The sequence below is a fragment of the Oryctolagus cuniculus genome, chromosome X (assembly GCF_051225735.1).
Source record: "Oryctolagus cuniculus isolate XC-2025 breed Fujian yellow rabbit chromosome X, ASM5122573v1, whole genome shotgun sequence".
Lineage (NCBI taxonomy): Eukaryota > Metazoa > Chordata > Mammalia > Lagomorpha > Leporidae > Oryctolagus > Oryctolagus cuniculus.
In genome coordinates, this window is record NC_142888.1 from 20,551,051 (window position 1) to 20,623,139 (window position 72,089).

The 72,089-nt window shown below is 39.6% G+C and overlaps 1 protein-coding gene across 1 annotated transcript; it reads left to right on the plus strand.

Annotated features, from left to right (window-relative positions):
- Positions 1 to 7,592: 7,592 nt before the first annotated feature.
- LOC100357520 (E3 ubiquitin-protein ligase RLIM) lies at positions 7,593 to 52,796 on the plus strand. Its single transcript, XM_089324689.1, has 4 exons — positions 7,593 to 7,696; positions 30,671 to 32,432; positions 38,530 to 38,767; positions 51,054 to 52,796. The coding sequence occupies exons 2-4, from the start codon at positions 31,413 to 31,415 to the stop codon at positions 52,730 to 52,732; spliced, it is 2,937 nt and encodes a 978-aa protein (XP_089180815.1). The 5' UTR covers positions 7,593 to 7,696; positions 30,671 to 31,412; the 3' UTR covers positions 52,733 to 52,796.
- The last annotated feature ends 19,293 nt before the right edge of the window (positions 52,797 to 72,089 follow it).

Sequence of the window (72,089 nt, forward strand, 5' to 3'; positions counted from 1 at the left end):
TTGGAATTTGATGCTCCTACTTCCTTGCCCGCCCCCCAGCAAAGTTCCCCACCTGTTCCTGAACACGTGGCTCTCTTTCTCTCCATCTCCTGATATCTCTCCCTCTCTCTGTCTCTCTCTCTCTTGATCTCTCTCTGTCTCTTGATCTCTCTCTTGATCTTTCTCTCGACCTCTCTCTTACACTCTCCTTCTCCCTCTTTTCTTTTTTCGCCCCTTCCCTCCAGTCTGTCAGGTTTCCCCCAATATGCCCTTTCCCTTAAAAAAAAAAAAGAATTAATTTCTCAGCTTCTCCCAAATTGTATCATCTCTGATTCAGTTTCCCATATCTTTTCCTTTTCTGATATAAATGAAACCCTTTGGAAGAGAGATATGAGAACTATCATTATAAGAAAACAATGGAGGGTTTGTAGTAAAGAATAGAAAGATCAAATGGAAAATAATGCTACAGATAACCAAGGATTTTTGTGAAGAAATGTTACAGTGTTGAGGAGTACAAGAAATTTGAATAGAGGAATGGAGATTTGAAAAATGGTCATATTTTTATGAATTTAAGTCCTTTTAATATTTTTATGAGAAATGACTAAAATTTCAGTTCCTTACTAAATGACCTTTGGAGTGTTAACTGTACTTTAAAAAATGTATTTCCATGCAAAGACTGAGGTTTACTCTCAAACCAGGTCTCTCAAGTTCATTATGGTAGCTTAAATAAACTAATACCTGTTGAAATACTTAGTGGTAAGTCACCATTTTTAATTAGCATAGAATTTAAAATATAAAGGAAACAATTTCAGAAAGATTCTCAACATGAAGTTGAGATTTAATAATTTTATAATATGAACAGCTATAGGGATACCACCATATTTTAGCTGATGACCATATAAGTGTGCATATACACACATATATTCACATATACACTCATATATATGTGTGCATAGTGTGTATATGTATATTCTCCCATCCTTTGATCCAATTATTCATACACTCACTAATGTAGCCAGCTATATTCCTACATATAGTATCCCTACAATCATAAAATGAGATGAGAGATGCATAGAAATTTGGAACACAAAAGATTCTTTGAGATAATTTGAAGACAAAGAATTTTATTCTCAGAACTGTAACTCTCCAAGACAGGACCAGTAGTAGGACTCATTAAACCATATGTACTGATCACAAGTTTAGTTTTTACTGTGCTACACTATACCATCTTTGCTTCTGTGTCTGCCCTCCATCCACTTCTCATCCCTCATATTATCACTAATCAATCACTAATTTGCAAATTTAATCATAAATTTTCTACCTAAAATCTTCATTGTCTTTCCACTGACCTAATAATAAAGTCCAATCTCTGAGTATGTCATAAAATATCTCTGTTTTCTTGCATTAGTTTGCCAAGTTAACTAATCTCTTCAGGTTTTATGTAGTATTAGTTTTTTTTTTTTTTACTTTTTAAATTTTATTTAAGATACACAAATTTCATATATACAGATGCAGGAACATAGTGATACTTTCCACCCTACCCTCCCTCTCACCCACATTCCCACCCTTCTTCCTCCTCCCTCTCCCATTCCCACCCTTAATTTTTACAAAGACCTACTTTTGGTTTACTTAATGATCCTAAAGTTAACCTTACACTAAGTAAAGAGTTCAACAAACAGTATACAGATAAAAACACTGTTCCTTAACAGTTGAGACAAGGGCTGTAAACAATCATTCAAACTCAAAATGTCGATTACACTCCTATACATTACATTTTAGGTACTCTATTAGTTACTGCAGATCAGGGAAAACGTATGGTATTGCTTCTTTGGGACCGGCTTATTTCACTAGGTATAATGGTTTCCAGTTGCGTCTATTTTGTTGCAAAAGACAGGATTTCATTTTTTTAACCACTCATTAGTTAAAACACATGACCCTTGCTTTTTTTCTTTTTTTAACGATTTTATTTATTTATTTGCAAGTCAGAGTTATACAGAGAGAGGAGAGGCAGAGAGAGAGAGAGGTCTTCCATCCAATGGTTCACTCCCCAGTTGGCCGCAATGGCTGGAGCTGCACCGATACGAAGCCAGGAGCCAGGACCTTCTTCCGGGTCTCCCACATGGGTGCAGGGGCCCAAGGACTTGGTCCATCTTCCACTGCTTTCCCAGGCCATAGAAGAGAGCTGGATTGGAATTAGAGCAGCTGGGTCTTGAACCGGCGCCCATATGGGATGCCGGTGCTTCAGGCCAGGGTGTTAACCCACTGCACCACAGCACCAGCCCCGCTACAAAGTATTTTTTAAAAGATTTTATTGATTTATTTGAGAGGTAGAGTTACAGACAGAGAGGGAGAGGCAGAGAGAAAAGAAAGAAAGGTGCTCCATCTGCTGGTTCACTCCCCAAAAGGCCTCAAAAACAAGAGCTGAGCTGATCTGAAGCCAGGAGCCAGCAGATCTCCCGCTTGGGTACAAGGGCCGAAGGGCTTGGGACATCTTCCACTGCTGTCCCAGGCCACAAGCAGGGAGCTGAGTCAGAAGAACAGCAGCTAGAACACGAACAGACACCCATATGGGATGCTGGCACGGCAAGCAGAAGCTTAGCTTACTATGCCACAGTGCCGGTCCCACTATAATATACTTTTATTTCCCTTTCGCTCACTTGGAAAAACTTCTTGTAATCTTTTAAAGCCCAAACACATAGATTCATCAGTTAAAACAATTTTTTCTTCCCCTTCAAATTAAATCACTCCCTCCTCAAAACTGTTCACCTATACTAAACCTAGCAATTCTTTCAATCAATTTTTTAAAATGTAGTCTCAATATATAATAATGTGCCCGACACTTAATAAACACTGGATACTAGAGTTGGTACTTGAACTGAATTGAATCAAATTGACAGCTCTCAAGAACACTAGTGATTGTTAGGATTTTGTACAAATTCAGGCTGAATATTCATAATAGGGCTACTTCCTATTGAGTGAAGATCATCATCAAGTTTAAAGCAGACTTCCTTCTGTGAAGACAATATATACAATAGAAGATAACAAACACACTCAGAAGTCTATAAAGGAGACTGGGTGGCCCAGTGATTCTGTTCTCATTCCAAGACCTGCTGAGATTTGATTTGGAGGGGGAAGATTGATTTTCAAGCTTAAGTTAAATGAAGCATCAAATAAATGTCAAAAGCATGATGTAGACATAGATTCATCACTGTCACACACATAAAATTGCCATCCTTCCTTCTCCCTTAGAACAAATGGAAAGAAAGCCTGCTGTGGTCCCTGAACAAAAGAGGGACCGTAAATTTGCATGGCTACTTACACTTTCAAACTCTATAATGAGTGTGAATATGTGACTAGAATTAAGACACATGCAGACAAATTTTTGTTATCTATTGTAGTTTTATAAACATAAACATTGTTCTTAATCTAAAATTTAGACACAAAGCCTAATATTTGAAAGATCCTTATGTATGAACATGCTGTCACTAAGACTAATAACAGGGAGCCTGCGCTGTGGCGTAGTGGGTAAAGCCACCTCCTGCAGTGCCAGCATCCCATATGGGAGCCAGTTGGAGAGCTGCTCCTCTTCTGATCCAGCTCTCTGCTATGGCCTGGGAAAGCAGTGGAAGACAGCCCAGGTCCTTGGGCTCCTGTGCCTGCATGGTGACCTGGAGGAAGCTCTTAGCCCCTGGCTTCATATCATTCCAGCTCTGGCCATTGCAGCCACTTGGGAAGTGAACCAACGGATGGAAGACCTTTCTCTCTCTCTCTCTCTCTCTCTCTCTCTGCCCCTGCCTCTCTGTAACTCTGCTTTCCAAATAAATAAATAAATAAATAAATCCTTTTTATAAAAAAAGACTAACAACAGATTATAAAGCCTGAGATTGAAATACTAAGTCCTTTTTGCAGAGCTAAAGAGATACATTAATGTCATCTCACTAAACTTCCAGGAATTCAAAGGAACAAATGCAAAATATGACAAAATGAAGACACATGAAATAATCATTCTGTCTTTGTATCAGTGAATGTAATAATCTAATTAAATTCAATTTGAGATGACAATAAGGAAAGCAATGAGAGGAGAAAACGTCAGATAATACAACAAGCTGTCATTTATGCAAGTTGAAACTCATTTGGAAATATTTTTGTGCACTTCAACTGAATGAAACAGAATCATTTTAACACTTTCCTTTGTTTGTAAAAAAGATTTATTTATTTATTTGAAAGGCAGAATTAGAGAGAGACAGAGACAGAGCGACAGATGTTCCATCTACTGGTTCATTCACCAAATGATTGCTATGGCCAGGGCTGGGCCAGTCCAAAGGCAGGAACCGGGAGCTTCATCTGGGTCTCCTCCATGGGTGGCAGGGGCCCAAGCACTTGGGCAGTTCTCTGCTGCTTTCTCAGGCACATTGGTGGAACCTGGCTTGGAAGTGGAGCAGCCGGGACTCGAAGCGGCTCCCATAAGGAATGCAGGCATCACAGCTGGCAGCTTAACCCACTACACCACAATGCTGGGTGCCAACAATTTTTCACACTGATTTTGTTCTTTAGTACTATGAAAATTGCAGCACACATAGACACACTTGAGTTAATAAGTCAGAAGTCAAATTTTTTTAAAAAAAGATTTATTTATTTATTTGAAAGTCAGAGTTACACAGAGAGGAGAGGCAGAGAGGGAAAGAGAGAGAGGTCTTCCATCCACTGGTTCACTCCCCATTTGGCTGCAACGGTCGGAATTGTGCCGATCCGAAGCCAGGAGCCAGGAGCTTCCTCCAGGTTTCTCACGAGGGTGCAGGGGCTCAAGGATCTGAGCCATCTTCCACTGCTCTCCCAGGCCATAGCAGAGAGCTGGATAGGAAGTGGAGCAGCCGGGTCTTGAACTGGTGCCCATATGGGATGCTGACGCTTCAGGCCAGGGTGTTAACCCACTGTGCCACAGCGTCGGCCCCCAGAAGTCTTCTTAAACTGCATATTACTGGCTGTGTTTCAAGAAGAGCTTAAATGGTTGGTGTAGGGTAGGAACCAGCAATCTGCATTTAATGCACTATATTGTAGGTTCTGATGCAGTGATTCCACACACAACACTTTCAGAAACTCTACCTGCAGTAGGAAAATGTTAAGGGCCTGGTTTGTCTAGAATACTCTTAGTTTATTTTGTTGTTCTGTATAATTATTAATGGTATAGCTTTATTTTTCTCTCTCAATATTTCCCGACTTAGAGATAATCTTATATTCCATATATGTTCTGTTATTCTTATGACACAAGAACATCCTTGGGTTCTCCATAAATTTAAAGGTTCTGTAGACTTTAGGACAACCCAGAAACCAGAGAAGAAATTGACTCTATAAAGGGTTTAGGGATTAAACAATCTGATCCAGTTACAGAGGTATCCAACCTTCCAGAAGTACCTAATTAATTGCCACTTTCTCTTAGAACAATTGTGCCAAAGAGAACTCAGCAAACCACTTCAAATGACTTAAATTGATCTGATTAGCATCTACCTGCACTGCTGAATCTGACTTCAGCTGAGCTAACCTTTCATATGTGAAAGTTCAAAGAGCCATTTGAATCCTAATGTTCCATTCCTATTTTCTCACCTGTATTTAACACATCTTTAGGCTTTTGTGCCTTGTGAGAAAAATTCTGCCACATAGAAACCAGGATATAATCTTGTGTGATTTCACTAGAACAGCAATTTCCATTCTGATTCAAGATAATCCAGGAGTCCATTGTAATTAGTTCAATTAGAATGTGATCCTGGTGTTGCCAATATGTTGATAAATACTATCTATACAAATGAGCATATTAATTTTTTGAAATGTCTGGAAATTATTTTATGATTAATAAAACAGCTGTATCTCATAGGTCTCAATTCCCAGAGGAATTCATAACTAATGAAATTCCCAATTATAAGCTCAGTATCCCATCTCACTGTTACAAGAATGTCCTCCTCTTTTCCCTAAGCACCATGATAAAGCCAAAAAAGTTTCCAGAGATCTTTGCTTTGTATTAAACATTTAATCGTGGTGGCTCTCACCCATTACTGGAACAGAAAGTCCTATGCCTATAACGTTCTGTGACCACATTGGCAATTGGTATCCCAGAGAAAAAACTGATATTCTGAAGAACTCCTGGGAGATCCAAAGACGCCATTTAAGGTTCTTTTCTCTGTCACCACAGCCTGGACAGTTGTAGGTCAAGGCCTATAAATTTTCTTCAAGTCCAGCTGTGAGGAAGCTACACTCAACCATGGAGTATTTCCCATCAAAATTGACCTAAGGAGCTAAAATTTCAGCTCTTTAAATGGTTTGACATACCCATTCATCAAGATAAAATTATTTTACTAAAGTATGACAATTCCTACCATACCACTATACTCCATTCCACCTGTACTACTATGAAAATCTGTGTAGAAGTTGTCATACCTTATAAAGACTTTATCCTCTGGCAAACACTTAGAAATTCTTTATCAAGCCCAAGTTCTTTCTTGTTGGCTGCATAGCAAGATTTTGTAGTTTTTCATAAGTAAATGTAACCATAGAGCTGGATTCTGGCCAATGGAGTATCAGAAGAAGTGTCGTACACCACTGTTCTGTGCACTACTACAACTTCTCTCATTTCCTTTTTGTGGTCTGGTTGTTGATACTTGAAACAAACTTGGGGCCGGCGCCGTGGCTCACTAGGCTAATCCTCCGCCTGTGGCACTGGCACCCCGGGTTCTAGTCCCGGTTGGGACACCGGATTCTGTCCTGGTTGCTCCTCTTCCAGTCCAGCTCTCTGCTGTGGCCTGGGAAGGCAGTGGAGGATGACCGAAGTGCTTGGGCCCTGCACCCGCATGAGACCAGGAGGAAGCACCTGGCTCCTGGCTTCAGATCAGCGCAGTGCCAGTCGTAGCGGCCATTTGGGGGATGAATCAACGGAAGGAAGACCTTTCTCTCTGTCTCTCTCTCTCACTGTTTAACTCTGCCTGTCAACAAACAAACAAACAAACAAACAAAAACTTGGAATTTGCATTTTAAAAATAAGGAAAACACACAATTTGAAGGATCTTGGATCCTGAATCACCAGTCATTGCAGACTACATAATTGGAAATACCCATATCTCATATCATGTGAATACAAGAGGAATGCATTTTATTGTTTTAAACTTCTAACATTTTATTATTTATCTATTACACATCTATTATTGTACCAATGTGTAGAGATTTTTGCCTTTAAGGATTTTGCATAAGTATACTCATGCCTACTAAAATAAGTTTCCTTAATTTTTACTCTTGTATAGAAAAGTTTGGTACGAGACAGTTCTTAAAGTGGCCTTGACCAACCCAATTCTACCCATTTCTTGAGTGTAGTTTTCAAGAATAACTGTAGAATGTGTCAGAAATGGAACATCATGAAATAGGGAGGATGTGACTGAAATATTCCAGTCCCTCCTAGGGAATGTAACATCTTGAGTTAGGGAGGCACAGGCCGGGACAGCCAGAACTTTGTTCCTCCTTCCTGTAGAAGCAGAATGTCCTTCAAAGTGGTGCCCAGTGTGTCACATGGCTCCTGAAATATATAAACCGAGATGGGCTGCCTTTTGCAGTTCTTCATCTCTGGGGAAAAGTAGAACACGTACAGTCAAGACTCTGTGTGTCCTGAGCATCTGTTCTGAATCTTGAAGGATCAATTCACAATGAATCCAAAACTTCGATTCGTTGCTGCCTGTCTGTAAGTAGCAAATCTTCTTGCACAACTCGCTGTATATATGACTATGTTCTGTCTCCCAGGCCTGAGAAAAATAGGTACCTAGTGCAAGGTGTACCTAAGTTGTAAGCCACAGTGCAGTGGGCACAAATATACGGACTCCTGTTTCTGTATGATTGATGTAATGATGTGATTGATGTAATGATATAATTGATGTAATGATGACCTTTGTTATTTTCCATGCAGTTAGAGTCCTCTCCTGGGATTGGTAATGAGAGAACTTGATTTGCAGTTGAGATATCGGACATTTCCCTTAAGAAGTCACCTGGTCACACTAACAAAATCCATCAGTCTTTCAATTCCTTATAATCAATAGTCTGTCTTGGGGAAAAAAATAACTGCTACCAGTTTCCTTAATGCATGCACATCTGCTGAAAGCTTTTACTAACATCATTATATTGCTTTACTAAATGCATGCTTAAAAACCAACTCCTCTCACGCAGGAGAAGCCAATCTAGAATTCAGGGCACTGAAAATGGCTGTTTTACTTAAAATATGAGAACGACTGGAATCTGCAGATTTTTCAGAATATTCTTTATGCTAGTATAATCACATTATTCTAAATATTGAATCTTTGATGGTTTTTAACATTTATTTTTAATAACATAATAATGTATATATTTGGAGGTACATTGTGGAATGGTCAATGAAAGCTAATTAACATATCCTTTACTTCATGTACATATTTTTGATCAATAAATCTAAAAAAGCAAATCCTTCTGTTTACCTGAAATTTTGTGTTCATTGAACAGCATCTTCCAATTCTCTGCATCACCCACCCTAGCTGCCCTGGCCCCTGGTATCTATTCTCTGCTTCTGAGTTTGAATTTTTTAGATCCCACTTAAAAGTGGGCTCATGTAGTACTTATGTTTCTGTGCCTGGCTTACTTCAGTGTTGTTGCAAAGGAAAAAATTACGATTATGTCTATCTTTTTAAGGCTGAATGATATTCCATTGGGTGTATATACCATATTTTCTGTGTCCATTCATCTGTCATTTGATGCTGAGATTGATTCCATATTTTAACTGTAGTGAATGCTGCTGCAATGAACATGGGAGTGTAGATATCCAAGGCACTGTCATCACTGCTATTCAGTGTTGTTAGTACTGGAATTCCTGGCCAGAACAAACATCCAAGTTAAAAAATAAACTAACAAAAGGCAATCCAATAGGAAAGGAAACAATTAACAGAGTGAAGACACAACTCACAGATTAGGAGAAAATAGAAGCTTTTTCAAACCATCCATTTTGTAAGAGGTTAGTATCCAAAATATACAAAGAACACAAACAACTCAATAACAAGAAAACAAATACCTTTATTTGAAAATGAGCAAAGAACCATAGACATACAAGTGGCCAATAGGTATATAAAATATGCATAATCCCCAATCATTTAGGGAAATGCAAATTAAATGAAATATCACCACGCTTAGTAGAATGTCTATTATCAAAAAGAAAGAAAATAAGTGTTGGTAAGGATATAGAGGAAAGGAAGCTTTTATACACTGTTGATGGAATTGTAAATTAGGGCAGCCATTATGTAAAACAGTATAAAGATGCCTCAAGCAAACTAAACATAGACTCATCAGATGATTCTACAATCACACTTCTGGGTATATCTCCAGAGGAAGTGAAATCAACATGTTGAAGAGTTATCTCCACTCTGGTGTTCATGGCAGCTTTATTCCCAATAGCCCCTTTGTTCTTTTCCTGCTAACCCAATGAAGCCATGAGGGAGCACAAAGAAGCCATTTGTCTCAGGTGAGTACAGTTTGAGATTTCACAATAATAATAGCTCATGCGACCATTACCAGGCACTGCTTGTGACCCAAATTACCTAATATAACATAGTCAATCAATCTTTTCAAAAAGCACTACTATTTTCTGCATTGTATACATGAGGAGGTCATGCAGTTAAAGAATGTTAGGGGTCTGAGCTGACCTTGGCCGTGGCTTCTCCCGGAAGCTGTGGAGCCGCCCGGCGCTTGGACCGCAGATGTGTAAATATACGGCTATTTCCTATTTTACTGTTCTTCAGATTTAGTACTTGTAAATAAACACACACATTAAGGAGAGATTAAACATTTTTGCTAAAAAAAAAAAAAAGAATATCAGGGATGAGATTCAAATCTAGGCTGTCTCCAGGGTCTGTAGTAATTTTTTTTAAAAGGTTTATTTATTTATTTTAAAGACAGAGAAAGAACGAGAGCAAGAGCGAGACAGACAGAGAGACAGACAGAGAAATCTTCTAACTGATGGTTCATTCCCCAAGTGGCCTCAAAAGCCACTGGTTCAACCTGACACCCAGATATGGGATGCTGGCAATACAAGCTGCAGCTTAACCTGTTGTACCACAACAATAGCACTAGGATCTGTGTTCTTGACATTAGAGGTTACTACCTCTTCAGTCCAGACATCACTTATTTAATGTAAACACAATGTACTTAAGACTAAAATGAGGCCAAGAGAAGCTTAGTGACGTCCCCAAACTCACATCATATTATGATTGCAAAGTTAGGCCAAAAACCCAATTTGGGTACTAACACTACAGTATTGTGTCATATGAACCACTATGCACTTGAAATGTAAGCTATGACAGTCTTTCTTTAGCCTTATTATTTTGTTTAAATAAGTAAAAGACATTTATTTTCTCATCTTCAGCTTATTTCTGAGATTTTGATTCTCTTAAGTTCATTGAGTTTCTTTTCCATCCTTCTCCTTTATCCTTTCAAAATTATGTTGCTTTCCAAATTAACCTTTAAAAATATGCATGAATCTCAAATTATCTAATAATATGATTTTATGACAAATCCTTTATTGAGGCAGGAAAGCATAAATAAATCAGAGTAATGTTGAAGTGAAAAATAAGGATGTAATAAATGAAGGAGTAAAGTAACTACTCAGCATAACACCATTTGTAAGCGCCAGAAAATGATTCCAATCCTAAGGAAAAAGTTATATTCCCACTTAGAGAAAATACGGTATATTTTGTCGCCTAGAATGTGTTCATAAATATTAGTAATTGGAGATTTTAAAAACAATATAATGATTGTACGGCACCTCACCTATATATATTTAGTCATTCATGTCTATTGATTATGTGTGTTCATTTGAATATCTGTGTTTCTCACAGTTGTTAGGATAGTACCAAGCCACACACACACACACACACACACACACACCTCTTTGCATAGTATTCAGTTTGTATCTAATAAAAGTAAAATAAATCTAAAAAAGTTCTGATGCATATATATTTCAATGATTATGTACTGTACTTGAAATAAAATACAAAAATTTTGTTTCAGCAGCTAGAATACTGCTTGGGAAGTCTGCACCCCGTGTTGGTGTACATTGCTTTGAATCTCTGCTCTGCTTTCTGTCCCAGCTTCTTGTTAACACGCTGGAAGGCAACAGGTAATGGCACAAGTGCTTTAGTCTTTGCCATCCACATAGGGACTTAGACAGAGTTCCAGTCTCCTGACTTTGGCCTGACCCAATCTTGGCTGTTGTGGGCATTTGGGGAGTGAACCAGGGGATGGGAGATCTCTGTGTGTCTCTCTGTATCTCTCCCTTCCTCTCTCTTTGTTTCAAATAAATAAAAATAAATAAAATTTACAATTCAATGTTCAAAATAAATAAATAAAAATGAATGACAGTATCACACTTAAAAAATGAAATAGTGGATCTGGCACTGTGGCATAGAAAGTTAAACCTCTGCCTGCAGTGCCAGCATCCCATATGGGCACGAGTTCGAGTCCCGACTGCTTCACTTCCGAAGCAGCTTACTTAAGAGACTGAAAAAACAAATATGTCAACACAGATGTGTGTTCAGCAAACAGCTTGAGAGAATTTGGTACTTGAAAAACATACATGTGCTTGATATTAAATAACTCACCAGTGGATTGAAATTCTTAAAGAAGGCAATAATTTTTAAATAATCTCATCTTTTAGTATCTCAATAAACTCTGTGAGGACAAAATCATCGTGTACAGAGTATAGCTGAAGGAACCTTTCTCACATTTTGACAGAAAGGGGCATGATACTTTCTGACACCTAGACTGCCCTAGGACAGTGCAAAAGGGCCATACAGCTGCAAGTGTAACTACTGTCAGGGAGACATCTGTGGTTACAGTCCATGTCACCGGGCAGGAAGCAATTCTGAAGGAAGCATGGATGGTGTGTCATCTGCCATTAGTGACAATGGAGATACACTTTATCAGAAAAAAGAGAAAAGTGAACTCCTCGGTATGAAAAGAGAAGAAAAAATTTGCAATCAAATTAACTCCCGTGAATTCGTCTCAAAAGTACACATGTACCAAATGTTGTACACCATAAACGCATACAATTTTTACTGTTCAATTATAAATAAACTCAAGAAGAAGAAAAAGAAGTATGTTTTGATGCAACGAGAACTAGGAAAAAATTAAAATTTTCTGACATAAATGATCTGGAACAGGATCTCTTCTTTCATAAAGTTATTCAGTTAATTGCATTTTAAACTTAAAAAGATCTCATGTTGGCAACAATTATTCAACGTTTTAGGAGACTACTGAACTATATAGCTAGCAAGAAGGGGACAAGGAAATCCAACACTTAAGCAAGGTCATCTTCAAACTTTTGTGCCCCTGAGAATCACCCAAAGAGCTTTAAAAATCCAGATTATCAAACCACAGCCCTCTGACCAATTAAATCAACTTTCTTCAGTGTGACCCAGTATTAATATGCTTTAACATTTTCCCAGTAATCACATATGCAGCTGAGTTTGAGTCCCAATGTTTTAGAATGGTAAATAGTTTCCTTTTAATGATATTCTGGGGCAAGTTAAGGAAAGAGATTGAATCCTAAAATCCAATCATACTGTTATTTTTTAAAGATTTATTTATTTATTTGAAAGGTAGAGTTACAGAGAGAAGGACAGAGACAGCTCTTCCATCTACTGATTCACTCCACAGATGCCACACCGGCCAAGACTGGGTCAGATCAAAGCGAGGGGCCAGGAACTTCTGGGATTTTCCCATGTGGGTGCGGGGGCCCAAGCACTTGGGCCATCTTCTACTGCTTTCCCAGGCCATAGCAGAGAGCTGGATTGGAAGTGGAGCAGCCAGGACTTGAACGGGTGCCCATATGGGATGCCAGCACCACAGATCACAGCTTTACCTACTGAGCCACAGTGCCAGCCCCTAGTTAGATGTTGTAAGCATTTTCCCTATTGTTCATATGTTCCCTTCTGTGTCTTTTATGTAAGTGTGATGATACATACTCCATTAGGTATCTGTGATGCTTAAATTGAGACTACAATATTTGAAATTTAAGAGCCATTAAGAAATGTAATTATGGGGCCTATGTTGTGGCACAGTGGGTCAAGTTGCCACCTATGAAACCAGCATCCATGCCCCTTTCTGTCAACCTGTTGAAACTTAAAAGAATACACACTTTAAGTTTGTATTCAGGTCCTCGGTGACAATTTTACCCCCTAATTAATGCCGGTTGATTTCAGGAGCTCAGTTTTTTGTTTTTTGGTGTTTTGTTTTTTTTTTTTTTTTTTTCTTTCTCCAATCTTCATGACAGTCAATTCCAGGAGCACATAAACATCACTTCCAATCTATGCTTTTGCCACTGGGTGGTGCTCAGAGTACACGTTAGATATGTCCTGTTCCAGTGACTTCATTCCACTTATAGCCAAAACCCTCTGGAAGCCTTGGAGTATTTAACAGCTTTACAGTTCCAAAAAAATTGTATTTATTTATTTTTAATTATGTGAAAGGGAGGAGAGGGAGGAGGGAGAGAGAGAGAGAGAGAGAGCAGCTGCATCTGGTGGTTCACTAACTAGATGCCCACAACTGGGGCTAACAGACAGGATTGGTGGAGTTTGAGGGAGTTTTAATTTGAGGAACTCTAGACCTGAAAGCAATGCAAGTTTTGATGCTTGAGGTTCAGTACTACCTAACATTTTTTAAAAAGATTTATTTATTTATTTTAAAAGGCAGAATTACAGACAGAGAGCTAGAGAAGGACAAAGAGAGACAGAGAAGGACAGAGAGAGAGAGAGAGAGAGAGAGAGAGAGATCTTCCATCTGCTGGTTTACTCCCCAGATGGCTGCAATGGCCAGCTCTGGGCCAGGATGATGTCAGGAGCTAAAAGCTTCATCTGAGTCTCTCATGTGGGAGGCAGGTTCTCAAACACTTGGGCCGTCTTCTGCTGTTTTTCCCAGGCCATTAGCAGGGAGCTGGATTGGAAGAGGAGCAGCTGGGACATGAACCAGGGCTCTTATGGGATGCTGGCATCACAGAAGTCAGCTTTACCTGCTATGCTAGAACACTGTCTCTACTACCTAACATTTTGAAGATACAGATCTGATATTCCATATATTCTGGGAGAACTAGCTTTGTGGTCATACAAATATAGCTAAGGGATATGTCTCTGAGGTGCTGGCTTTTCTGGAAAAGCATATGTGAATCTGGGAATAAAATATCTATATTAAAAAGTCATTTAATGAAATTTACTGCTGTTATCAGTATATTTGATAGTGCTACATTGGGATTTCTTTTTTAAAAGGTTTATTTACTTATTTGAAAGGCAGAAATATAAAGAGAGAGAGAGAGAAATATTCCATCTGTTGCTTCACTCCCCAAATGGCTGCAGCAGCCAGGTAGAAGCCAGGAACCAGGAGCTTTATCCAGGTCTCCCACATAGGTGCAGGGTACCAAGGACTTGGGAGAGATTCTGCTGCTTTGCCAGATGCATTAGCAGGGAGCTGGATTGAAAGTGGAGCAGACAAGACTCGAACCGGCCCTCATATGGGATGCTGGCACTGCAGGCAGAGGTTTAGCCTTCTGTGCCACAGCACCAGTCCCTGATAGTGCTACACTGAACCCATGGATCTGTACAAAAGGGAGTAGGATGCATTTTCAGTTCAGATTTTAAACCAAAACAAACAAAAAACCCGGAATTTGTGTTGTCCAAGAATAGAGTTAAAAGGCTCTTTGCACACCTTCAAGACAGAAAAATTAATGATTAAGAAACAGACAGAATGGAGCTATCAATCAAAGCATGCCTGGAAAGCTCAAGTGAATTGAAGGAGTCTCTGGAGAAGTGCTTCTGTGTTTAGTGTCTGGATTTTAAGTGATTTTTAAAAGATTGAAGATGTTCTGTTATTAACTTCTTTAAATAAGGCATCTGCATTCTCAGCATAGAAAATATGGAAACAAGATCACTGCACAACACATGGGAAGCAAATCAGAAGCAATGCATATTCCAGATTACAAAAGAAATAGTATCATAATTACGCCTGGTGAAACCTTGGGTAAGATACCTTACTGCCTTCCAGTATGAAGACATGGAATTTAATATTTGAAACTTACTACACAAATTTTCTCTTCCTAGACTTATTTATGTTGTATTTATTCATCCTTTATTATAAATCAAGAATGAAATTAGACACCTGGGATATGACCACAAATAAGATAATTACATTAATATATTTGCACTAGTTACAGACACTGATGGATCCCAGTAAGTTAAGTTGTTCCAAAAAGGCCCCTCAATGGGTTGTTTGCAAATATACTTGGGTCTTAGCATTTGACCTTCAGAATATTTTTAAAGATGCTTAGTTAGAAACTTGTGTTCTACTGATATTTAATCTGTATTGAACCTCTAGAGACTTATTTCTTGAAATTTTAATTTCCAAACATGTATTTGGTAACTTTTGAGATAAATATTTCTAGGCATCGTTACAATTCACTGATTTCCAAATTTCTCTCTATAATATCCTTATGTTTCAGAGTAGTTCCTCAGAAACCACTATGCAGACTGTGGATAAGACTCGGCATTTGGGGTTTTCAGGTTGAATCTTAATTCCATATTTGCAAATTTTATATCTTGGAGCTCAAAAAAATTTTTTAAAACAACAGTTACATATAGATCCTGGAGCAGGTTGAAGAGTATCTCCCAAGAATTTACATAGCACCAGGATCTTGGAATGTGGCTTTATCAGGAAATAGGGTCTCTATCAGTGTAATTAACGATCTCAAGATGAGATCATTTTGAATTCAGACTAGGCACTGGTATTGTTGTAAGTGAAAGGAAAAGGAGATTTGGACACAGAAAGACAAAGACATGAGAACACCATGTGAAGAAAAATGCTGAGATTCAAATTATGCTGACACAAGTCGATGATTGCCATGGATTTGTGGCAACCAGCAGAAGCCAAGAGAAAGGCATGGGCGTGTTTCTCAGAGCCTCCAGAGTAGCCAATCATGACAAGACCTTGGTTTTGGACTTCTGGCCTCTTGAATTATGAGAGGATAAATTATCATTGTTGCAAGCCATCAAGTTTGTGATAATTTGTTATGGCAGCCCTACACTTAATACAGATTCCAAGAAAAATTGTATTTCAAATTCACCTTGTAAACTCAATAGGAAAATTAGTGGGTGATTGCCACGTATTTTCCAAAGTCCTGCAAGCCACATCAGACAGAAAAAGTAAATGTCACTCACAATAAAGCATATTCTGGAATGAGTAGCCTTTGTTCTCCCTTCCACCATTTCCTCTCTGCCACTGTTGATGCTTTGGGATTGCCAAACTCAAGGTGACTTGACTGTTGCTACTTGATGACAGCTCATAAAGGGCCCTATTCATGCCTGCCCAGAATATTTTAGGACTCAAACAAGAGCCCTGGGTTATGGGAAGGGCTGGCAGTGATTATAATCTGCACATCCAAGCACATCTTAAAAGACATAATAGCCAAGATATGTAAGAAGAAGCATACAAATGAGAGCAATTTCCTAGTCATAACTAGAATTAGAGCAGGGATAAAAACTGTGAAAAATGTTAATCCTGTTGAGTTATAAATATTCTAAGTCAGGAAGGAAGCAAAATGGTACAACGTGGGCTTATTTGCCAGTCTTTTGAAAGCAGGCTTTCTCCTAAAGGATCCAAGTCCTTGCAAAACTAGATGAAAGGATGTTGACAGAGCTGTGCAATATTCTCAACACCAGGACACCAACAAATATAAATGTAAGAGGGTGTTAGGAATATGATTGTACTGTTCCTACAAATATATTTTAATATTTGAAAGAGACATATAACTCAACAGATCCATAAAATACAATCTGCTGTCTCATTGAATTTTAAGATGGAAATGACATTTTCTCCTTAAGTCACGGTTTTCTCTACTGAGCAAGCTCCTCCCCAACTCCAGCGCTGTCTCTTCTCCCTTGACCAAAATCATGTTCACACCCGTGGTAGTGACTCGTTTCATATCTTCACTGATACAAATCTAATTGCTGGCATCCCTGTTCTATCACAACTTCTTCTAGTTCCAATCTACTCCTCATTCAATATAAAGATGTATCTTAAGCAAGTGCTAGCCAAAAGCTTTCAGTGGATTGCATTTATATGAGTATAGATTAAGTCTACACTTCTTAGCCACAACTCAAGCTCCTTCTAAATATGTCTAAGTTTTCAGTTTTACCTTGCACTACTCCATTAAATAATCCATATGCTCTTAATACAGTGTATTTCCAAACTTACTTTATATTTATTTTCGTTAGTCTAAATCTTACTCACTCTGTACCCCTACCGTCCACACTCACCTTTTTTTTCTGCGTATTAACCCTATATGTACATTTTAAAGGTGATACTCTTGGCTGAATAACTATGAATCTTTTTGTTATTTAATAAACTCCAGCAGCATTTGCATATCATCCATGTAATATTCTACATCTCATCGAATTGTGATTATGTTTGAAATCACAAAATAATAGACTATTCCATATAGAAAAAACTTAGGAGGTGTATGTCTAGAAGTTGTTCCCAGTTTTCTTCACTAGAGAAGAAGCCTGGGTATCTGTATTATTAAATACATCCCAAGTAAATTCACAACAACTCAAATTTGGGAAACACTAGCCCAGTCAACTCCCCTCATTACATAGGCCAGATACCTGAAGATAATCACCATGGCCAAAACTCTTGCAGACAATTAGAGACAGACTTTAAAACTGAGGCTTAAGGGTTGGTGCTGTGGCATAGTGGGCAAAACCACAGCCTTCAACACTGGCATCCTGTGTGGGCACCAGTTCAAGACCTGGCTGCTCCTTTTCCTATCCAGCTTCCTGCTAATGGCCTGGAAAGCAGTGGAAGATGGCCCAAGTGCTTGGGCCCCTGCCACCTATATGGGAGACCTAGATGAAGCTGTTGGCCTCTGACTTCAGCCTGGCCCAGCGCTGGCTGTTGAGGCCATCTGGGGAGTGAACCAGTGGATGAAGACCTCTCTCTCTCTCTCTCTCTCTCTCACTCTCTGTAATTCTTTCAAATAAATAAATAAGTATTTTTAAAAATGCTCATACTTAAGTAATATGCTTTTCATGGTATATTGAGAGGAATGTTTTTTTTTCTTGTAGTGCTTTATATAATAAATTACCCATGTTAAATGCATGATGAATTATTTTTAGGGATGTAGCCTGCAGACTCTGTCAAAAGCTTCCAAATAGGTTAATGAAACAATATTAGTTTTACATAAGGAGTTTCTGTAACTATAAACACTGTATTTAAAAGGAGAGAGAAAAACGAGTGATTACACACATGGTTTTGGATAAATATTGTCACTTTACTCAGGGACATTCCTTCCTTGCGCTCTCCTGCAACTTATCGAAACTACAAAATATTTTCATTTTAATTTGAAGTCTGAGTCCCTGTGTCTGATATGGCAATACAGTACAGGCAGATGGGAAAAGTGCAGTTCCACTACAAACACAGGAGGGAGCTATGAGGTTGGAAAATACAAAAAAGGAACAGGAAAACAAAGCACTGTGGATGTCCAGGCATAGCGTTTAGGGACTAATGAGAACTCTTTTAATTTTCCATCCTGTGGTATAAGATCATTTCATTCATAATTAAACCTCTAGTTTTTCATGCTATTGTTCTTTTTAAAAAACATTAAATTCTATCTTCCTGTCATCAGAATCTTTTTCTGTCATTGCTATGTCTCTGCACTTGTTTTGATCTGACAAGCTTCACGTCATTGGATAGGATGAAAGCTGACCGTTTTCTGAGAGCACCGAGCTTCCAGGGCACGCATCCATTTTGTAAGGAATTTCTATCCCTTTCTAGTGCTTCTGTACCCTTTGCTTTAGATAGCAGAATAAAAATGAATGCATCATGAGGTCTGATTACTTTTAGGAAAAAATTAACCCCCCATATTATTTACCATCTTAAGACAAACAGAAATCACTATTAAATATAACACATTATATCCAAAAATAAAAGTAAGTATCATTTTAAAAAGACTTAGCATGTATTATTTACTATAATGACATAAACGCATATTCTAAGTATTTCATTTAGTACCCACAGCATTTAATAGTGTTTTAATAAATGCCCACAAAACACCACCAGAGAGGTACTTTTATTTCAGTTGTATAGATTAGAAAACATTTAAATTCGCCAAAATGTAATGACAATAAGTGAATAAGCCTTGATTCAAATTCTGCTCTACCTTATTCTAAATCTTAGACAATAACCATTTGCTATTGAAACTGTGTACGTAGGTGCGGGCTTATTGACCACCTGGGAACATGTTAGAAATACAGTACAGCAGGCCCCACCCAACACCTCGTGAATCACAATCTGCATTTCCACAATTCTCCTGTGTGGTTTTAAAACACGTTAAAGTTTGAGAAACACTGTTATAAGGGCCTAGAGTGCCTGTCCTCTTGTGCAGCTCAATGACGTATGTATAATTAAATTTAGCAACTGACAGACTTTCCTTTGACCAAACTTGTGTCGTCTTTCTGATTGGTCCCTGCCAGTAAGCTCCTTCCTCGGAACAGTTGCTCCAATTTCAGCAAGAATCCTTCTAAATCAACATAGCGAAAACTCAGGGCTATAGTTGTAGCACAGTGGGTTGAGCCTCCACCCGCAACACTGCATTCCATATATGAGTGCCAGTTTGAATCCCAACCGCTCTGCTTCCAAACAGCTCCCTGCTAATGCTGTGAAGACAGTGGAAAATGGTCCAAGTACTTGGGCTCCTGCCACCCATGTGGGAGATCTGATGAAGTTCCAGGCTCCTGGTAGCCTGGCCCGGCCTCAACCATTGCAGCCATTTAGGGAGTGAGTCAGCAAATGGAAGATCTCATTCTCTCTCTCTCTATCTTTTAAATAAACAAATCTTGCTTAAATAAATAAAAAATTTAGCAAAACTCTCTTTCCATTAATATCTGATTAAATTCTTCACTCCACCCCACTTCTGGACTTCTGGTCTCTCACCACCTTTCATATTTTACTAAATCCTTTATAATCTGCCCTCTCTATATATATTATCATCCTAGCCTGCCTGTCAAGTTGGTTTAGAAAGAATCTCTAATCCCAGATTTTTTTTTAAGAAATTTTCCATCCACTGACCTCCATTCTGCCCCTTGGCAACTAAATCTCACTTGACCCTGTACTGTATCGGGAGCTGAGCTCAATCTCTCTCCCCTACTCAAAAACTCCACTGCAGTGGTTTCCCTGAATAAAGTCTGTCATACTGTCTTTAACAAGTGCTATGAATATTTTTTCTTTAACCTAATCCAAGATACATAAATTGATGGGTAGTTCAAGCATCATATTGGACATAAAACACAATTTTAAAACTAGAGCAATGTCTTTATATCACTCATAATTGTTTTAAAATTTAGCTAGAATATGAAACTTCTAGAAGCATTGACAAGCATGTCTCCATTATTCATCACAATAAAATATTCAAGGAGTTATTGGTATATATTATATAATACTCTGTGAGGTACTATTGACAAAGACTGTGATGAAGAAGAGTCCTTGCCTTCTAAGTGACTCACTGACAAACTGTTCAGTTAAGGAAATTATAATGGGTAAATGAAGAGTACTTCATTTTTCTTTATACTCCCTCCATTTTCCTTACCAACCTCTCTCCTATGTCATACTTTCCTTGAATACTTAAATATTTCTATTGCTTCCTTAAGCAAGTAGATGCTCAATATTGCCTAATTTCTCATTCATCCCCCGGGGCAGTGATTGAGAAAAGATGAACCCATGAAATTTGAGAATTTTCAAACTCACATAAAAAGTGACTAACAGTTTTAGCCCTTTCATTATAACTAATGTGCTACTTTCCATCCCTAAGGGAGAGATTTGAAGCTCTAATAATAACTTCTCCAAGAATACAAAGAAATAAATGAAAAATTTGGAAAGAATGGGTAGATTCTTGGAAGCCAAGCCCCATAGACCTTAGGAAGTATCTTAATGGAAATGAGCTCAGGAAAACAAATGTGAGCTTGAAGTCAAACTTAGACTGAATTCTCTGACAGTTTATTTGGGTCAGTTTCAAATATCTGTGTCTGGCTGTAATTTGCGATTGTTTTCAAAATGCACAAATAATGACCAAAACCTTTTAAATGAGAAGAATTTATTGAAAAGAATATCCATTTAAATTTTTAAGATGCAATCTTAACGATTGCACAGGGTCAGGAAAGTGGGGGAAAAAAAAGCCAGTTAAACGTTAACACATTAGGAACTTCTTTTCCACTGTTAAATCATTTTAAAAATCTGAATCAATTGGAATCTTGAGAGCAAGAATCCAGTTGTTTTTGCGAGTCTCATCACTCATTTCTCCCCCGTTTCATCCCTTTTTTGTTGATCATTTCTCCTGACAGTGCCACTTTATCTCTTCAATATCTTTTGATTTTCATTAGTACAAAGAGACATTTGAATCCACTTTCACACTTCTTTTCATCATTCTCGAATTCTCAGCATATATATCATATAAAATGCATAAACAATGAGGGCATTGGCCAAACTTAAGCCCCCATGATCATTACAGTCACTACAATGAAGTGTTGGTGTTTAGCTGAAAGAAGCAATAAATTGAATTGGTTTAGCTGACATGGAAATATGAAAAGATTTTAAGAAATTAGTTTTCAGCTGAGGAAAAGGGAAAACCACAAGTTCAATGACTTCTACTTCTGAGCACATTTTATTTCTTTTTTTTTTTTTTTTTTTTTTTTTTTTTTTTTTTTTTTTTTTGACAGGCAGATTTAGACAGAGAGAGAGACAGAGAGAAAGGTCTTTCTTTTCCATTTGTTCACCCCCGCCAAATAGCTGTTACGGCTGGCGCACTGCGCTGATCCAAAGCCAGGAGCCAGGTGCTTCCTCCTGGTCTCCCAAGTAGGTGCAGGGCCCAAACACTTGGGCCATCCTCCACTGCCTTCCCAGGCCACAGCAGAGAGCTGGACTGGAAGAGGAGCAAATGGGACAGAACCGGCACCCCAACGGGGACTAGAACCCGGGGTGCCGGCATCACAGGCAGAAAATTAGCCAAGTGAGCCATGGCGCTGGCCTATTTCTTTGTTTTTAAAAATCGTTAACAGAACAGAGTTTGAACAAAATGAGTCAACAACTTTTTTTCTTCTGGAAATCAAAACCATTTTATTAAGCAATGTCACCTTCTCTTCGATTTTCACTTTTCATATTATATGGTATTGAAGAAAAAACTTCAGTAACCTTCAGTTCAGTTCTTGATTAAGAACGTTAAAAGTTCTAAGTGATATTAAATGTAAAGCAGTTATATTTTATTGATGTATCATCTGATATATAAAGTGAAGCACTTCTCTCATAATCACACCACTGACTGTTGAATCAGATTTAAGAAGGCAAATGTTGGCTGCATGCTATTCTGATCACACCATGAACTAAATTATGACTCAAGTTTTTGCTTTATATTAAGTTTCTCATGAAAAAGCATTGGAACAACATAAGAAATATCAAATCCAACCCATTTTTTCTGCCTCAGTGGATAAGATTTCTATTTGTTTTTAATAAAGTTAATGTGAGATAACAGAGACAAGAAGTCATAAATTGTGGTCCAAAAATTAAGATACACAGACCAAAATTCACTGGCTGGGGAACAAACCACGATAAATAAGTAAATTCATCTAATTGCGCAAAAGGAGTAGTTGAAGGAAGCCTCAAGCCATCACAACAGAAGGATTAAGATAGAAAGTAAAACCTGGGAGCTGGCGTTATGTCACAGTGGGTAAAGCCACCACCTGCAACACTGGCATCCCAGTGGGCACCAGTTTGAGTTCCTACTGTTCCACTTTTGATCCAGCTCCCTGCTAATGTGCCTAGGAAAGCAGCAGAAGATGGCCTAAGTCCTTGGGCCCCTGCACCCACATGCAAGACCCAGAAGAAGCTCCTGGCTCTTGGCTTCAGACTGTCCCAGCTCTGGTCGTTGCAGCCATTTGGGGAGCGAACCAGACAATGAAAGATCTCTCTCTCTGCCCTTCAAAGCAATCAATCAATCAATCTATCTATCTATTTTTAAAAAGACAGTAAACTCGAACAGAATGAGAATTATTCAAAAAGGACTGGAAAGGGCTCTTAAGATTGCATTAGTGTAATGTCACTTACCAACTTTGACTTATAAATTTTTTTAAAAATATTTATTTATTTATTTATTTGAAAGGCAGAACTGCAGAGAGGCAAGGCAGAGGCTGGGGGGGGGGTGTCTTCTATCTGCTGGTTCATTCCCCATATGGCCGCAACGGCCAGAGCTGTGCCGATCCGAAGCCAGGAGCCAGGAGCTTCCTCCGGGTAACCCACGTGGAGGCAGGGGCCCAAAGACCTGAGCCAACTTCTACTGCTTTCCCAGGCCATAGCAGACAGTTGGATCAGAAGTGGAGCAGCTGGGACTCGAACTGGCGCCCATATGGGATGCCGGCACTGCAGGTGGCAGCTTTACCCACCATGCCACAGCACGGGCCCCCTGACTTAGAAATTTTAAATTCAGTAATGCCATAAAAATCAAACCACAAACACAGATGGCTTAGAAGGTGGATAGTTAATTCAGTAAGAACATGGAACTTAAAGGTAGAAATTGAAGCAAACAGCTCAAAGTATTCTAAAAGATACTTCTTGCAAGATAAGCAGTCATTTTAAATTATCAAGTAGGGAAATACAAGAGATTACTTGTGACCTCTTACTGTGGATCCTTTAGAGTAAGACATTTGCCTAACTCAGTATTCATAATCCTAGGGAGACAGGACTCATATACAAGATGTGCTTTGCTTATTCTTGCTCACACCTTCTGCTTCATTTTCTGCTCATCTGTACATTGTTGTCTTGAAGTTAGCTCCATTCAAACTGCATCCTTCAGGCTCCCTTGTCGGTTCCTATTTGATTTCAGCCAAAGAGGAGCATTACAACTGGATATCAGTGGGGAGAAGACAGGTTGAGGGATAATTCCTCCTCTCTTTCCAAGCTCCATACTCATGTGCTGGACAACTGTTGGAACCTGCCATGACTACCTCTCCCCCTGGACAGGCCCATTTCCATCGTTCAAGTTCTCACGAATTTTAGTAATAATTTTTCCAACTCTTGACCTTCAGCTGCAGAGGTGGTAAAAGTTTGGTGATGTTGCTTCTCTACGAATATGAAGCATTGTTTGGGGGCCTTAACCTGCACACATGTCTTTAATTAAAATCTGTTTCATTAAAATTTGCTCAGTTCAAAAAATATGGAGTAAATTCTATTTGCTGTCAGGGCCTGAATGATAAGCAGGCACAGGACAAAAAATAGTTCACGTGATTTTAAAAGAAGTCTATAGTTGGAGTTTTCTCTAAGTACTTTCAGAAGAAAGTGTATTTCAGTATAGTGTCATCTTATAGTTCATATGGCTGCACGTGTTCCTCTGTGTGTGTGGGTGTGTGTGTGTTTCACTGGCAGAAAGGAAAATGTGCTTTTTGGGAAAATTCTTTTGTAAAGTTCTGGAACCACAAATTTTAGACAAATATTTTGCTTTCTGTCATTTAGGTTTAATACATTGACATCCTCTATCAGTTTCTAGGAAGGATATTTATATATAACCCTTAACATACATATTTCAACACAAATCCTATAATTCCCACTGAAAACAGTGATTGTCTAAACATACTAGGGAAAGCCCTGGATGGGTCTTCTGAGGATAGGAGTCCAACTTCCTTTAGTACATAGTGTGATTGTACTTGTGTCGAACATTACCCAAGAAGTCCCTCCTAGATGTTTTCCTCTACTAATTCACCAGAAGCCTACGCAGTCAGAGTCACACAGTTTTTTCCATGACTGAAGAGCCTTAACTCAACCAAATCACAGTTGTATGTTGAGTGCTGCAGTTTGAAGACAAGATAACGGAGCTTTGAAGAGGCTGATTAGCCTCCCACACGGTATAGCAAGTGGAAAGATCTGAACAGGGTCAATCATGCTCGAGGCTTCTAGCTTGGGCTACTAGGCTACCTTATGTATTAGTTTCTAAACTCTTACCAGTTTTGGAATCCTGGCTCACAATCCTAAAGTCAATAAATTTGGGGATAAAACTCAAAAAATAAGCTGTATTACAGGGGCCGGCGCTGTGGCGCAGCGGGTTAACGCCCTGGCCTAAAGCGCAGGCATCCCATATGGGCACAGGTTCGAGTCCCAGCTGCTCCTCTTCCGATCCAGCTCTCTGCTATGGCCTGGGAAAGCAGTAGAAGATGGCCCAAGTCCTTGGGCCCCTGTACCTCTATGGGAGACCCAGAAGAAACTCCTGGGTCCTGGCTTCAGATCGGCTCAGCCCCAGCCGTTGCGGCCATCTGGGGAGTGAACCAGCAGATGGAAGACCACTCTCTCTTTCTGCCTCTCTTCCCTCTGTCTAATCCTTTCGAATAAATAAATAAATCTTAAAAAAAAATATTACATTTGTAAATATTAGTTTCAAATGGACTTCGGTGTACATTGATCCACATATTTTTCCCCAGGAAGCATACCTACTTAAGAATGCAAAACACAATTGTGACATTACTTTATGATAAGAAACTGTAACAAAGGGGGTTATTTGGAACATCTTAGTGACTAGTATATCTATCTCCAAGGCAAAGACATATCTACTTCTACACTAACTTTCTTGTTCACAGGATAAAAATGAAGGCATTTATTCCACGCTTGTCTCTAATCTCCCTTTTTTATGCTTTTATGATGAATAATTATGTTTTACTATTCAGAGAATAAATATCCTTCTTTTGATTCTCCAGTCAAAAATTTCCTATAAATGCCACCAGTTCAAGAAGGAAAATAGCAATGTCTATTTTGTTTATATATGATATTCAATTGCTTGACATAGGTAGTAGCTTGTGGTAGAAGCACAATTACTAATAAATAACCTCTTCACATATTAATTCATGTAATCACTTAATGACCAAGACTTTGAGATCATAGATTTATCCTAAGTTTGCAGAAATCATGTATTCCTTTTCTGACCTCATACGCTAATTTTATAGTTGAAATCCTATAGCATCATTTCCCTATCTTCACATCACTGATGTCCAAGTTTCCCATGTACAATGTACAGTACAGAATTCTTCCAAAGCTTTTAATGAAGTAAAATGATTCTAAAGCAGCCAGAGACCATATTTAACTAATTAATTTTAATTATTTTATGTGATATATAAACTGAAAAAATATATATGGGATCTAGAGCTGTTCTGTTCACATCATAGTAAGTTAAAGAAATACTAATATTAAGCAAAAAGGATAAAATCCTTAAAAAGATGTTTTCATTAGACTTTACACTATTTTAGTTGCAGAGAATAAGGTGATTCTATACATAGCAAATTACCAAATCAGCTCATTAATTACAGAACCCCATTTATTACAGCAGGCATTGCTATTTGTTAAGTTATTACCTCATAGAGAATGGAGGGAGAAAATAAGACAGCAATAAACATTTCTCAATTGTCAATGTAGGGATATACCCTTTAGACAGAAAACCTCTGAAGTTTCTAAAATAGTTCATTACCTGATTTAAATCAAATGATAGTAAAAATTTTAAATGAGAAACTTGTTGCTAGAAAATTGAATCCAATAAGATGTCTGCAAACTATGATTTTTAAAAGATTTATTTATTTATTTAAAAGTCAGAGTTACACAGAGAGAGAAGGAGAGGCAGAGAGAGAGAGAGAGGTCTCCTATCTGCTGGTTCACTCCCCAGTGAGCAGCAATGGTCAGAGCTCCTCCAATCCAAAGCCATGAGCCAGGAGCCTTCTCTGTGTCTCCCACGTGGGTACAGGGGCCCAAGGCCATAGCAGAGAGCTGGATCGGAAGTGGAGCAGCCGGGACTCGAACCGGTGCCCATAGGGTATGCTGGCACTGCAGGCTTTACCCACTACACCACAGTGCTGGCCCTAAACTATGATTTTGAAAATATTTTTATTTTAAATATAATATTAGTTCAAGTAAATTTATTTTGTCAAAGTTTCTAAAAATAATTGTAGATAAGTTATATTTTACAGGTGGAATAGAAGACAGAAATTGACTGGTGCAACTCCTTCATTTAAGATAGATTAAAACCTGAGCCCAGGATGTGACTTCTCTTTTTTAATGGGGTTCATTTGTGGTTGATTTAGGACAGGATCAGTACTGTAGTCTCTCTGATATAAATCAGACCTGATATTCATGAAGAATGTATGACTTGTTCTCATAAAACTAAGGCAAAGGTATAGAATTCTTTAAAGGGGTAAAAAACTGATACAATTATTTTAACACTTCTGACATGTTTATTTTTGCTTTGTTTTACTGGGAAAAAATTTCCAAAGATTCATTCCATATATTCACATTAATTTGGAAAGGTTGGTTAGTCTTAAGGAAACTCACGAAATTGAGAGCTAAAATCTTTATTGAGAAAGTGATAAAATAACTTGGAAAATAAAAATATGTATATTATGTGTAATATAAAACAATTCTGTTAAAATTCAAAACAAGTGAAAGAAAGTGAGGCTGGTGCTGTGGTGTAACAGGTAAAGCCACTGCCTGCAGTGCCAGCATCCAATATAGGCATCGGTTTGAATCCCGGCTGCTCCACTTCTGATCCAGCTCTCTGCTATGACCTGGGAACATAGTAGAAGATGGCCCAAGCCTTTGAGCCTCTGAACCCGCTTGGGAGATCTGGAAGAAGCTCCTGGCTCCTGGCTTCAGATCGGCACAGCTCTGTCCGTTACGGCCAACTGGGGAGTGAACCAGCTGATGGAAGACCTCTCTTTCTCTCTTTCTCTCTCTCTCTCTCTCTCTCTCTCTCTCTCTCTGCCTCTCCTTCTCTCTCTGTGTAACTCTTTCAAATAAATAAATGAATCTTTAAAAAAATTAATGATTTCTAAATGCCTATGTGTATTTGTGTGTGTGTGTGTGTGTGTGTGTAGAAAACAGAGAATTATATAAGGGATTGTCACATTTTAGGACAGAATATAGACAAAATACAGAGTTCCTAGAACAGTCTTTTCAGCCAAGACAAAGTTAAAGATCAAATAATGGCCTCAGAACAGTAACATGCAGTCTCAGGAAATACATGAAATAGAGTCTAGCTGTAGGGTCCTTTTGCAAAACCTCAGTTTTCAGAGTATTCCTCACAAATACTCTTTAGTATACACAAGAAGACTTTAAGAATATTAAAAATGCAGTCTGGTATCAGCCTCACACACCAACCAAAGTAGGTAAGAATCTCAGAAAGAAAAGTGGATGTGGCTTTTATCTAAAGGAGTGAACACCCGATAAGAATCAAAAGCAACCAGACAATAATAGGGAGAATGAATGAATATGATTAGAAGCATCAAGAACTTAAATCAAAAGAGACAGGGATGGTTCAGAATGAGAAGAATCCTTAGTATTCTCAATCACCTACAAAGAGCAAGCACATTGAGAAATCTACTCAGTTATAAACATATATATATATATATATATATACACACACACATATATATATAGTAGAAGATAGGATGGCTGACGCGGCTAAACTAAGATCCCAGAAGACCAACTTGTGACTCAGCAATGGGACTGAGCCATAACAAAATATGTAGAAGCAGGCACTCAGTTGAACTTTAGAATTGCTATGGACTAGTCCTTTTGAATAGAATTGTGAGTTAAACTATCCTGTGCCTATCTTATTATTGTACATCAAGAATTTGGAGGGCAGATAACTTTTCTTTACTTCACAAGTCTTCTGACTGAGAGAAATTGTATCTGAGGAGTCTCTTCTGTGCCTGGTCTTAATTTAGATGACCAGATCCTGGATATGCATGCCATTGTCATAAGGGAGTAAGGCTGTGGAGGTCTTGGAAGTGGGGTGAATGTATTTTTCCTTGTGAGAATGTAAATATTATCAAGAGGACCGATTATGGTAGGTTAAACATAACTACAAAGCCTTAGTGCTCTGCTCATTGTCATGATCTTTTTTCCTTTGTTTTAAACCAACTCTGGCCTATGGTTGCTTTGAAAAATGAGGAACTGTAGAAACAGTACTATATACTGGCCTGGACCTCTGTTTTAAAAGTGCTGGTCCTGGAGCCAGAGCTTTAGTGTAGTGGGTAAAGCCGCCACCTGCAGAGCTGGCATCCCATGTGGATGCTGGTTTGAGTCCCGGCTGCTCCACTTCCCATCCAGCTCTCTGCTATGGCCTGGGAAAGCAGTACAGATGACCTGAATCCTTGGTCTCCTGCACCCTCATGGGAGATCCAGAAGAAGCTCCTGGCTCCTGGCTTCAGATTGGCACAGCTCCAGCCACTGTGGCCAATTGGAGAGTGAGCCAACTGAAAGAAGACCTCTCCTCTCTCTGTGTAACTCTGACTTTCAAATAAATAAATAAATCTTAAAAAAAAAAAAGTACTGGTCCTTCTATGGTTTCTTCTCAGTCTGAGCCACTGTGTAAGAAATTTGACTATTCTGTTGCTTCTAGGGTAGCTATGTGGAGACGCTGTGGAAAGAGTGAAAGGAAGAGGGGGAAGCAGCAACCAGCCAACAATCAGTTGTTCTCCATCAAGTACTTAGTGACCCCAGAGATAACATGGAGCACAAATAAGCCCTATTGTCCATTCTCTGATTTTCTGACTTTTAGACTTGTGAGATAAAATAATGATGAATTGCTGGCTTTAGCCACTATGATTTGTGTTTTCTTAAAGATTTATTTATTTGAAAAGCAGAGTTACAAAGGGGGGGGAAGAGAGAGAGAAATTGATTTTCCATCCACTGGTTCACTCCCCAGATGGCCATAACAGCTAGGGCAGTGCCACAAGGCCAGACCAAAGCCAGGAGCCAGGAGCTTCATCTGGGTCTCCCATATTGGTGCAGAGGCCCAAGGACTTGGGTCATCCTCTGCTGCTTTCCCAGGCACATTAGCAGGAAGCTGGATTGGAAATGGAGCAGCCAGGACTTGAAAGGGTGCCCATATAGGGTACAGGCACTACAGATGTCAGCTTAACCTGTTACACCACAATGCTGGCCTCCCATTAAGTTTTTGATGTAGGTTGTTATTCAACAAAGGATAACCAGACACTTACATATACATTCATAATGTGAAATCTTATGCCTTGCACAGAGTACAGGATGTTCACTGAAGGTGAGAAATATTCATTAAAACTTTATTTTATACTTCTGATTATTCTCAAATTCTATATACTGGAGAACAATGAATACAATTCATGAGAAAAGATGTCCAATATTTGATAAAATATATTTATTCTAAAATTGTTTTCATATCTTGTAAATTATTTAGATGTAATTAACAACACACATTATTTATATATATGATGTACAGTTTGATATTTTTATATATGCATATATTGGGAAATGATCAGCACAATCAGAATAATCAACATACATATTACCTCACATAGTTATCACTTTGTTTTTTGGTGTAGTGATGCTAAAAACATTTTTAAAGGTCATAACAAATGATTTTACTACATCAGAGAATATACTGGATCAATTAATGAGGAAGCAGTAATTTCTAGTAATTTGGATTATATTAGATTCAGTTACATAATTTGTAACCATAAGTCATAACACCTTTTACTCTTTTTTTCAACCAGCTTATGGTCAAGAGTTTCTCTTTTTTAATATTTTTTCTTTCTTTTCTATTTGAAAGGCAGAGAGACACACAGAGAAAGAGATCATCTGTTTGCTGATTCTCTCCCCAAATACTGGACTGCAAGCTAAGAATCAAGAACTTGATAGAAGTTTCAGACCTGGGTGGCAGAGACACAACTACTTGAGTCATCACCTGCTGCTTCCCAGGGTGTGCATTAGCAGGAAGCTGGAATGAAAAGTGGAGCTGGGACTCAAAGCAAAGTACACCATTACTGGATGCGGGCATCCCAAGTGGTGTATTAACTTTTGTGCAAAACGTCTAATTATAGTTCACAACCCTATAAGTGCTTTCAATCTCTTTGCCTAGCAGTATTTTCAAACAACTCCTGCATGTTCATTATTTGTTAGCTTTATTTTGTCTTAAGACAAATGTTTCTGGCCTGTATGAATGAACATTGCAAAATATTTCAAATCAGGTAACTATATATGGATATATATCTGCTTTCAACCGTAATTAAAGCGTGTTGTGATCAGGGACACTCATTTCAAAAAACAGTTGTTTTGCAGTCGTTTCTATTTCTCAAGTGATCTCAGCTACGGCGATGGAAGGGAAGAGCCTTGTGGAACATTCTAGAATCTAGGCAACCACACAGAAGTAAACTAAGAAAGAGCCAGAATCTGGAACTACTTCTACTTTAGCGTATACTCCAACAGTGGCCTGCCTGGGATACCCTGTCTCTCAGGTCATTACCTTCTTGGTGATCAATTTACAGGCACTCCAGACCCAGTTTTCAAGGACCATGAGTTACAGCCGTCCTCCTCCCAACGTGGAGGGAATGACATCACTCAAGGTGTACAATCTGACCTACCGCACTTCGGTCAACACTCTGCGGCGTGTTTTCGAGAAATATGGGCATCTTGGCGATGTGTACATTCCGCGGGACCACTTCACTAAAGAGTCCCGTGGATTTGCATTTGTACGCTTCTACCACAAGCACCACGCTGAGGATGCCATGGACGCTCTAGATGGGATCATGCTGGATGGCCGTGAATTGCGGGTCCACATGGCGCGCTATGGTCGCCTCTCAGATTCCTACCGCGACTACCGTTGGGGAACAAAACCCTACAGGTGGGATGGAGACGACTACGAACGTCAAAACCGCAGCCCAAGGCGACGACACACCCGACCCAGCCGTTCCAGGAGCCAAAGTCGGAGCCGGAGCCGGAGCCGGAGCCGGAGCCGGAGCCGGAACCGGAGCCGGAGCTGGAGCCGGAGCCGGAGCCGAAGCCGGAGCCGGAACCGAAGCCGAAGCCGAAGCCGGAGCCGAAGCTGGAGCCGGAGCCGAAGCTGGAGCCGGGACCGAAGCTGGAGCCGGAGCCGGAGCCGAAGCCAAGGTCGAGGCCAAAGCGGAGCCCGAGGACGAGGCCGATCTCGAGCCCGATCCCGAGCCCGATCCCGAGCCCGATCCCGAGCCCGATCCCGAGCCCGAGGCCGAGGCCGAGGCCGAAGCCGAGGCCGAGCCCGAGCTCGATGCCGAGCCAGATCTCGCGCTCGATCGCGAGCCCGGTCCCGTGGCCGATCCCGCGGCCGGTCCCGCGGCCGGTCCCGCGGCCGATCTCGAGCCCGTTCCCGTGCCAGATCTCGTGCCCGGTCCCGTGCCAGATCTCGTGCCCGGTCCCGTGTGCAATCTCGATCTTGGAGCAGATCGCATTTCAATCGCTGGAAGTCAAGGTCTCGCCCCCGCTCGCGCGCTCACAGAAGATCTCCATCAACCTCCACATCCAGATCTACACGAAGGTCTACGTCTAAGTCCACCTCGGTGTCCAGATCTCGCTAGCTGACCAGGTCCAGCAGCCTTCCGCCAAGATACCTGAGGGGAAGCAAATCCAGATCGCTGTCCAAGTGCGCCTTCAAGTTCCCTGAAGATGAAGGGGAGGTACCCTTATAAGTTAGCTGTTTATCAACAAGCCTTCGGAGGACTAGAGGCAAGGGGGTTACCAATAGCTAAGTCCTTGGAAAAAATCGCTAGTGATTGAAGGAGGAGGGCGAGTTGTGTTATGTAATTTGTTTTAAGCCTTGCTTCAGGTAGTTAATTGCATTTTATATGGCATTTTGTTGCTGTTGGTTGAATAATAATATTTGAATATCTTATAAGGTGATGTAAAAGATTTTCATTATTGGTTTGGATATTTGAATTTTAGTTAGCGTGCTGGCTTTTGTTTGCAAGTCAACAGGTTAGAACCTTAATTTGTGGCCCCCTGATGTAAGAAAATGTGTGCAGCCATTTCCTGTTAATAGTATAAAACTCTAGTGATTATGATTACCACACTATTGCTTTCATGTTTTAAAATTAAAAACCCACTAAAGTTAGTCTACATTTATTTACATGTGCTGTTTATCTTCTGCTTTAAATGGCAATCTGACCCCACATTAGTATGAAGATACTTCAGATGGAAATAATTCATTTTCTTAAGGGATTTATCAAACACAACTTTAATCTCTATTTTTGTGCATTAAGCAAAGATGAATAAAAGTTCAGTAATGCTGATTAGCTGTTATGGGGTCATTTTGCAGTTTGGCTAGTTAATGTTTTCTCCTGGTTGCTCCTCTAGAGTAAGGGTGATGTGATGTGCAAAAACAAATGAGTGTCCGGCCAGCGCCGCGTCTCACTAGGCTAATCCTCCGCCTAGCAGCGCCGGCACACCGGGTTCTAGTCCCGGTCGGGGCGCCGGATTCTGTCCTGGTTGCCCCTCTTCCAGGCCAGCCCTCTGCTGTGGCCAGGGAGTGCAGTGGAGGATGGCCCAGGTGCTTGGGCCCTGCACCCCATGGGAGACCAGGAGAAGCACCTGGCTCCTGGCTCCTGCCATCGGATCAGCGCGGTGCACCAGCCGCGGCGGCCATTGGAGGGTGAACCAACGGCAAAGGAAGACCTTTCTCTCTGTCTCTCTCTCTCACTGTCCACTCTGCCTGTCAAAAAAAAAAAAAAAAAAAAAAAAACAAATGAGTGTCCAGTTTATTAAAATGTCTGACAGCCGTACTCAATCTTTCTGGACTTGGCAGTATATAACAGAGTAAAATAAGCACATTAGTGGATAATAAATACATCTTTTTTCCCCCTTTCATTCCCACAGTGGTAAATTTGATCATATTTATTTGTGAAATTAAGTATGAAAAATGTTAGGAAAGCAAATAATTTATTTCTAAGTACTGATAACACTCTGGCTGTTTTGCATATGCATATTCTGTACTATAGCCACTTTTTGAAGTTTAAAACGTTTTTCTTGGTGTTTTAATAAAAAAGTAAAACTTCAATTATATTTTCATTCATAAAACTGTAAAGCAAAAAGACATTGAGGCTGTCCATCTCAAATATTGCCTTACGAACAACAAATTATCAAGACAACAGGGTACCAAACTTCAGAGAATCAATGTGTAAGTATTTTAATTTAGCAACCTGCATTCGAAGTACCACACATCTGCTAGTACCTCAGGGCTTTGTTCCCCAAGATTGACTTGACTTTGGAGTTTGGGCCTGAGTCAATATTCTAGCTTTCTCTCTCTCTCTCTCTCTCTCTCTCTCTCTCTCTCTATTTCCCTCTCTCTCTCTTTAAGATTTATTTATTTACTTGAGAGGCAGAATTATATATAGAGAGGGAAAGACAGAGAGGTCCTCCATCCACTGGTTCACTCCCTCAGTGGTCACAATGGCCAGAGCTGAGCCGATCTGAAGCCAGGTGCCAAGGGCTTCTTCCTGATCCCCCACATGAATGCAGGGGCCCAAGCACTTGGGCCATCTTCCACTGCTTTCCCAGGTCATCAGCGGGGAGCTGGATCAGAAATGGAGCATCCAGGTCTCCTACAAGTGCCCATATGGGATGCTAACGCTACAGGCAAGTGGCTTTACCAGCTACGCCACAATGCCAGCCTCAACAGTTCACTTCTCAATAAATGTCTGCCAGTAAAAGTCTTGCATACATCCCAGCTTTCTGCTAATGTCTGTGCTGGGAAGCAGCAGGTAATGAAATGGCTCAAGTACTTGGAGTCCCTGCCATCCTCGTGGGACACCCAAAAGTTCTGGGACTCTACCATCTGCCCAGCGTAGCCCCCGTTAATGTTGGTATTTGAGAACTCAATTAGCAGGTGAAATATGCCTGTCTGTCTCTTTCTATATAAATCTCCCTGTCTCTTTGGCTTTCAGATAAAATAAAAATAAATAAATAAAACAAACTTGTAATAAATTTCTGTTGCTTTAAGAAAGCAAGGGAAAAAAAGTAAAATTTAAATGAACAGTACATTTAACATTGTACGGCCTCAGGTTTAGGATGAAGTACAATCTCATTGCAGAGGAAATTTCAAAGTTCAGTGAAATCAATCTACTATTAGCCAGAAACTACAGTGAAGCCAGTGGTTATTAATCTAACGAAGCATCTGTTCAAAGTTTTTAAGTATATACACCACACACACACACACACACACGTACACTCCTCACACTAATTAAGAATTTACCAAATTTAGGCGTCTTAAAAATCCCACCAGGGAGTTAATTGGTTACATAATGTTATCGCACTCTTTATTAAGGTATCAGTGAAAGACATTTGAGCTCCCACCAGGACCATTTTCTTCCTTAATATAAACCAAATGCTCTGTGTCCTTTACTTCAGGATATTTTTCTCTTCATTTGAGAATCAAATGAGTATTACTGGGCCAAGACACCAAAATATATAGTACAGTGTGTGAAACAAATATACAAGTATGGGCATTTTGGAAGAAACTAAACTCATGTCACAGAGAAGTAGGATGTTTATTTGACAGAATTAACCCACTCCATGATCACATTTATCTCAGAATCTAATGGAAAAAGTGTTTTTTTCCCCAATATAATTACAGTCTCAATTTTGGCATCTGATATTTTTTAAATAAATGATTGACAAAAAATTTTCTTTTTTCATGAAAAAATAAAACTAAAAACTAAATTACAGAAATATGTTTCAAGAATGCACAGTAGAAAATGTTTTCCATGACAGATGTATTAAAAACTACTTTCTAACATCTGATTACATTACTGATCATACCCCTCTCCTGTTGAAGCTTAATTAGGGCTCTTAGTTGTAAGTGACAAAATCCTTTCAAGCTTACATTTTTTATATAGAAAGCTTTTATTTAATAAATATAAATTTCATAGGTACAACTTTTGGATTATAGTGGTTCTTCCCCCCATACCCACCCTCCCACCCCCAAACGGTCCCACCTCCTACTCCCTCTCCCATTAATTTCATTAAGATTCATTTTTAATTATCTTTATATATAGACAATCAAGTCCATACTAAGTAAAGATTTCAACAGTTTGCACCCACACAGACACACAAAATATAAGGTACTGTTTGGAGACTAGTTTTACTGTTAATTCTCATAGTACAACTCATTGAGGACAGAGGTTCTACATGGGAAGCAAGTGCAGAGTGACTCCTGTTGTTGATTTAACAATTGACACTCTTATTTATGATGTCAGTAATCACCCGAGGCTCTTGTCATGAGCTGCCAAGGCTATGGAAGCCTCTTGAGTTCGCCAACTCCGATCTTATTTAGACAAGGTCATTGTCAAAGTGGAAGTTCTCTCCTCCCTTCAGAGAAAGATACCTCCTTCTTTGATGACCCCTTCTTTCCACTGGGATCTCACTCACAGAGATCTTTCATGTAGGTCATTTTTTGCCACTGTGTCTTGGCTTTCCGTGCCTGAAATGCTCTCATGGGATTTTCAGCCATATCCAAGCTTAATTTCTTTTTAAAATAGAACATATTGGTTTATAGATCTAGAATATCTAAAACATGCCTATCTAAAATATCTAAAACATGCCTAGTTTTGAGTAGGTCTCAAAATTTTTCTTTATTATCTGTCTCTTTCTCCATATTTGTTTTCTTCTGTCTCTCTGTTGGTTTTCTCATTATCTGGTAAACAAGACAGATGCAAGCATCTTTAGTTTTATATCCTACCAGTTAGCAACCACAGTGGAAAATAATTTCTCATTTTCTCACTGAGTAGTTCTAGCTAACAGCTCAGATTTAACCCTTGATTGGACTACTTTTGGTTATATGCTCATGCTTAAGCCGCTTACCAGTTTCAGCAATTTGAGGTGGCTGATTGGACATGGCTCAGTGATGTGTCCTCTCCTTTATCCATGGCAGTGAATTCATCTGCACCTAAAGCAATTGTACTGAGATTGGAATCCCCTCCTCCATGGAAATTCCAGGTCATATTGTAAGTATGATAAGTGGTTTTGCAAAGTCGGCAAAAATAACAAAATCTGTTTTGAAAAAATAATATGTTTTGTTTGTCTGATTTTTAAATTATTTATTTCTATTTGGAAGGCAGAGAGACAGAGACAGAGAGAAAGAGATTTTCTCTTTGTTGGTTTACTTCCCAGATGGCTGCAACAGTCAGAGTTGGGCCAGGCTGAAGCCAGGAGCCAGGAACTCCATGTAGGTCTCCCATGTGGTTGGTAGTGATCCAAGGACTTAGGTCACATTCTGCTCCTTTCCCAGGAATTAGCAGGGAACTGGATCAGAAATCAGCCAGGATTCCAACCAGTGCATCACAGGCCACTGAACCACAGTGCCAGCCCTGTGCTTGTCTCATTTCTTGCAGGGAAAAATTCACAATCCAATTTGTAGTATATGTTATTCTTTCTTGAAATAACTTAACAACACATCTATCTCTACCAGAAAGTGTAGCCAAAGGTCATTCAAGTCTTCCTTCTGTCTGAAATAGTTTTCTCTCCATCAACACACATCCTACTGCCAGGTCCTACCTGCAGAAAACCATAACTATCTTTAAAGACTCACAATTAATTAATTAATTAATTTTGAAAGGCAGAGAGAGTGCTCTCATCTGCTGATTCAGTCTCCAAATTCCTGTAACAACTAGTGCTGATTCCAGCCAACTCAAGACCACGAAGCTGAAATCTGGAACAGGTGTGGTGCCAGGATTCGAACTCACAGATTCCCCTTGAAGATTCAAATTTAAATGTGATATCTCTGTGGAATGTTTCCCAACCATTATATAATCGATGTCAGGCAGTTGTTTGCACTTACGTGATAACTACATACTAGTATATAAGTATTTTATAGTATACGAGTATTACTGTCTGTTTTAAAAGTGCCTGTAATGTTTTAGCTAGTTCTGTTTCACAGTTATAACGTTCGTGAGAAAAGAAACACAAAATGAAACTGGACGCCTTTGTGGAGAATCCCTAAGAGATATTTTGGGTTAGTAGCAAACTAATTATTAGTTCAAGGTGATGCCATTAGGTGACAGAATTGAAAAGACCCAACACAAGGGATTCAACACTGGCCCTTGGTGAATTATCAAAAACTGTGGGATTTCTTAGTGAGCTTCTGTGATGTGGGGAGAAAAGACAGAGAAGTTCCTGGACATATGAAAATGAGAACTGCTGTATTTAACCAGGATGACTGGCGTGGCATTTTGAAGAAGCCAGGCTATGTGATGGAACCTACTGCTTTCAAACAACTGGAGCATACAAGAACTAGGCAAAAGCCTCCTGAAGTTTGAAAGGAGGTGAAGGACAGTGCTTGGTATACAGTGAGTGCTCAGCAGTATCTGCTAGTTTTAAATGAAATGAAACCTACCCTGAGTGCTTTATATTTGGTAATAATGGGGGAATAATGGGTGCCTAGGCAACTATGACTGGCAAGTGTTATGTCAAGGGCAGGTCTCAGCAGGACCCTCAGGAAACTGAGGGCTGTAATTCACAAGCCCAGAGGAGAGGCCCATGTGTAGGCAGGACCTACTGAATGGGATCCTGCTACCCAAAGTGAAGTGAAACGTGAAGAAAACGGAACTGTAGACTTTGCGTTTCAACACTATGTCAGTTTAGTTAATTTTCCATTTGTTTTTTTAGATGGATAACTCAGATGCTGATGATGAAGATGGATTTGAAGCCCAGGACAGAGATCAGGTAGAGCAATTGGTTCAGAATACAGAATTTTATCGATTTGTAAGACACGTAGGTGAGGAAGATTACAGGCTAGTGAGGGGTAGTAATTTGATAAGCACCATGGATGAACGTACAGAAGCAGAGTTAGGGAGAAGTCTACACGTTGAAGAGGACACAATATTGGAATCACACGAAGATGAAGGTAGGTTTCCCTTGGGGGCAGGAATAGAATGGAATGGATGAGGAAGTGTGTAACAGTAAATGTCAGTCAAAGTGTATATAGAGGCGGCACAAATTGATTTTATACTAAGTTACTGCCCATAAAAGAATACATTCATTTGATCTTTGGTGAGAATATCAAAGTATGTTTTTCCTGGTTCATATTTGGGTTTGAATTAGCAAAAGTGAGAAATAGCTTATAGAGCTTTTTCTTGTTTTTGTACTCTAATGCAAATTTCTCTTCCTTCCTGAATTATTTCTTCTAAACTGATATGTCACTCTATATCAGCCAAAATAATTGTTGTATATTGTAATCAAGTAGTTCTCAACTGAGGTAGTTTTGCTCCTCTCCAAGGGGACATTTGGCAGTATCTGGAGATATTTTGGGTTGTCACAACAGAGTGGATGGGTGTTATTGGCATTCAGTGGGAGAATGCTCAGGACAGCTTCCCAAAACAAAAAGTTATCCAGCTCCAAATGTAAATAGTGCTAATGTGGAAAAGCCTGCTCTAACCTCAATTCTGGTATTTCTCTCCCATCGCAAAGAAGGGAATCGTAAGTATCAAAAAGCGTCTACAACAACATTTTTGTTCTTTTTTTGTATTCTTACTGTTCTTTTTTATACAAAGATTTTATTTAATATAAAGTTCGTAAGTACAACTTTTGGATTATAGCAGTTCTTCCCCCACCATGCACGCTCTTGCACCTCCAAACCATCCCTCCTCCTACTCCCTCTCCCATCCTATTTATTCTTCATTGAGATTCACTTTTCTATTATTATGATATATTTGCTTTTTTGAAGGTCTTTATTTAATGAATACAAATTTTCATATGTACAACTTTTAGGGATATAGTGTTTCTTCCCCCTATTTTCTCCCTCCCACCCACACTCCCATCCCACCTCCCACTCACTCTCCTGCTCCATTTTCCATTAAGATTCCTTTTATAATTGACTTTATATACAGAAGACCAACTCTTTACTAAGGAGAGATTTCAACTATTTGCACCCACACAGACACACAAAATATAAGGTACAGTTTGAAGATAAGTTTTAATATTAATTCTCATAGTACAACTCATTAAGGACAGAAGTCCAGCATGGGGAGCAAGTGCACTATGACTCCTGTTGTTGATTTAACAACAGACATACTTATTTATGATGTCAGTGATCACTTGAGGCTGTTGATGTGAGCTGCCAAGGCTATGGAAGCCTTTTGAGTTCACAAACTCTGTCGGTTTCTAGCCAGGGCCAGGGCTATTTGCAAATGCTCTCATAGTGTTTCCAATCAGGCCTTAGGGGCTGATTCTGAGGTCAAGTGCTGTTTAGGGTGTTTGTCATTCTGTGTGGAATTCTTCCCATGTTGGAACATTCTCTCCTTTGTAATTTTATCTACTATTATTACCAGGCACTTGGTCTTATTTATGTGATTCCTTTGACTGATGGTCTTATGTATATGATCAATTCCATATTTAATATCACGTTATCACATAAGATGATATTCCTCAAGGCTACCTTCAGAGAAAGGAGGGAGGTTATGGAGGGAAAACCGCTATAATACAAAAGTTGTACTTTTGAAATTTATGTTTACTAAATAAAAGTTTTCTAAAAAAAAAAAAAAAAAAAAGATGGGATTCGTGCCACCCAACAAAATAGGATTTGGAGTCCCATGGCAAGTTTTAGCTTCATCCTTAGGGGTAGGTCTGTGGGAATGTGTGCTGCTCTGTACAGCTCTTCCCTCTCTCATTCCCACCCATTTTTTTTTTAATTTATTAGACAGATAGAGTTATAGACAGTGAGAGAGAGAAACAGAGAGAAAGGTCTTCCTTCCATTGGTTCACTCCCCAAATGGCCGCTATGGCCGGTGCTACACCTATCTGAAGCCAGGAGCCAGGTGCTTCTTCCTGGTCTCCCATGTGGGTGCAGGGGCCCAAGCACTTGGACCATCCTCCACTGCCTTCCCAGGCCACAGCAGAGAGCTGGACTGGAAGAGGAGCAGCTGGGTCTAGAACCCAGTGCCCATATGGGATGCCAGTGCCACAGGCAGAGGATTAGCCAAATGAGCCATGGCACTGCTCCCGCCACTCATTTATAACTGATATATTTTCAATTGACTTAATGCAACTGTGATTAATTCTATGTTAAGTAAGGAGTTCAGCCAATGGTATTAAGTAGAGAAGAAAAAAAAGAATAAAAAATAGATAAAGTGAAACAATAAAGTGTTCCTCAACAGTCAAGAATAGGACTGTTCAAGTAATTGCTTCTCATAATGTCAGTTTCACTTCTACAGGTTTCCTTTTAGGTGCTCTGTTAGTTGTCACTGATCAGGGAGAACATATGATATTTGTCCCTTTGGGACTGCCTTATTTTACTCAGCATGATGTTTTCCAGATTCCTCCATTTTGTTGCAAATGATCAGATTTCATTTTTTACTGCTGGGTAGTATTCCATAGAGTACATATCCCATAGTTTCTTTATCCAGTCTTCCATTGATGGGCATTTAGGTTGGTTCCATTTCTTAGCTATTGTGAATTGAGCTGCAATAAACATTGAGGTACAGATAGCACTTTTATTAGCCAATTTAATTTCCATTGGGTTTATTCCAAAGAGTGGAATTGCTGGGTTATATGGTAGGGCTATATTGAGGTTTCTGAAGAATCTCCAAACTGTATTCCATAGTGGCTTTACCAGTTTGCATTCCCACCAACAGTGGGTTGGTGTCCCTTTTTCCCCACATCCTTGCCAGCATTTCTTGTTTGTTGATTTCTTTTCTTTTTTTTTTTTAACTTTTATTTAATGAATATAAATTTCCAAAGTACGATTTATGGATTACAATGGTTTCCCCCACATACCGTCCCTCCCACCCACTACCCTCCCCTTTCCCACTCCCTCTCCCCTTCCATTCACATCAAGATTCATTTTCAATTATCTTAATATACAGAAGATCAGCTTAGTATACATTAAGTAAGGATTTCAACAGTTTGCTCCCACACAGAAACATAAAGTGAAAAATAATAGATGATTTTTTTTAAATGATGATGAAATCAGATCAGACCTATTGTCATGTTTAATCCCAGTGAGAGTCAAGTTGGGAGTTGAAAATTTCTTTTTTTTTTTTTTAACAGAGGATCAGTTTAGTATACATTAAGTAAAGATTTCAACAGTTTGCACCCCCATAGAAACACAAAGTGAAATATATTGTTTGAGTACTCGTTATAGCATTAAATCTCAATACACAGCACATTAAGGACAGAGATCCTACATGAGGAGTAAGTGCACCGTGACTCCTGTTGTTGACTTTACCAATTGACACTCCTGTCTATGGCATCAGTAGTCTCCCTATGCTCCAGTCATGAGTTTCCAAGGCTATGGAAGCCCTCTGAGTTCTCTGACTCTTATCTTGTTTAGACAAGGTCATAGTCAAAGTGGAGGTTCTCTCCTCCCTTCAGAGAAAGGTACCTCCTTCTTTGAAGACCTGTTCTTTCCACTGGGATCTCACTCGCAGAGATCTTTTCCCAGAGTGTCTTGGCTTTCCATACCTGAAATACTCTCATGGGCTTTTCAGCCAGATCCGAATGCCTTTAGGGCTGATTCTGAGGCCAGAGTGCTATTTAGGACATCTGCCATTCTATGAGTCTGCTGAGTATCTCACTTCCCATGTTGGATCACTCGCCCCTTTATTTATTCCATCGGTTAGTGTTAGCAGGTACTAGACTTGTTTATGTGCTCCCTTTGACTCTTAGTCCTTTCATTATGATCAATTGTGAACTGAAATTGATCACTTGGAATAGTGAGATGGCATTGGTACATGCCACCCTGATGGGATTGAATTGGAATCCCCTGGTATGTTTTTAACTCTACCATTTGGGGCAAGTCAGCTTGAGCATGTCCCAAATTATACATCTCTTCCCTCTCTTATTCCCACTCTTATGTTTAACAGGGATCACATTTCAGTTAATTTTTAACACTTAAGAATAACTGTGTATTAATTACAGAATTAAACCAGTCATATTAAGTAGAACAGACAAAAAAACTACTAAGAGGGATAATGTATTAAGTTGTTCATTAACAGTCAGGGCTATGCTGATCAAGTCACCGTTTCCCATAGTGTCCATTTCACTTCAGGAGGTTTCCTTTTTGGTGTTCAGTCAGTTGTCACCGATCAGGGAGAACATATGGTATTTGTCCCTTTGGGACTGGCTTATTTCACTCAGCATGATGTGTTCCAGATTCCTCCATTTTGTTGCAAATGACTGGATTTCGTTGTTTCTTACTGCGGTATAGTATTCTAAAGAGTACATATCCCATAATTTCTTTATCCAGTCTACCGTTGATGGGCATTTAGGTTGGTTCCAGGTCTTAGCTATTGTGAATTGAGCTGCAATAAACATTAGGCTGCAGACCACTTTTTTGTTTGCCAATTTAAATTCCTTTGGGTAAATTCCAAGGAGTGGGATGGCTGGGTTGAATGGTAGGGTTATATTCAGGTTTCTGAGGAATCTCCAGACTGACTTCCATAGTGGCTTTACCAGTTTGCATTCCCACCAACAGTGGGTTAGTGTCCCTTTTTCCCCACATCCTCGCCAGCATCTGTTGTTGGTAGATTTCTGAATGTGAGCCATTCTAACCGGGGTGAGGTGAAACCTCATTGTGGTTTTGATTTGCATTTCCCTGATTGCTAGCGACCTTGAACATTTTTTCATGTGCCTGTTGGCCATTTGGATTTCCTCTTTTGAAAAATGTCTATTGAGGTCCTTGGCCCATCTCTTAAGTGGGTTGTTGGTTTTGTTTTTGTGGAGTTTCTTGATCTCTTTGTAGATTCTGGTTATTAATCTGTTGCATAGTTTGCAAATATTTTTTCCCATTCTGTTGGTTGTCTCTTCACTCTCCTGACTGTTTCTTTTGCAGTACAGAAACTTCTCAATTTGATGCAATCCCAATAGTTAATTTTGGCTTTGACTGCCTGTGCCTCCCGGGTCTTTTCCAGAAGCTCTTTGCCTGTGCCGATATCTTGAAGTTAATTTCTATATGAAAGCCATTATAATGGGGGTGAGGTGTGGTTTTGATTTTCATTTCCCTGATGGCTAGTGATCCTGAACATTTTTTCATGTGTCTGTTGGCTTTTTGGAATTCCTCTTTAAAAAAAACGTCTGCTTAGGTTCTTGGGCCATCTCTTAAATAGGTTGCTTGTTTTGTTGTGGTGGAGTTTCTAGATCTCTTTGTAGATTTCTTGATCTCTCCGTAGATTCTGGTTATTAATCCTTTATTAGTTGCATAATTTGCAAATATTTTCTCCCATTCTGTCAGTTGCCTCCTCACTTTCCTGACTGTTTCTTTTGCAGTACAGAGACTTCTCAATTTGATGTAATCCCAGTGGTTAATTTTGGCTTTGGCTTCTTGTGCCTCTGGAGTCTTTTCCAAGAAGTCTTTGCCTGTGCCAATATCTTGTAGGATTTCTCCAATGTTCTCTAATAATTTGATGGTGTCAGGTTGTAGGTATAGATCTTTAATCCATGCTGAGAGGATTTTTGTTTAGGGTTTAAGGTAGGGGTCTTGCTTCATGCTTCTGCCTGTGGAAATCCGGTTTTCCCAGCATCAATTGTTGAATAGACTGTCCTTGCTCCAGGAATTGGTTTAACCCCTTGATCAAATATGAGTTGGCTGTAGATGTTTGGATTGATTTCTGGTGTTTCTATTCTGTTCCATTTGCTAACCATCTTTTTTTATACCAGTACCAGGCTGTTTTGATTATAACTGCCCTGTAGTATGTCTTGAAATCTGGTATTGTGATGCCTCTGGCTCTGTTTTTGTTGTATAAGATTGCTTTAGCTATTCGAGGTCTCCTGTTCCTCCATATGAATTTCAGCATCACTTTTTTTTCTAGATCTGAGAAGAATGTCTTTGGTATTTTGACTGATATTACATTGAATCTGTAAATTGTTTTCAGAAGAATGGACATTTTGATGATATCGATTCTTCCAATCTATGAACTTGGAAGATTTTTCAATTTTTTTGTTATCTTCTTCTATTTCTTTAAAGTTTTGTAATTCTCATCATAGAGATCTTTGACATCCTTGGTTAAGTTTATTCCAAGGTATTTGATTGTTTTTGCTGCTATTGTGAATGGGATTGATCTTAGCAATTCTTTTTCAGCCATGGCATTGCCTGTGTATACAAAGGCTGTTGATTTTTGTGCATTGATTTTATATCCTGCTACTTTACAAAACTCTTCTATGAGTTCCAATAGCCTCTTAGTGGAGTTATTTGGATCCCCTAAGTAAAGAATCATATCGGGGCCAGCACCATGGCTCACTTTGTTAATCCTCTGCCTGTGGCGCCAGCATTCAATATAGGCACCAGGTTCTAGTCCCAGTTGCTCCTCTTCCATTCCAGCTCTCTGCTGTGGCCTGGGAAGGCAGTGGAAGATGGCCCATGGACTTGGGTGCCTGCATCCGCATGAGAGACCAGGAAAAGCACCTGGCTCCTGGCTTTGGATCAGCACAGCGTGCTAGCCATAGCGGCCATTTGTGGGGGGCGGTGGACCAATGGAAGGAAGACCTTTCTCTCTCTCTCTCTCTCTCTCTCTCACACACACACACACACACACACTGTCTAACTCTGCCTGTCTAATAAAATAAAAAAAATCATATCATCTGCAAAGAGAGATTTTTGACTTCTTCCTTCCCTATTTGTATCATTTGATTTCTTTTTCTTGCCTAATGTCTATGGCTAAAACTTCCAGTACTATATTGAATAGTAATGGTGAGAGTGGGTATCCCTGTCTGGTACAAGATCTCAGTGGGAAAACTTCCAACTTTTCCCCATTCAGTAGGATGCTGGGTGTGGGTTTGTCATAAATTGCCTTGATTGTGTTGAGGAATGTTCCCTCTATACCGAATTTTGTTAGAGTTTTCATCATGAAAAGCTGTTGTATTTTATCAAATGCTTCTCTGCATCTATTGAGATAATTCTATGGTTTTTCTTCTGCAGTTTGTTAATGTGGTGTATCACATTGATTCATTTGCTAATGTTTAACCATCCCTGCATACTAGGGATAAATCCCACTTGGTTTGGGTGGATGATCTTTCTGATGTGTTGCTGGATTCTATTGTCTAGAATTTTGTTGAGGATTTTTCATCATGGAAATTGTCTGTAATTCTCTTTCTCTGTTGCCTCTTTTTCAGGTTTAGTAACTAAGGTGATGCTGGCTTTGTAGAAAGAATTTGTGATTTGGGATGATTCCCTTTCTTTCAGTTGTTTTGAATAGCTTGAGAAGAATTGGAGTTACTCATTCTTTAAATCTCTCATAGAATTAAGCAGCGAATTTATCCAGTCCTTGGCTTTTCTTTGTTGGGAGGGATGTTATTACTGATTAAATTTCTGTCTTGGTTATGGGTCTGTTTATATTTTCTGTGTCTTCATAGTTCAATTTAAGTAGGTTGTATGGGTCCAGGAATTTATCCATTTCTTCTATGTGTCCCAGTTTGTTGGCATACAACTCTTTGTAGTAATTTCTGATGACTCCCTTTATTTCTGTGGTGTCTGTTGTTACATTTCCTTTTTCATCTCTAATTTTATTGCTTTGTGTCTTCTCTCTCCTTTTTTGGTTAGTTGGGCCAATGGTGTGTCAATTTTCTTTATTTTTTTCATTTTGCTGATCTTTTGTAAATGTTTTTTTGGATTTAATTTTGTTGATTTTTTCACTAATTTTAATTATTTATTTTCTTCTACTAGTTTTTGGTTTGTTTTGTTGTTTTTTTCTAAATTCTTGAGGTACATAAATAGTTCATTTATTTGGTGCCTTTCCAGTTTCTTAATGTAGGCACCTATTGCTATAAACTTTCATCTTAACACTGCTTTTGCTGTATCCCATAAGTTTTGATATATTGTGTTGTTATCTTCATTTGCTTCTGATTTCTTCTATGATCCACTGTTCATTCAGGAGTATGTTGTTCAGTCTCCATGTGTTTGCATATGTTCTAGAGATTCCTGAGTTGCTGATTTCCAGCTTCATTCCATTCTGGTCCATGGAGACGCGTGGTATGATTTTGATTTTTTTAAATTTGCTGAGACTTTCTTTATGGCCTAGTATGTGGTCAATTCTAGGGAAAGTTCCATGCACTGTTGAGAAGAATGTTTATTCTGCAACTGTAGGATGAAAATTTTTGTAGATATCTGCTATGTCTATTTGGTCTATGGTGTCAATAAATCTACTGTTTCCTTTTCAACTTTCTGTCTGGTTGATATGTCCATTGCTGAAAGTGGAGTACTGAAATCCCTCAATACTGTTGTATTGGAGTTTAAGTCTCCCTTTAAGTCCCTAACATATCTTTTAAATAACCTGGTGCCCTGTAATTAGGTTCATATATGTTTTTAATAGTTACATCTCTCTGTTGAATTGATCCCTTAATCATTATATAGTGCTCTTCTTTGTCTCTTTTAACATTTTTTTGTGTTAAAATCTATTTCGTCTGATATTAAGATGGCTATGCCAGCTCTTCTTTGGTTTCTTTTGGCATGGAATATCTTTTTCCAACCTTTCACTTTCAGTCTACACGCAGCTTTGTTGGAAAGATGTGTTTCTTGTAAACAGCAAATAGATGGGTTTTGTTTTTTATTCCATTCAGTCAATCTGTGCCTTTTAACTGGAAAGTTGAGACTATTTACATTTTATGTGAGTATTGATAAGTAATGAATTTGTCCTGCCAATTTTCCAAAAATATTCCTACTTTATACTTTGAACTTCCTTTGATCTTTTACTGAGAGATTTTCTTCCTTTACCTTCTTTCGTAATGATGACTATGTTTTTGTGTTTCTGTGTGTAACACATCTTTAAGCATCTTTTGCATGTCTGGATGAGTAATGACAAATTATCTAAATTTTTTGTTTGTTATGAAAGGTCTTTAATTCACCTTCATCACAAATGAGAGGTTTGCAGGGTATAATATTCTGAGATGACAGCTCTTTCTCTTAGTGTTATGGTTGCATCTTGCCATTCTCTCCTGACCTGCAGGGTTTCTGATGAAAAGTCTGCTGTGAGTCTAATTGGAGATCCTCTGAAAGTAATCTGACACTTCTCTCTTGCACATTTTAAAATATTTTCTTTATTTTTCACTGTGATGAGTTTGGTTACAATGTGTCGTGGCAAGGATCTTTTCTGGTATATCTACTGTGAGTTCTGTGTGCTTCCTGTACTTGGACATCTCCAAACCTGGGAAGTTTTCTGCTAGTATTTCACTAAAAATGCCTTCCAATCCTTTCTCTCTATCCATGCCTTCAGGAACTCCTAGAACCTGAATGTTGGTTTTTTTTTAATAGTCTCCTGTAGGTTTCCATTATTGTTTTTAGATTTCTAATTTCCTCTTCTTGTCTTTGGTTTGACTGTATAATTTCCTGTGCTCTGTCTTCTAAGTCCAATATTCTCTCTTCTACCTCACTGATTTTCTTTTTAAGCCTCTCCACTGCATTTTTTATTTCTTTTGTTGAATTTTTCATTTCATTTTGATTTCTCTATAATATCTCAATTTCATGTTCTATTGAATTCTTCATTTCATTTTGATTCCTACTTAAGATTTCAATTTCATGGGAGAGATTTTCTTTCATGTCCTGCATGATTTCAGTAGTAGTTCATGTGTTTGCTTTTGATCTATGTAATCTTATGATCAATTTTCTGAATTCCATTTCTTGCATTTTTCTATCTCATCATCTTCATAATCTAGCACTTAAGTGTCATGTTCTTTTGAGAGCATCATGTTGTCTTTCTTATTTTTGTTTCTTGGATTGTTGCATTCGTTTTTCAGCATTTTTGGAGATACTCGTTGGTTTCTTTTTTTTTCCCACTGTGGTAGCTTTTATCATTGTACTGTGACTCTGTAAATTAGTGGACTGTCTTCTTTCAGTGAATCTCTAGAGGTTTGTAGTGGGTGTGGTGAGAGAGCTCTGTTCAGTTCTCCAGTGTAAGGGTGTGCCTAAGGTGAATGGAGACACCCAGGTTTGCCATGGTAAATCCTCTCTTTTTTTTTAATCAGTAGGGAAGCATATTCTGCTCAGCTGGGATCTTCTCCTTGATGGAGACCAGTGCCTGAGCACTAGCCCCACTGAGTATAATATTCGTCTGCTCTGTTCCAAGGACCAAAGGCTCTGTGTAGTCCTTAGTGTAAATTCAGATTCCTCAGCAGTGTCTCTCACCAGGTAACTGGGAACCCCCAAGCTTGTGGCATCTCCCACTGAGACTGCTCAAAGTCCCAGCCACACTATGAGTTCTCCCACACACTCTCAGGTTTTTTTTTTTTTCCACAGTTTCGGTTCAGAAGCTTCACAGAGTCACAAGCTCATAGCGCCCTGTTACTTCTCTCCACCAGTGTCAGGAGTCTTCATTCAGCTGATCGCTGGGCACAGACACGAGCTGGTGCTGGCCCTATTGGCTTGTATGCTTTTGTGAGGTGATCTGGGAGACAACTGTCTGTATCGTCTTTTTGAATTTTTTTCTCTTCTCTAATTTGGCTGGTACACTTTCCCCAGTGGGGCTTCAAGCTTCATTCTCTCTTCCTGCCACTTTTTCACCAGTGGCTCTGGCTACTCTTGTCTGCTCTCACCTCACTTTATAGTACTTGTGTATAGGCTCTCAGCTGTTGGAGTCCCAAGCCATGGGCACCCACACCCTCCACATAGGTCCACCATGTCCCTCTAATTTTGGTAGGATTTCCTCTACCGTTTTTTCCCTAACTCTTCCCTGACATTACAGCATCTCCACTGTTTTTAAACTATCTTCTTTTGGGCTAGAGCAGTAAGCTCTCTCCCTACTCTGCCATCTTGGAACTGATCCCAACAGTTTTGTTCTTAAATATGGCCCCTTATATGTACTACACTAAATTTAGCTTATTCATTTGTTCTCATCTTCAATTTCACATCAATTTAAAATCTTGATAACTTTAAATAGTATTTAAATTATTTTAAGTCTCTAGACTTTGCTTGTACTTTGGTAATAATTCAATAGTCTTATATTTCAGAAATGGGCAAAATTGGACTATCAGCTAAGCCACAGGTTGGGACACTTGCATCCCATATCCGAATGCCTGTCCTTGATGTTCACCTCTGGCTCCAGCTTCCAGCTTCCTGTTAATGAAGAGCCTGAGAGGCAGTCTTTATGCCTCAAGTAATTATGTTCTTGCCATCCACATGGGAGACCTGGATTGAGTTCCCAGGTCCCAATTTCAGCCATTCCACCCCACCATTGCATGCATTTGAGGAGTAAACCAGAGGATAGGAGTCTCTCTCTCTCTCTCTCTCTCCCTCTCTCCCTCTCCCTCTCCCTCTTCCTCTCCCTTTCCCTCTCCCACCACACGCAAATGAATAAATTGTTTATGAATTTAAATAGTCATATTTTAAAAAAAACATGTATAAGGATGCCTAAATGTTCATTGGAAAAGTTGAATTAAAAGATATATTAAAGGATAATGTATATTTCCATGAACTTTTTGAAGTTCTCTTGCTTTATTAAAAGCCCATCAGTCCAGAGCCTAGAATAAGCAATGTTATAGACTAATAAAAACTGGGCAATAATATAATTTGAGCTAAAATACTAACACTGAATCTTATAATTGGTGTTTACCTTGATTTTATTAGTAACTTAATATTCACATTGGATTGAAAATCGTCATTTTAGAATTTTTGCTTTTATATATTTTACTTATTTAAAAGAGAGACAGAGGCAGACACAGAGAGATCTTCTGTCTTCTGGTTTACTCCATAAGTGATCAAAACAGCCAAGGCTAAGCCAGAATGAAGCTGGGAGCATAGAATTCAATCTAGGTCTGCCACATAGGTAGCAAGTACCCAAGGACTTAATCCATCATCTGCTGCCTCCCAGGTTGCAGATTAGCAGGAAGCTGGATCAGAATTGGAGCCAAGACTTAAACCCAGGCAAAATGTGTCATTTGACATGTCTTCCTCAGTGATATGTGAATCTGCATATATGATGAAATACTGAAAATAGATTTCTTCCAGATTACTTTTATAGAAACAATTTCTTAAATTTATTTAGTGTTATATCACTCTTTCCAGGTGGAATTGAAATTGTCCTGCCTTTATTTTAAATTTGAATTGTTTAGTTTACAGAAATATTAACTCTATAAATGCAAAATCTGCTTAAAATATCTGAATCTGTAAGTTCTCATTTTTTTGCTATCTTTGAAACAAAGTTCCAGGGCACTATTTTATGATGGTTCAGTTTGGTAGTTCTTTTATTATTCCTCCGCTCTTTTGGTAACAGGTAGAGAAAACTCTTTGGATGAAGTTTCTAGTCGTGAGTCTATATCAAAATGGCTTTCCTGTTGTGAACAAACTGAAAATATGGCAGAGAGCTGTCAAGGAGAAAATCAATTTTGGACAACAGAAAATCAGAGTAATACAAGCAGTAGTGATTTCAATTGCAGTGTAGGGATGAATTTCAACGTTAATAATGGGAGCCCAAATCCAGATAATGAATATGCACCATTTGAAAGACTTCCAAGGGGGCAAAATACAGAAAATAGTCAAAGGCAAATGGAAAGCCCACCATCTGAGCTAAGATTTGCAAGCCCATCTAGATCACAACAAAGTACAACTGATAAATTAACAGAAGTCCTATCTAACAGAAGTCAAAGAAGAGCAAGAAGCAGGAGCCCTGACTGTCAGAGGACAAGAGCCAGAGTTGAAACTCAGTCACCTGACCATAGGTACAATGAACTTTTACTAAGATTACATCATAATATAGCACCTGAAATTTTTGAACTGCCTGTGATGAATGAGTTTGAGGTATTTGCAAGATTTCATCAACGTGAGCTGTTGAGGCAACAATTAACTAGACCTAATTTGCAAAGTAGCCATCGTTTTGCAGCTTCTGGAACAAGAAGTGCCTCTCAAGGAGAATGGTCTGCAGACACAATAGGCAATGATGAGGTTGGAGGATTGAGATCAAACAGTCCAACCACACTTTTTGATCATGAAGCAAGAAGACTTCATCCTGAAGAATTTTCAGCAAGAGATGGCATAGATAGCAGAACTCGGTTAACATCTGAGATACCAAACAACACTGTCACTGAAAGTGACCAAGGAAGAGTCAAAAATATGTGTTCATGTTCTGAGCATGGAAGAGTGAGACCTTCTTCCAGTACTATAATTCCTTTCCATAGAGCTTTAACTAATAGTTTAAATGATACAGCATTTGTTACAGCTCCAAGAAGATTTAGGCAGTTAGAGACGGAATTTGGTGAGTTGAGTAATTTTTTGCCCAGTGATAGCGACTTTGAGCCTAGTGTCTCATCAAGTCAAAACACGGAAATGGGATGGTCACAGACTGGAAGCAGTGATTCTGAGGATGGTAGCAGTTGTGATTCTAATTCAAGCTTTGATTCATGTTCAAGTTTAATGCTATATTACAGTTCAAGCCCTCCCTATCTGTCTAGTTCTTTCTCCAGTCTTATATCTAGTTCCAATTCTGAAAGTACTGGAACTCGAAGTTCCAGTACCGAAAACTCAGAAAGTAGTTCAGTGCTGTTTGAAGGCAGTAATGAAGAAAACTCATCATCAGATTCATCATCAATGACCAATCAAGAAAATCTACTTAGAAACTTAGTAGCATCTGATGAAAGTGACTCTTTGTCCTTCCCTGATGTATTTCAGCATTTCCTCGTACATGAAGATGATCATGAAGATAATCATGACCAATCTACAGGACTTACTAAACAACAGATTAACAACTTAACAGTAACATCTTCTTGCAAGGATGATACATCGAAATCCTGTATCATTTGCATTACAAAATTTACAAAAGGCAACACGATTCGAGTACTACCCTGCTTCCACGAATATCATGCCCACTGCATTGATCGTTGGCTGTCTGAAAACACTACCTGTCCTATTTGTCGCCAGGAAGTAACAGATTCTGATAACAAAGAGAATTCTCATTGATATCTGAACTCTTAGCTATATAAATTGTTACACAGATTGACAAACAACATTTATTTGATTTACGTCCACTTTTGGAGTTCCACATACATAAAGAAACAACCTGAACTGAATTATTGGTTCCTGAAAGAATGGTTGTACTTTCCTAAATTTCTGATTCAAAATAAAAGTAAATATTAAAAATAAAAAATGTTCTATCTGAGAATAAACACCAATTCCACAACATGGTGAGTCACTGAATTTTGTTTGAAGCTTAGCAGGTACATTGGGTTGGGATGTTCCCTTTCCATCAGAAAAATGTCTTATCATAATATAATCAATTCCAGATAACTCTTAATAGTCATACCTAGTCATGTAAATCTCAGATACTTCACGGTCCTGTCCTACCTATTTTCTCTGCATGCAGAGACAGCAACCAAACAGAAATAATTAAGAAGAATTTAAGAGTTTATTAGAGTTATTTACATAAAGAAGTGGTGTTACATGCCCAGCATGGAGCAAAAAGCCTTAAAAACTTTCTATTTTTCTCCCTATTCCCAGCAGTTTATTCACCCCCTCATACTGCCTTAACCCATTAAGTCTCAAGTTTTCAATATCAGAAATATTTTCAACAACATAATATTTATTTCAAAGTTACCATAACTAATATGTTTATTGCTCAATTTAAGTTGTATAAATATCCTATATACAGGAAAATGGTATATAGTAAGTTAAAGTTTCTTCCATTACCCATTACCAATGTTCCAATTAGGGTCTTGGCCAAAAGGGTACTTGAGAAGGATAACCCAATGGTATTTAATTAAGGAACCACTTGCTGAAATGTATAAAGAATGGAGTTCAAGAGGTGTTGAAGTACCCTTGTTATGAAACAAGTGAGGTAGGTCTATTGCCAGTTGTGTCCAAGCATAGTCTGTGATACCAGGTCTTTTGAGAAGTGAGAGGTTTTGTTACTGACTAGGAGAAGGTAGGAGAACAGGATTAAAATATACCTCCCCCATCAGAGGTCTTGGGGAAAGCTTTATGGATTACGTAGGAGAAAGCTGTTATGCAAAAACACCCAGAGAGGAAAGTTCATACTGGGGCAGGAGTTGGTGATGGGGTTAGAATCAGGTCAATATGGTAAAATGGACTTTTAATTTCAAATTTCCGTGTTCAGCTGACCTCTCACTTCTGAAAGGGCTCTAGCGTTCTGGTGGAGCTCTAGTTTCTTTGGTTCTGCCAGCTACATTTTCCTTTTGCACGTGCTCTGGTTGCATTCCACCCAGTCCTCTGTTCCCTTGCACATGCACAATCATGTCCTAAATAGTAGGGGCTTAACACAAAATGATACTATGTATTGTTAAAGTATGAGACGGGAATTTCCAGGAAAAGAATGGAGAAACATAAGAGGTTTTTGAGTATGGGCATCAGAGGGAAACCTGGTAAAGGAACAATATTTTTTTTAAAGATTTATGTTATTTATTTGAAAGAGTTACAGAGAGACGCAGAGAGAGAGAGAGAGAGAGAGAGAGAGGTCTTCCATCCACTGGTTCACTCCCCAGATGGCCACAACAGCGGAGCTGCACTGATCTGAAGCTGGGAACCAGGAGCCTCCTCCAGGTCTCCCACGTGGGTGCAAGGGCCCAAGGACTTGGGCCATCCTCCACTGCCTTCCCAGGCCATAGCAGAGTGCTGGACTGGAAGAGGAGCAGCCGGGACTAGAACCGGTGCCCATATGTGATGCCGGTGGGTGCCTCAGACCAGGGCTTTAACCTGCTGTGCCACAGCACTGGCCCTGGGACAGTTTATCACCCTGAGACTAACACTCGTAAGAAGCCAGTGTTGGATGGTGCTATAACAACAGGACATTCCGAGTCACACGGGGCAAAATAGATAGTTAATAAGGAGAGGGGAAACAAGCTGGTGACAGAGCCATGAGAAATTCATGCAGAGAAGACCAGGAGTCCAACAGAGACTGGGTAGGTCCATGCAGAGCAAGCAAAAATGAAGTGGAAGTGGCAGAGGCACAGCAGAGACGCCAGACAGGGAGATTGGTGTCACCCTCCAAGAAGACCAGGTGAGATGGAAAATCGTGAGTCCATGGAGCTGTGGATAGCAGCAGGCGGGGGAGCCTGGTGAACTGCTTTTCCAAGTTCCACACAGGGAGAAAGAGAAGGTATAGGGGGACAAATAGAGAGGTTGGGGATGCCCCTGTCCATCTATGTCTTCCCCCTCCCCTCAACCAGACCTGCAGCCGGCTGGGAGAATTCATATTGTTTACATTTTTGAATGTAAGCAGGGGGCTACTGCATTTATTTCCCATGCACACATCCATCAATTGCGGGGGCCACCTCACGACACTCTCCACCCAGGAATAAGAATCACAACATTTCAGAGTAATTTCTTCCCCATCATACAAGGTGTGCAACAAAGAGAAGTCCTCAATATTGAAAACTGGAACTCATTTCACACACCAGTGAGAAGCAAGCTCAGCCCCAATAGGCAGGGCTTACTGAACCAGAGCTCTCGTGCCCACCCCCATCACAGTCGAGATGTGAGCAGGACTCGAGGAGGTGGGCTGTGCGATTCTACTTGCAATGCACAGACACATAGCAGCTTACAGCAGAGGGAAATCTCACCACAAGCACAGACACAAAGAGTAAAGCAACCAGAAATGCCAAAAAAAGCAAAAAACCCTAAATAAGCATAAGGAAGACACTATGAGCCCCCCAAAGGAACACTAAAACTCTTTAATAATATAAGCTGATGAAGAGATTGAGAATATACCATAAAAAGGAATTCAGAAAATTAATCATCAGATTACTTAGAAGCAATCAGAAACAAATTCACAATTTAAATGAAAAGCAATCCTAAGAAATTGAGATATTAAACAGAAGTCAAAATGAAATACTAGAAATGAAGAATTAAATAGGTCAAATAAAAAATGCAGTGGAAAGCCTTAACAATAGAATAGGTGAAACAGATAAAGAATTTCAGAACTAGAAGACAAATTTCTGGAAATAATATAGTCAGACCAGCCATAAAGGAGACACAGACATTGGTGGTGACCAAGACTGCTCCAGCTCACAAAGCAGATTTGTTATACGAGAAAGGCAGAGACTTCCAGACCCAGGTCAGACAGGGCCTGCACTATACTCATAAGCAGGAAGCTTTGCTTCCACCTTTGCAGGGGCTGGCTTTGCTGACAAGTGCGCTGACCTCCTCTTGGGCTCCTTCTTGGCCACCCCTTGGCAGAGCTGACCTTCCTCTTGGGCATCCTGGCGGCGCGGAGGGCACGTGCCTGGTGCCTGCAGGCCGCGGTGTACCAAGAGCCTTCGTGGAGCTGAGCTGCCTGGCCGCTGCCACTCCTCCCGCGGCCGAGCTGCTGGGACTCTCGGCGGGGGTGGTGGGAGAACCGGATCTTAAATGTGTTCTTGTGAAGCAAAGATAATGGGTATGCATGATCAGCCCACAAGCAGAACCACGGCATATTTTCTTTTGTATATTTTACTCTCATTTATTTTAATTTGAGAGAGAGAGAGGAAGAGAGGGAGAGAGAGATCTTCCAACCAATGGTTTACTTCTCAAATGCTTCCAACAGCCAGGACTGGGTCAGGCTGAAACCAAGAGTCTGGAATCCTATCTGGATCTCCCATGGATGGCAAAGGCCCAAGGACTTGAGTCATCATTTACTGCCTCTGAAGGTGTACATTAGCAGGACACTGGCTCAGAAATGCTGTCATGCCTCAAATTCTAGCACTCTTATATGGGATGCAGGCATCCCACTGTCTTTACCACTGTGCCAAATGCTCACGACTTTTTCTACTTTTTTAATCCAATATAAACGAACTGAAAACTCCAGCAACAGGAATAGAATTTCAGACTATTTAAACTTGAAAGAGAATATACCCACTATTTCATTTCAATAAGGCACAAGGGCAAAGATTTGGGTGCTGGTGGTAGTTTGCCCCTCCTCCGCCCTGGTTTACATCAATGTTGTCCAAGACTGGCACAATGTGAACCACATATGTAATTAAAATTTTTCCAATGACCACATTAGAAAAAGAAAAAGAAGTGCAATCAGTTTTCAGGATACAATCAGCCTTTCATGTTTGCAAAATCAACCAATCTCAGAGGAAAAATTTAGTTAGGATGTAAGCACTTTGTCTAGTAGTAAAGACACTCACTTCTCAAATGAAGAAGTATATGGAATCATCAGTAAAATAAATGCAAATGAACACATGACTATTCACACATATCAAATAAGTCACTTTGGCCTTATCCTTCCCTTATCCCACTGTGAATTGGGTTCTGGCAGACATTTTACACAAGGATACTTTGAAATGTTTGCAGAAAATGTGTATTATGAAAAAACTGCATTTTTAAAATTTTGGTACCAAAAATAAATTTATCTTTTCATTCCATTTTTCATGAGCTTTTTTTTTTTTAAATATTTGAAAGACTGGGTTAGAGAGGGAGAGAGAAAGACAGAGATGTCTTCCATTCTTTGGTTCACTACCCAAATGGTTGCAATGGCTGAGTCTGGGCCAGGCTGAAGCCAGGAGCCTGGAACTCCATCCAGGTATCTCACATAGGTGGCAGGAGCCATAATCTACTGCTTTCTGAGGCACATTAGCAGAAAGTTGGTTTGGAAGTAGACCAGCTGGGACTCAAACCAGTGCTCATATAGTATGCCAGTGTCACAGGTGGTGGCTTAACTCACTGCTTCATGAAGATGGAGCCTCCATGAATGTTTTGAAGTACCATATATGCTACCTAATGTGTTACCTAATGTGTTAATAATCACCCAAAATCCCATGATTATGCACTCCATCTGGTGTTGCTGATGCCAAAACAACACTCCCAATGGCCCCAAAAGTGGACCCAGTGAGTGGATTCTTTCTCCTTTCTCCACATATTTTCACCATGGCTTTGAAATGCAATTTATAGGACTCCTTGAAGTCATCTCCTAGCTTGACCATGATTTCTTACTTGGACCACTCTCCTTCCCTGCTTTGTTCCTCTTACTCTGTAATCCTGTTCACTTTTTTTGAAGATTTATTTATTTATTTATTTGAAAGTCAGAGGTACACACAGAGAGAAGGAGAGGCACGGGGAGGGAGGTATTCCATACATTGGTTCACTCCCAAATTGGTGGCAATGGTTGGAGCTGTGCTGATCCAAAGCCAGGAGCCAGGAGTTTCCTCAGGGTCTCTCATGTGGGTTCAGGGGCCCAAGGACCTGGGCCATCTTCTACTGCCTTCCTAGGCCATAGCAGAGAGCTCGATTGGAAGTGGAGCAGCCGGGACTTGAACAGGCACCCATATGTGATGCCGGCACTACAGGCAGCAGCTTTACCCGCTAAACCATAGCACCAGCCACCAATCACGTGTACTTGAATTATAAGATGAGATTTCAAAAAGTTGTGGACAACAGTATTAAAAGATAAGTTAATTTTGATTCAAACAAAATTTGAAATTTATACATACAAGAAGTTGTCTAAAAGTTGATGGAAAATTTATATTTTGAAAAAACTATGAATAGGGGGCGGAGCCAAGATGGCGGAATAGTGAGGGCGAGCACCGATAGTCCGGGAAAATTTAGTTTAATAAAAGGGGAGTTACAGTAGCCTCAGAAAAAAGAACCAGGAAAATATTGCAGAGGAAACCCTTCTGGATCGAGTGGCTGTGAATCGGAGGACCTACTGGGAGAACAAGGTCGCCCACCGTGCAGAAGCCGAGCCGCGGGACCGAGCCGTGGAAGCCACAGGGTCTGCGCGCCAGTGCTCGAAGGGGAGTGCATGCCACACAGACAACAGCGGGGAGACTTGGGACATCCAGGGCTCCGAGTCCACACATCGGCGCTGGAAGGGGAGGTGAGCTCAATAACCCAAGACATTGGTGGGGAAACGGGGGTCAGAATCTAGAGGGGGGCCGGAAAGTGCAGCAAACTCACTACCGGAAAGAAGGAAAAAAAAAGCTTCAGGGTTTCTCTTCCCCCTAACCTTGCAAAGGTTGCAAGGCTGCAAGGCTTGAAGAATTCCCAAGAGACAAAGAGCAGGCCCCCTCTCTGGATTTACATATCAATGGGGGAGAGCTAAGGAACTGAGTCACTACAATTCAGTAGCCTAGGCAACCCAGTGGGAGTCCAGAGGAGCCTAAACGGACTCTGTGGGTAGAGAAGCCAGAAACTGGAAGCTAAATACCATCAATTCTGCACAGCCATGCCGTGCGGTGTTACTTACCACCTGAATAAATAAAATAAATAAATAAATAAAAAGAGAGAGATTTACCACGCATAACCTGAGGGTGTCACCTTTGCACACCCTTAACCAGGAAGAACCAAGCAGAGCTCTCAGGCCGCACCCATCTCAAGCCTCCAAGGCTCCCCCAACAGCAGGCAGTCCACTTAACACGGACATAGTATAAAATAAAAAAAAAAAACGCACAGTGACGCAAGAAGAATTAACTATGCCAAGTAACAAACACAGAAATCGAGGGAACAAGATCAATGATGACACTATGATGCCTCCAAATAAACGAAACACCCCAAACCAAGATTATGAAGATGATGAGATAGAAGAAATGCAAGATACGGATTTCAAAAAATTTATGATAAGAACATTTAGAAGTTTTCAAAAGCAAATCCTTGAACTACAGAAATCCTTATTGGACAAGATTGAAAATCTCTCTCATGAAAATGAAATTTTAAGGAAGAATCAAAATGAAACTCAGAAACTAGTAGAACAGGAAAGTGTGATAGTGAAGAGAAATCAAAATGAAATGAAGAGCTCAATAGATCAAATGACAAACACATTAGAAAGCCTTAAAAACAGAATGGGTGAAGCAGAAGAGAGAATATCGGACTTAGAAGATAGAGCACAGGAAAACATACAGTGAAACCAAAGAAAAGAAGAGGAAATTAGAAACCTAAAAAATATTGTTGGGAATCTACAGGATACTATTAAAAAAACCAACATTCGAGTTCTAGGAGTTCCTGAAGGCATGGAGAGAGAGAAAGGATTAGAAGGCCTTTTTAGTGAGATACTAGCAGAGAACTTTCCAGGTTTGGAGAAGGACAGAGACATCCTAGTACAGGAAGCTCATAGAACCCCCAATAAACATGACCAAAAGAGATCCTCACCACGACACGTGGTAATTAAACTTACCACAGTGAAACATAAAGAAAAGATCCTAAAATATGCAAGAGAGAAACATCAGATTACTCTCAGAGGATCTCCAATCAGACTCACAGCAGACTTCTCATCAGAAACACTCCAGGCTATGAGGGAATGGCGAGACATAGCACAGGTGCTAAGAGAGAAAAATTGCCAGCCCAGAATATTATATCCTGCCAAGCTCTCATTTGTGAATGAAGGTGAAATAAAGACCTCTCATAGCAAACAGAAATTGAAAGACTTTATGGCCACTCGTCCGGCCCTGCAAAAGATACTTAAAGATGTGCTACACTCAGAAACACAGAAACACGGCCATCAATATGAAAGAAGGGAAAGGAAGAACACCTACCAGTAAAAGAGCATGGGAAGCTCAAAGCATATACTAGAAAATATTTCCGGGAAAATGGCAGGGCAAAGTCACTACGTATCAATAGTCACATTGAACATTAATGGTCTGAATTCTCCAGTTAAAAGACACCGTTTGGCTGACTGGCTCAGAGAACACAACCCAACTATTTGTTGCCTACAAGAAACACATCTCTCTAACAAAGAGGCATGCAGACTGAAAGTGAAAGGTTGGAAAAAGATATTCCATGCAACAGAAACCAAAAAAAAGCAGGTGTAGCCATATTAATATCAGACAAAATAAACTTTAATACAAAAACTGTTAAGAGAGACAAAGGGGGACACTATATAATGATTAAGGGTTCAATTCAACAGGAAGATGTAACTATTATAAATGTATATGTACCTAATTACAGGGCACCGGTCTATTTAAAAGATATGTTAAGGGACTTAAAGGGAGATTTAGATTCCAATACAATAGTACTGGGGGACTTCAATACTCCACTCTCAGAAATAGACAGATCATCCGGACAGAAGATCAACAAGGAAACAGCAGATTTAATTGACACTATTGCCCAAATGGATCTAACAGATATCTACAGAACTTTCAACCCTGCATCTACAGACTTCACATTCTTCTCAGCAGTGCATGGAACCTTCTCTAGGATTGATCACATACTAGGCCATAAAGCAAGTCTCAGCAAATTTAAAAGAATTAGAATCATACCATGCAGCTTCTCAGACCACAGCGGAATGAAGCTGGAAATTAGCAACTCAGGAAACCCCAGAAAGTATGCAAACACATGGAGACTGAACAACATGCTCCTGAATGAACACTGGGTCATTCAAGAAATCAAAAGAGAAATCAAAAACTTTCTGGAAGTAAATGAAGATAACAACACAACATATCAAAACTTATGGGATACAGCAAAAGCAGTATTGAGAGGCAAATTTATAGCAATAGGTGCCTATATCAAGAAATTGGAAAGGTACCAAATAAATGAGCTTTCAGCGCATCTCAAGGACCTAGAAAAACTGCAGCAAAGCACACCCAAATCCAGTAGGAGAAGAGAAATAATTAAAACCAGAGAAGAAATTAACAGGATTGAATCAAAAAAAAAACACTACAAAAAATCAGCCAAGTGAGAAGCTGGTTTTTTGAAAAAATAAACAAAATTGACACCCCATTGGCCCAACTAACTAAAAAAAGAAGAGAAAAGACCCAAATCAATAAAATCAGAGATGAAAAAGGAAATGTAACAACAGACACCACAGAAATAAAAAGAATCATCAGAAATTACTACAAGGACCTGTATACCAGCAAACAGGAAAACCTATCAGAAATGAATAGATTCCTGGACACATGCAATCTACCAAAATTGAACCATGAAGACATAGAAAACCTAAATAGACCCATAACTGAAACAGAAATTGAAACAGTAATTAAGGCCCTCCCAACAAAGAAAAGCCCAGGACCAGATGGATTCACTGCTGAATTCTACCAGACATTTAAAGAAGAACTAATCCCATTTCTTCTCAAACTATTCAGAACAATCGAAAAAGAGGGAATCCTCCCAAATTCTTTCTATGAAGCCAGCATCACCTTAATCCCTATTATTAGAGAACATTGGAGAAACCCTTCAAGATATTGGCACAGGCAAAGAATTTCTGGAAAAGACCCGGGAGGCACAGGCAGTCAAAGCCAAAATCAACTATTGGGATTGCATCAAGTTGAGAAGTTTCTGTACTGCAAAAGAAACAGTCAGGAGAGTGAAGAGACAACCGACAGAATGGGAAAAAAATATTTGCAAACTATGCAACAGATAAAGGGTTAATAACCAGAATCTACAAAGAGATCAAGAAACTCCACAAAAACAAAACCAACAACCCACTTAAGAGATGGGCCAAGGACCTCAATAGACATTTTTCAAAAGAGGAAATCCAAATGGCCAACAGGCACATGAAAAAATGTTCAAGGTCGCTAGCAATCAGGGAAATGCAAATCAAAACCACAATGAGGTTTCACCTCACCCCGGTTAGAATGGCTCACATACAGAAATCTACCAACAACAGATGCTGGCGAGGATGTGGGGAAAAAGGGACACTCACCCACTGTTGGTGGGAATGCAAACTGGTAAAGCCACTATGGAAGTCAGTCTGGAGATTCCTCAGAAACATGAATATAACCCTACCGTTCGACCCAGCCATCCCACTCCTTGGAATTTACCCAAAGGAGTTTAAATTGACAAACAAAAAAGCGGTCTGCAGCCTAATGTTTATTGCAGCTCAATTCACAATAGCCAAGACCTGGAACCAACCTAATTGCCCATCAACGGTAGACTGGATAAAGAAATTATGGGGTATGTATTCTTTAGAATACTATATATATAACATTTGCAACAAAATGGAGGAATCTGGAACACATCATGCTGAGTGAAGTAAGCCAGTCCCAAAGGGACAAATACCATATGTTCTCCCTGATCAGTGACAACTGACTGAACACCAAAAAGGAAACCTCCTGAAGTGAAATGGACACTATGAGAAATGGTGACTTGATCAGCATAGCCCTGACTGTTAATGAACAACTTAATACATTATCCCTCTTAGTATTTTTTTTTGTCTGTTCTACTTAATATGACTGGTTTAATTCTGTATTATCACACAGTTATCCTTAAGTGTTGAAAATTAACTGAAACGTGATCCCTGTTAAACATAAGAGTGGGAATAAGAGAGGGAAGAGATGTATAATTTGGGACATGCTCAAGCTGACTTGCCCCAATTGGTAGAGTTAGAAACATACCAGGGGATTCCAATTCAATCCCATCAAGGTGGCATGTACCAATGCCATCTCACTATTCCAAGTGATCAATTTCAGTTCACAATTGATCATAATGAAAGGACTAAGAGTCAAAGGGAGCACATAAACAAGTCTAGTACCTGCTAACACTAACCGATGGAATAAATAAAGGGGAGAGTGATCCAACATGGGAAGTGAGATACTCAGCAGACTCATAGAATGGCGGATGTACTAAATAGCACTCTGGCCTCAGAATCAGCCCTAAAGGCATTCGGATCTGGCTGAAAAGCCCATGAGAGTATTTCAGGCATGGAAAGCCAAGACACTCTGGCAAAAAGATCTCTGTGAGTGAGATGCCAGTGGAAAGAACAGGTCTTCAAAGAAGGAGGTACCTTTCTCTGAAGGGAGGAGAGAACCTCCACTTTGACTATGACCTTGTCTAAACAAGATAAGAGTCAGAGAACTCAAGGGGCTTCCATAGCCTTGGAAACTCATGACTGGTGCATAGGGAGATTACTGATGCCATAAACAGGAGTGTCAATTTGTAAAGTCAACAACAGGAGTCACGGTGCACTTACTCCTCATGTAGGATCTCTGTCCTTAATGTGCTTTACATTGAGGCTTAATGCTATAATGAGTACTCAAACAGTATATTTCACTTTGTGTTTCTATGGGGGTGCAAACTGTTGAAATCTTTACTTAATATATACTAAACTGATCTTCTGTAAAAAAAAAAAAAAGAAAGAAATTATCAATTCCCAACTTGACTCTCACTGGGATTAAACATGACAATAGGTCTGATGTGATTTCATCATCATTTAAAAAAAATCATCTATTATTTTTCACTTTATGTTTCTGTGTGGGAGCAAACTGTTGAAATCCTTACTTAATGTATACTAATCTGATCTTCTGTATATTAAGATAATCAAAAATGAATCTTGATGTGAATGGAAGGGGAGAGGGGGTGGGAAAGGGGAGGGTTGTGGGTGGGAGGGACGGTATGGGGCGGAAGCCATTGTAATCCATAAGTCGTACTTTGGAAATTTATATTCATTAAATAAAAGATCAAAAAAAGAAAAAAACTATGAATAGATTTCAAAGATTTTTAATGATCTAATTTTTTAGTTTAAAAGCAGAATGACAGACAGAGGGAGAGACAGGCAGACTGAGAGAGATCTTCCATTCAGTGGTTCACTTCCAAAATTGCCACAACAACCAGGACTGACTTAGTCAGGCTGAAGCAGGAAGCCAAGAACTCCATCCAGGTTCCCCACATGGGTGCCATCATCGGAAACCTTCCTAGGAGCATTAGCAGAAAACTGGATCAGAAGCAAAGCAGCAAGGACTCAATCCAGCACTCTGACGTGGGATGGGGTCGTCAAAGGGGTTTAACTCATAGTACCACAACACCAAGTCTATTGAGGGGAAATATTTGATTGAAAAATGCAAATTACAAAAGGAAATAAGTATTCATACAAAGTCAAAACACAACTAGAATAAATATGTGTTTTAGCTGGAAAGATATGCATATTATAGAAAATAGGTATAGTAGGCTATAGTCCAATCCAAGACAGGATAAGAAATTAAAAAAACAAACAAATAAAAAAAAAACAATCCAAGGCAGGGTATAATTCTGAGCAGGAAGGGAAATGCCATGGAGTTTGAGGGCTGTCAAGTGTGTGCTAATATTTTATTTCTTTTTCTAAATACTTTCTTTTCAAGATTTACTTATTTTAAAGACACACACACACACAGAGACAGAGAGAGAGAGAGAGAGAGAGAGAGAGAGAGGGAGAGGGAGAGATCTTCCATCTGCTGGTTCATTTCACAAATGGCTGCAATGGGCACAGTTAGGCCAAGACAAAATCAGGTGTTACATCCTGTCTCCCACATGAGTGTCAGGAGCCTGAGCACTTAGGCCATTTTCTGCTCTTTTTCCAGGTTCATTGGCAGGGAGTTGTTGAATCATTTGTGTACCTTATATATTTTAACTATTACCCCTTTGTCAGATAAATAACTTGCGAATATTTCTCCCATTCTGTTAGTTGTATCTTCATTCTGTTGATTATTTCCTTTTTTGTGTAGAACCTTCTTATTTTGATATAATTCTATTTGTCTTGTTTCGCTTTTGTTGCTTGTGCTATGTGGATTTTATCCAAAAAACAAAAAATCTTTGTCTACATGTAGAAGTGTTTTCACTATGGTTTCCTCTAGCAATGTCATAGTTTTAGGTTTTACATTTAGATGCTTGATCCATCTTGATTTTTTGCATATGGTAAAAGTTAAGAGTTGTGATATCATTCTCCTATGTATGTATTTCTAATCTTGCCAACAAATTGTCATTTCTCCAATGTATATTCTTGGCATCTTTGTCAAAAATCAGTTGGCTGGGGGCAGCACTGTGGCATAGTGGGTAAAGCCACCGCCTGCAGTGCCAGCATCCCATATGGCCGCCAGTTCAAGACCTGGGTGCTCCTCTTCGGATCCAGCTCTCTGCTATGGCGTGGGATAGCAGTAGAAGGTGGCCCAAGTCCTTTGGCCCCTACACCCACGTAGGAGGCCTGGAAGAGGCTCCTGGCTCCCACCTTCTGAATCAGTGCAGCTCCAACCTTTGTGGCCAATTGGGGAGTGAACCAGTGGATAGAAGACCTCTCTCTCTCTCTCTCTCTCTCGCTCCCCTCCCCTGCTTCTCCTTGTCTCTGTGTGTAACTCTGACTTTCAAATAAATAAATAAATCTCTAAAAAAATTAATTGGTTGTATGTATGTGAATTTCTGGATTCTGTATTGCATTCCATTTATCCATATGTCAGTTTTTATGCCAGTACCATACTGTTTTAATGACTATGTATTAGTAGTGTACTTTGAAATCAGCTATTGTGATATCTCCAGCTTTATTGAATTTTATTGCCCAGGATTCTTTTGCCTATTCTGGATGGGTCTTTTGTGAATCCAAATGAATTTTAAGATTTTTTTTTCCTAATTCTGCATAGAAGGTCATCAGTATTTTGATGTGGAGTGCACTGAATATGTAGATTGCTTTAGGTAATATGGATATTTTGGCAATATTAACTATTCTGATTTATGAGCATGGTAACATTTTATTTTAAAAGTAAAGTTACCAGTTGAACAGAAAAATTATATCATGACTCTGATTTTGGATATACTAGCAATTCTTTTTTCCATTTTTTAAGTTTGAAATAAATTATAATACGTTAAAATTTAAAATTTGTAAAGGAGTGGGCATTTAACCCAGCAGTTAAGATGCCCACATCCCACATCAGAGTGCCTGGATTCAATTCCATGGTCTTGACTCCAGACACCAGCTTCTTGCCAGTGCAGACCATGGGAATCAGCAATGATGCCTCAAGTAATTGGATTTATAAACCTACATGGGAGAAAAAGACTGAGTTTCTAGTTCCTACTTCAGCCCTAGCCCAGCCTTGGGGATATCTGAGGCACGAGCCAACAGATAGTAGCTCTGAATGTCTGTCTCTAACTCTCCCTTATTCTGTATCTCTGTGTCTCTTTGCATGTCAGATAAATAAATCAAACTTCTTAAAAAGTTTTTAATGGATCTGTGTCCTTTACTAATTCCTTGAATTTTGGGTTATACTTATTCCTCTCCTCCTTGGACCACTCTTTCTTCTCTCCTCCTCCTTTTCCTTCTTATCCACCTCTAGTACAAACCCTTGTATATGGAATGTAGTAAGTACATATTAAATATTTTTTATGGATCAGGCATTTCATGTAGCAGTTAAGACACTGCTTGCCATGCTCACAACCCTTGTCACAGTGCCTGGGTTTGAATCCTGTACATTCTTCCAATTCCAGCTTCTTGCTAATGTGCACTCTGGGAGGCAACGGTGGTGGCTCAAGCAATCGGGGCCCTGCCACCTATCTAGGAGACCTCTGATCTCAGAGCTGAGATTTTCATATTTCATCCTAAAAAGTTCAATGTGCGTCTCCACGCAGTAACAATTTTTTTGTCTCCCCGTATCACCATTGTTGTACTTAAGAAAAGTAATGGGGAAGATATTATGCTGCTGTGGGTTTAACCACTGCTTGCAGCACCCACATCCTACATTGGAGTGCTGACTCGAGTCTAAGATATTCTGCTTCCAGTCCACCTGCCTCCTAATGTGCCTGGGAAGCACCAGATGATGACTCAAGTATTTGAGTTCCTGCCAACCACATGGGAGACATTGATGGAGTTCTGAGTTTCTGGCTTCATCCTTGTCCAGCCCTGGCTATTGTGAGCATTTGGGGAATGAACCAGCCAATGGAAGATTCTCTCTCTGCCACTCTGGCTTTTAAATAAATAAGTAAATATTTTTTATAAAAGAGAAAATGAACATAAAATCAGTACTATTTTTCACTATAGTAAAACTTTCCTCATTTTGTCCCAAATTCAATATTTACCTGCTGTATTTTCCTGTGATTCAATTGATTTCAACCACTGTATTTCGCTATGACAGCTCTTCAGTTTTCCATAATCTGGAGGAGTTTATCTGTTATCTTCCATTTTTTAATGGCATTGACAACTTTGCAGAGTCAAGGCCAGTTATTCTTTAGTATGTTCCACATTCAGGTTCATTTGAATGTTTCCGCGTATTTAGATTTCATCAAGGATTTATGACAAAGATACTGCATAGGTGATGTTGTGAAATGTTCACTGCCTCTCATAAATAGACAAATAATGTCAGGTCTTAACACTGTTCACAATTTATGAGGTGATCATTGATCTCCATTGTGAATATCTTGCTCATGCCTTTTTACAGGATGACTTTAGTCATTGATACTTACAAGAATCTATTACAATATCAAGGATTACAAAATGATATTCCTACTTTTTATATTTTTATATGCATGTGTACTGAGATCATTTATTAAGGAACATATTTCTTGTTTTTTTCTCTCATCTCTTTCTAAAAAGCATTGTGAATATTCCCTTTTTTCTTATTCATGGAATTTTCTTATTAATATATTTCATCATATCCTCTTTAATGATCACATTGTACTAAATGTATCCATTGGGCTCACCTTCAAGTCAGCTTTTGAATCCTTTTGATATGATTCAGTTGAGCTTGAGCACTTGCTTTTTTGGTTCACCTTGTACTTTTTCTGTCCTTCGCTACATGCAATCATATCTCCAAGGAGTCCTGGTTAATTTTCCACAGGAAATTAGAAATCAAGATCTCAGTGTTATTTGTGCTCTTTGGTGCAGGCAGGCAACATATCAAAACTCTACAATTATTTCTAAGTCTTTTAAAAAATTCTTTTACTGAGTTAAAATATATTTGCCACAGTGAAGTGAAAATTCTTTAACGATTGGCACAATTAGAGGAACAGTGCATATTTTAATTTTGCTTTGCACTTTTGTTTCTTTAGAACCTCTAATCTTTTCCTTTTGCTATAAATTTTCTCTTCATTTACAAAAGTCCAACAGATACACACACTCTACACTTCCAAGTTGCTCTTTTTCCTCTGGAAGCAGTGAATTCCTATGATTATTTTTCTGCCCCCATACTCTCAGGTCCCTTTCTTTAGATTCTCCGTAGCCTGTATTATGACCGTTCTTATCTCATACCACAGAGCAGGTTCTGTTGGTTTCAGATGTTTTATTTTTCCTAGTAGTTGCAAACCATGTTGCCGTATTATCTGGCTTCTGGTTCTGCATTGGTCCAAGTTTTGCGTGATTCTGCTTGCTTTTGCTGTTGATCTGCATGGGTTTTGTACCATGTGTGAATATATTAGTATTAAGAACCTACTATTGGGGCCGGTGCTGTGGTGTAGCAGGTAAAGCCACCGCCTGCAGTGCCGGCATCCCATAATGGGCACCGGTTCGAGTCCCGGCTGCTCCACTTCCTATCCAGCTCTCTGCTATGGCCTGGGAAAGCAGTAGAAGATGGACCAAGTCCTTGGGCCCCTGCACCCACGTGGGAGACCCGGAAGAAGCACCTGGCTCCTGTCTTCAGATCAGCCCAGCTCCAGCCATTGCAGCCAGTTAGGGAGTGATCTAGCGGATGGAAGACCTCTCTCTCTCTGCCCCTCCTTCTCTCTCTGTGTAACTCTGACTTTCAAATAAGTAAATAAATAAATGTTTTTTTAAAGAACCACCTAGTATTGTTCTACACAAACACCAAAGTCTGAAATAATCATTTTATGTTTCAAGTTATTTTCATGTTTTATTTAAATTTTTCAACTTGCCTTGCATTCTGAATTATTCCTCATTCAGGAAAGTGAAGAGCTTTAAAAACACATGTAATATAATTTTGTTAAAGATTTATTTACTTATTTGAAAGGCAGAGTTTCAGAGAGAGAGGGAGAGACAGAGAGAAAAGGGTCTTCTCTCTGCTGGTTCACTCTCTAAATCATCACAACAGCCAGAGCTGGTGCAGGATGAAGCCAAGAGCCTGGAAATCAATCCAAGCCTCCTACGTGGGTGGCCAGGGACCAAGAACTTGGACCATCTTCTGCTGCTTTCCCAGGCACATTAGCTGGGAGCAGGATTGCAAATGGAGCAGCTGGGACTCAAATTGGCATTCATATGGGATGCCTGCATCTCAGGCTGTGACAACTCACTTAGCGACAATATTGGTCACAGTATATTTTCATTACAAAATTCACAATAGGTGTGTGCATAATTTTAGCACGTTTATTCCTTTGAACCAAGTTATTGGCCATTTTTGAGATTTACTTCCACTGCTCTGAAAATTTGATAAACAAAACCAAACAGAAAGGTAAAGAGTATTTTTTAAATTTCTTCCACCTATTATTGTTGCAATCACTTGTTTATGTGATACTATGTGTTAGACATCAAAAATTGAGTTTAATCTGTTTACCTTTTCTTTTCCAGTTCCATCTAGTGTTCAGTTAGTTAGGCTGTCTGTAATCAGATGTTTACCATCTTTTTAACCAAGAAATGGTAAATGAGGTGACAGTATAGCAAGAAAACAAATGGTCTTAGGAAATGATGAAGCATTGAAGCAAATAGAAACAAAAAACTAATAACTTATCCAAGTTATTTTAAATTGCAAATCAACCACTGCCAGTGCCCTCTTGAAGTTTAGTGAGTATGTTTTACATTTTGCCAGACAGATCATTAAATTAGCCCCTTTCCTGTGAAATTAGACATGACCCCCTAAAATTTACACCAAAAATGTGGCCCTTTAAAGTTCCCCAGAAGTGATATCTGGGGTGCCACATATGCTACGGTAATTTGGGGTGCCATACGATATCACCAGATGCTTATTAATAAACCCCCAATATTAATAAGCCCAAGAGGGTTCTTCCCTAATATTTAGAGAAGAATTCTAAATACCGGTTCAGACAAACGAGGCAGCATGGTACGTTTTAAGCTTTTATTTAGTACGAGAGGTATCTAGGAAAGTGAGGGTTTAGTTCAGGATGGAGCGAGGGGAAAGTCTGGGAACTAGGGTAGTGTCCATACCACGCAGAGAGCAGACCAAAGCCACGTGCAGCAAGCACCTCAAGCTGCTATCCACTGCCTATCACCGGCAGCACCGCAGAGGCAGAGCGGTTTATTTAAGAGAGAGAGGTAAATCTGGGTTCATAGCAAGCACCAGGAACCAGCCACGTGGAGGAGTATCTAGGCCAGGAAGCCTAGGGAGAATGGCCCATAGGCCATGCGCCCTGGAGGTGCAGGACAACAGCAAGCGCCCCCTCCTGGCAAGAGGCCAAGCAAGAGAAGGGCCGGGCCACACCATGTCCCAGCTTTTAATCCACTTCCAAAGGGGAGTGGTTAATGAACCTGATTGGCTGGTGGGCACCCAGGTGTGGCCAGGTAGGAAGATGAGGTCACACAGGGGCATGGCGAAGGCATGGTCTTCCAGCTGACAAATCTAATCAATTTTATCCTGTATGCCTGCCTGCTACATTCCCCCCTCAGAGACTCCAGACCTTAATCTTAAGGGGATGTCCATGGGTGTTGAGTCACCATCTTCTGTAGCTGCTTTCTGCTTATTAGGGGCGCAGACCTTGCCTGTTCTTGGTCCGAGAGTCTCTGCCTATCTCATCTAATGCGTTAGCTTCATGAGCTGGATCTCTTTTAGTCACCACCATCCTCCGTGTCTTCTGCATGGTCATCATTATTCTCAGAATCTGCTGGGTTCTGCTGGGTTATTTTAGATATAAATGAAGGTCCATTGTCACTCTGGAATGACCGTGGGAGTCCAAAGCATAGCACGATGTCTTTCAACACGGCTTTAGACACCTCATGTGCTTTCTCTGTTCGGGTCGGAAAGGCCTCTATCCATCCTATAAAAGTATCAATAAAGACTAGAAGGTACCTATAATTGCTTGTTGGGGGCATATTGGTAAAAACATCCTGCCAATCTACACCTGGGTACGTTCCCCTCCTCTGCACAGGAGTCAACAGGGGAGGTGGCCTTACGTGGCCAGGGTTATTCTGTAAACATAGTGGGCAAGAGCGAGTCACTTCCTTTATTTAGTCCCTTTCTTCCAAAATCTCGGGAGACCAGTTGTACTAAGGCATCTCTTCCCAAGTGGGCAGAGTTGTTATCTCCTTAACAATTTTCCATTGAGTAGCCATTGGTAGCATAATTCTATGATTTAGCATCCACCATCCATTTGCATTTTTAGTATAGCTTTGCTGTTGGGCCCATTCATTCTCAGGCTCTGTATAGTGAGGTTCCTTAGCCACTTCCACAGATTGAGGTATAAGGGCCATTTCCAAACTTTCCCGTGTAGCTGCTCTTTTTGCTGCTCTATCTGCTAACGCATTTCCCTGGTTAACATAATTATCTCCCTTCTGATGTCCCTTGCAGGGGGTGACGGCCACTTATAAAGGCTCCAGTACTGCCTGAAGTAGAGCCAGTATCTCTTTTCCATATTTAACAGGGGAATTCTTTGCAGTCAGTAAGCCTCTCTCTTTCCGGATTGCTGCGTGTGCATGTAACACAAGGAAGGCATCTCTGGAATCCGTATATATATTAACTCGCTGGCCTTTTCCCAGTTGTAAAGCCCTAGTCAATGCAGTACGCTCCACCTTTCGGGCTGAAGTATTGTGTGGTAGTGCTTG

Excerpts from the sequence above, each read along its gene's own strand:
- LOC100357520 (XM_089324689.1), top strand. The coding sequence starts at position 31,413 with ATGAGTTACAGCCGTCCTCCTCCCAACGTGGAGGGAATGACATCACTC. Across the intron at positions 32,433-38,529 it reads CTACGTCTAAGTCCACCTCG|ATGGATAACTCAGATGCTGA; the intron begins GTGTCCAGATCT and ends TTGTTTTTTTAG. Across the intron at positions 38,768-51,053 it reads GGAATCACACGAAGATGAAG|GTAGAGAAAACTCTTTGGAT; the intron begins GTAGGTTTCCCT and ends TTTTGGTAACAG.